Raw genomic sequence first — 72,089 nt, 5'->3', positions numbered from 1 at the left:
AACCGTTCACTGGGTACTTATGCGTACGAAAATCGCTATTGATTTACCTGTTTTTACAAGGAAATAAAATGTGAAAAAAATATTTCTACATCCCATGGCCTTTCCCAACCATTTAAATTTTTCTCTTACAGGTCTAACACTTCCGAAAAAGCAATACAACGCCCAACCGGAACAATATATAAAGCTAAACGAACCGTTCACTGGGTACTTATCCGTACGAAAATCCCTATTGATTTACCTGTTTTTACAAGGAAGTAAAATGTGAAAAAAATATTTCTACATCCCATGGCCTTTCCCAACCATTTAAATTTTTCTCTTACAAGTCTAACATTTCCAAAAAACCAATACAACGCCCAACCGGAACAATATATAAAGCTGAACGAACCGTTCACTGGGTACTTAACCGTACGAAAATCCCTATTGATTTACCTGTTTTTACAAGGAAGTAAAATGTGAAATAAATATTTCTACATCCCATGGCCTTTCCCAACCATTTAAATTTTTCTCTTACAGGTCTAACACTTCCAAAAAACCAATACAACGCCCACCCGGAACAATATATAAAGCTAAACGAACCGTTCACTGGGTACTTATCCGTACGAAAATCCCTATTGATTTACCTTTTTTTACAAGGAAGTAAAATGTGAAAAAAATATTTCTACATCCCATGGCCTTTCCCAACCATTTAAATTTTTCTCTTACAGGTCTAAAACTTCCAAAAAACCAATACAACGCCCACCCGGAACAATATATAAAGCTAAACGAACCGTTCACTGGGTACTTATCCGTACGAAAATCCCTATTGATTTACCTTTTTTTACAAGGAAGTAAAATGTGAAAAAAATATTTCTACATCCCATGGCCTTTCCCAACCATTTAAATTTTTCTCTTACAGGTCTAAAACTTCCGAAAAACCAATACAACGCCCAACCGGAACAATATATAAAGCTAAACGAACCGTTCACTGGGCACTTATCCGTACGAAAATCCCTATTGATTTACTTGTTTTTACAAGGAAATAAAATGTGAAAAAAATATTTATACATCCCATGGCCTTTCCCAACCATTTAAATTTTTCTCTTACAGATCTAACACTTCCGAAAAACCAATACAACACCCAACCGAAACAATATATAAAGCTGAACGAACCGTTCACTGGGTACTTATCCGTACGAAAATCCCTATTGATTTACCTGTTTTTACAAGGAAGTAAAATGTGAAATAAATATTTCTACATCCCATGGCCTTTCCAAACCATTTAAATTTTTCTCTTACAGGTCTAACACTTCCGAAAAACCAATACAACACCCAACCGGAACAATATATAAAGCTGAACGAACCGTTCACTGGGTACATATCCGTATGAAAATCCCTATTGATTTACCTTTTTTTACATGGAAGTAAAATGTGAAAAAAATATTTCTACATCCCATGGCCTTTCCAAACCATTTAAATTATTGTCTTACAAGTATAACACTTCCGAAAAACCAATACAACGCCCAACCAGAACAATATATAAAGCTAAACGAACCGTTCACTGGGTACTTATGCGTACGAAAATCGCTATTGATTTACCTGTTTTTACAAGGAAATAAAATGTGAAAAAAATATTTATACATCCCATGGCCTTTCCCAACCATTTAAATTTTTCTCTTACAGGTCTAACACTTCCGAAGAACCAATACAACGCCCAACCAGAACAATATATAAAGCTAAACGAACCGTTCACTGGGTACTTATGCGTACGAAAATCGCTATTGATTTACCTGTTTTTACAAGGAAATAAAATGTGAAAAAAATATTTCTACATCCCATGGCCTTTCCCAACCATTTAAATTTTTCTCTTACAGGTCTAACACTTCCGAAAAAGCAATACAACGCCCAACCGGAACAATATATAAAGCTAAACGAACCGTTCACTGGGTACTTATCCGTACGAAAATCCCTATTGATTTACCTGTTTTTACAAGGAAGTAAAATGTGAAAAAAATATTTCTACATCCCATGGCCTTTCCCAACCATTTAAATTTTTCTCTTACAAGTCTAACATTTCCAAAAAACCAATACAACGCCCAACCGGAACAATATATAAAGCTGAACGAACCGTTCACTGGGTACTTAACCGTACGAAAATCCCTATTGATTTACCTGTTTTTACAAGGAAGTAAAATGTGAAATAAATATTTCTACATCCCATGGCCTTTCCCAACCATTTAAATTTTTCTCTTACAGGTCTAACACTTCCAAAAAACCAATACAACGCCCACCCGGAACAATATATAAAGCTAAACGAACCGTTCACTGGGTACTTATCCGTACGAAAATCCCTATTGATTTACCTTTTTTTACAAGGAAGTAAAATGTGAAAAAAATATTTCTACATCCCATGGCCTTTCCCAACCATTTAAATTTTTCTCTTACAGGTCTAAAACTTCCGAAAAACCAATACAACGCCCAACCGGAACAATATATAAAGCTAAACGAACCGTTCACTGGGCACTTATCCGTACGAAAATCCCTATTGATTTATTTGTTTTTACAAGGAAATAAAATGTGAAAAAAATATTTATACATCCCATGGCCTTTCCCAACCATTTAAATTTTTCTCTTACAGGTCTAACACTTCCGAAGAACCAATACAACGCCCAACTGGAACAATATATAAAGTTAAACGAACCGTTCACTGGGCACTTATCTGTACGAAAATCCCTATTGATTTACCTGTTTTTACAAGAAAATAAAATGTGAAAAAAATATTTCTACATCCCATGGCCTTTCCAAACCATTTAAATTATTGTCTTACAAGTCTAACACTTCCGAAAAACCAATACAACGCCCAACCAGAACAATATATAAAGCTAAACGAACCGTTCACTGGGTACTTATGCGTACGAAAATCGCTATTGATTTACCTGTTTTTACAAGGAAATAAAATGTGAAAAAAATATTTCTACATCCCATGGCCTTTCCCAACCATTTAAATTTTTCTCTTACAGGTCTAACACTTCCGAAAAACCAATACAACGCCCAACCGGAACAATATATAAAGCTAAACAAACCGTTCACTGGGTACTTATGCGTACGAAAATCCCTATTGATTTACCTGTTTTTACAAGGAAGTAAAATGTGAAAAAAATATTTCTACATCCCATGGCCTTTCCCAACCATTTAAATTTTTCTCTTACAGGTCTAACACTTCCAAAAAACCAATACAACGCCCACCCGGAACAATATATAAAGCTAAATGAACCGTTCACTGGGTACTTATCCGTACGAAAATCCCTATTGATTTACCTGTTTTTACAAGGAAGTAAAATGTGAAATAAATATTTCTACATCCCATGGCCTTTCCCAACCATTTAAATTTTTCTCTTACAGGTCTAACACTTCCAAAAAACCAATACAACGCCCACCCGGAACAATATATAAAGCTAAACGAACCGTTCACTGGGTACTTATCCGTACGAAAATCCCTATTGATTTACCTTTTTTTACAAGGAAGTAAAATGTGAAAAAAATATTTCTACATCCCATGGCCTTTCCCAACCATTTAAATTTTTCTCTTACAGGTCTAAAACTTCCGAAAAACCAATACAACGCCCAACCGGAACAATATATAAAGCTAAACGAACCGTTCACTGGGCACTTATCCGTACGAAAATCCCTATTGATTTACTTGTTTTTACAAGGAAATAAAATGTGAAAAAAATATTTATACATCCCATGGCCTTTCCCAACCATTTAAATTTTTCTCTTACAGATCTAACACTTCCGAAAAACCAATACAACACCCAACCGAAACAATATATAAAGCTGAACGAACCGTTCACTGGGTACTTATCCGTACGAAAATCCCTATTGATTTACCTGTTTTTACAAGGAAGTAAAATGTGAAATAAATATTTCTACATCCCATGGCCTTTCCAAACCATTTAAATTTTTCTCTTACAGGTCTAACACTTCCGAAAAACCAATACAACACCCAACCGGAACAATATATAAAGCTGAACGAACCGTTCACTGGGTACTTATCCGTATGAAAATCCCTATTGATTTACCTTTTTTTACATGGAAGTAAAATGTGAAAAAAATATTTCTACATCCCATGGCCTTTCCAAACCATTTAAATTATTGTCTTACAAGTATAACACTTCCGAAAAACCAATACAACGCCCAACCAGAACAATATATAAAGCTAAACGAACCGTTCACTGGGTACTTATGCGTACGAAAATCGCTATTGATTTACCTGTTTTTACAAGGAAATAAAATGTGAAAAAAATATTTATACATCCCATGGCCTTTCCCAACCATTTAAATTTTTCTCTTACAGGTCTAACACTTCCGAAGAACCAATACAACGCCCAACCAGAACAATATATAAAGCTAAACGAACCGTTCACTGGGTACTTATGCGTACGAAAATCGCTATTGATTTACCTGTTTTTACAAGGAAATAAAATGTGAAAAAAATATTTCTACATCCCATGGCCTTTCCCAACCATTTAAATTTTTCTCTTACAGGTCTAACACTTCCGAAAAAGCAATACAACGCCCAACCGGAACAATATATAAAGCTAAACGAACCGTTCACTGGGTACTTATCCGTACGAAAATCCCTATTGATTTACCTGTTTTTACAAGGAAGTAAAATGTGAAAAAAATATTTCTACATCCCATGGCCTTTCCCAACCATTTAAATTTTTCTCTTACAAGTCTAACATTTCCAAAAAACCAATACAACGCCCAACCGGAACAATATATAAAGCTGAACGAACCGTTCACTGGGTACTTAACCGTACGAAAATCCCTATTGATTTACCTGTTTTTACAAGGAAGTAAAATGTGAAATAAATATTTCTACATCCCATGGCCTTTCCCAACCATTTAAATTTTTCTCTTACAGGTCTAACACTTCCAAAAAACCAATACAACGCCCACCCGGAACAATATATAAAGCTAAACGAACCGTTCACTGGGTACTTATCCGTACGAAAATCCCTATTGATTTACCTTTTTTTACAAGGAAGTAAAATGTGAAAAAAATATTTCTACATCCCATGGCCTTTCCCAACCATTTAAATTTTTCTCTTACAGGTCTAAAACTTCCGAAAAACCAATACAACGCCCAACCAGAACAATATATAAAGCTAAACGAACCGTTCACTGGGCACTTATCCGTACGAAAATCCCTATTGATTTATTTGTTTTTACAAGGAAATAAAATGTGAAAAAAATATTTATACATCCCATGGCCTTTCCCAACCATTTAAATTTTTCTCTTACAGGTCTAACACTTCCGAAGAACCAATACAACGCCCAACTGGAACAATATATAAAGTTAAACGAACCGTTCACTGGGCACTTATCTGTACAAAAATCCCTATTGATTTACCTGTTTTTACAAGAAAATAAAATGTGAAAAAAATATTTCTACATCCCATGGCCTTTCCAAACCATTTAAATTATTGTCTTACAAGTCTAACACTTCCGAAAAACCAATACAACGCCCAACCAGAACAATATATAAAGCTAAACGAACCGTTCACTGGGTACTTATGCGTACGAAAATCGCTATTGATTTACCTGTTTTTACAAGGAAATAAAATGTGAAAAAAATATTTCTACATCCCATGGCCTTTCCCAACCATTTAAATTTTTCTCTTACAGGTCTAACACTTCCGAAAAACCAATACAACGCCCAACCGGAACAATATATAAAGCTAAACAAACCGTTCACTGGGTACTTATCCGTACGAAAATCCCTATTGATTTACCTGTTTTTACAAGGAAGTAAAATGTGAAAAAAATATTTCTACATCCCATGGCCTTTCCCAACCATTTAAATTTTTCTCTTACAGGTCTAACACTTCCAAAAAACCAATACAACGCCCACCCGGAACAATATATAAAGCTAAATGAACCGTTCACTGGGTACTTATCCGTACGAAAATCCCTATTGATTTACCTGTTTTTACAAGGAAGTAAAATGTGAAATAAATATTTCTACATCCCATGGCCTTTCCCAACCATTTAAATTTTTCTCTTACAGGTCTAACACTTCCAAAAAACCAATACAACGCCCACCCGGAACAATATATAAAGCTAAACGAACCGTTCACTGGGTACTTATCCGTACGAAAATCCCTATTGATTTACCTTTTTTTACAAGGAAGTAAAATGTGAAAAAAATATTTCTACATCCCATGGCCTTTCCCAACCATTTAAATTTTTCTCTTACAGGTCTAACACTTCCAAAAAACCAATACAACGCCCACCCGGAACAATATATAAAGCTAAACGAACCGTTCACTGGGTACTTATCCGTACGAAAATCCCTATTGATTTACCTTTTTTTACAAGGAAGTAAAATGTGAAAAAAATATTTCTACATCCCATGGCCTTTCCCAACCATTTAAATTTTTCTCTTACAGGTCTAAAACTTCCGAAAAACCAATACAACGCCCAACCGGAACAATATATAAAGCTAAACGAACCGTTCACTGGGCACTTATCCGTACGAAAATCCCTATTGATTTACTTGTTTTTACAAGGAAATAAAATGTGAAAAAAATATTTATACATCCCATGGCCTTTCCCAACCATTTAAATTTTTCTCTTACAGGTCTAACACTTCCGAAAAACCAATACAACACCCAACCGGAACAATATATAAAGCTGAACGAACCGTTCACTGGGTACTTATCCGTACGAAAATCCCTATTGATTTACCTGTTTTTACAAGGAAGTAAAATGTGAAATAAATATTTCTACATCCCATGGCCTTTCCAAACCATTTAAATTTTTCTCTTACAGGTCTAACACTTCCGAAAAACCAATACAACACCCAACCGGAACAATATATAAAGCTGAACGAACCGTTCACTGGGTACTTATCCGTATGAAAATCCCTATTGATTTACCTTTTTTTACATGGAAGTAAAATGTGAAAAAAATATTTCTACATCCCATGGCCTTTCCAAACCATTTAAATTATTGTCTTACAAGTCTAACACTTCCGAAAAACCAATACAACGCCCAACCAGAACAATATATAAAGCTAAACGAACCGTTCACTGGGTACTTATGCGTACGAAAATCGCTATTGATTTACCTGTTTTTACAAGGAAATAAAATGTGAAAAAAATATTTATACATCCCATGGCCTTTCCCAACCACTTAAATTTTTCTCTTACAGGTCTAACACTTCCGAAGAACCAATACAACGCCCAACCAGAACAATATATAAAGCTAAACGAACCGTTCACTGGGTACTTATGCGTACGAAAATCGCTATTGATTTACCTGTTTTTACAAGGAAATAAAATGTGAAAAAAATATTTCTACATCCCATGGCCTTTCCCAACCATTTAAATTTTTCTCTTACAGGTCTAACACTTCCGAAAAAGCAATACAACGCCCAACCGGAACAATATATAAAGCTAAACGAACCGTTCACTGGGTACTTATCCGTACGAAAATCCCTATTGATTTACCTGTTTTTACAAGGAAGTAAAATGTGAAAAAAATATTTCTACATCCCATGGCCTTTCCCAACCATTTAAATTTTTCTCTTACAAGTCTAACATTTCCAAAAAACCAATACAACGCCCAACCGGAACAATATATAAAGCTGAACGAACCGTTCACTGGGTACTTAACCGTACGAAAATCCCTATTGATTTACCTGTTTTTACAAGGAAGTAAAATGTGAAATAAATATTTCTACATCCCATGGCCTTTCCCAACCATTTAAATTTTTCTCTTACAGGTCTAACACTTCCAAAAAACCAATACAACGCCCACCCGGAACAATATATAAAGCTAAACGAACCGTTCACTGGGTACTTATCCGTACGAAAATCCCTATTGATTTACCTTTTTTTACAAGGAAGTAAAATGTGAAAAAAATATTTCTACATCCCATGGCCTTTCCCAACCATTTAAATTTTTCTCTTACAGGTCTAAAACTTCCGAAAAACCAATACAACGCCCAACCGGAACAATATATAAAGCTAAACGAACCGTTCACTGGGCACTTATCCGTACGAAAATCCCTATTGATTTACTTGTTTTTACAAGGAAATAAAATGTGAAAAAAATATTTATACATCCCATGGCCTTTCCCAACCATTTAAATTTTTCTCTTACAGGTCTAACACTTCCGAAGAACCAATACAACGCCCAACCGGAACAATATATAAAGTTAAACGAACCGTTCACTGGGCACTTATCTGTACGAAAATCCCTATTGATTTACCTGTTTTTACAAGAAAATAAAATGTGAAAAAAATATTTCTACATCCCATGGCCTTTCCAAACCATTTAAATTATTGTCTTACAAGTCTAACACTTCCGAAAAACCAATACAACGCCCAACCAGAACAATATATAAAGCTAAACGAACCGTTCACTGGGTACTTATGCGTACGAAAATCGCTATTGATTTACCTGTTTTTACAAGGAAATAAAATGTGAAAAAAATATTTCTACATCCCATGGCCTTTCCCAACCATTTAAATTTTTCTCTTACAGGTCTAACACTTCCGAAAAACCAATACAACGCCCAACCGGAACAATATATAAAGCTAAACGAACCGTTCACTGGGTACTTATCCGTACGAAAATCCCTATTGATTTACCTGTTTTTACAAGGAAGTAAAATGTGAAAAAAATATTTCTACATCCCATGGCCTTTCCCAACCATTTAAATTTTTCTCTTACAAGTCTAACACTTCCAAAAAACCAATACAACGCCCACCCGGAACAATATATAAAGCTAAATGAACCGTTCACTGTTTACTTATCCGTATGAAAATCCCTATTGATTTACCTTTTTTTACAAGGAAGTAAAATGTGAAAAAAATATTTCTACATCCCATGGCCTTTCCCAACCATTTAAATTTTTCTCTTACAGGTCTAACACTTCCGAAAAACCAATACAACGCCCAACCGGAACAATATATAAAGCTAAACGAACCGTTCACTGGGTACTTATCCGTACGAAAATCCCTATTGATTTACCTGTTTTTACAAGGAAGTAAAATGTGAAAAAAATATTTCTACATCCCATGGCCTTTCCCAACCATTTAAATTTTTCTCTTACAAGTCTAACACTTCCAAAAAACCAATACAACGCCCACCCGGAACAATATATAAAGCTAAATGAACCGTTCACTGGTTACTTATCCGTATGAAAATCCCTATTGATTTACCTTTTTTTACAAGGAAGTAAAATGTGAAAAAAATATTTCTACATCCCATGGCCTTTCCCAACCATTTAAATTTTTCTCTTACAGGTCTAACACTTCCGAAAAACCAATACAACGCCCAACCGTAACAATATATAAAGCTGAACGAACCGTTCACTGGGTACTTAACCGTACGAAAATCCCTATTGATTTACCTGTTTTTACAAGGAAGTAAAATGTGAAATAAATATTTCTACATCCCATGGCCTTTCCCAACCTTTTAAATTTTTCTCTTACAGGTCTAACACTTCCAAAAAACCAATACAACGCCCACCCGGAACAATATATAAAGCTAAACGAACCGTTCACTGAGTACTTATCCGTACGAAAATCCCTATTGAGTTACCTTTTTTTACAAGGAAGTAAAATGTGAAAAAAATATTTCTACATCCCATGGCCTTTCCCAACCATTTAAATTTTTCTCTTACAGGTCTAAAACTTCCGAAAAACCAATATAACGCCCAACCGGAACAATATATAAAGCTAAACGAACCGTTCACTGGGCACTTATCCGTACGAAAATCCCTATTGATTTACTTGTTTTTACAAGGAAATAAAATGTGAAAAAAATATTTATACATCCCATGGCCTTTCCCAACCATTTAAATTTTTCTCTTACAGGTCTAACACTTCCGAAGAACCAATACAACGCCCAACCGGAACAATATATAAAGTTAAACGAACCGTTCACTGGGCACTTATCTGTACGAAAATCCCTATTGATTTACCTGTTTTTACAAGAAAATAAAATGTGAAAAAAATATTTCTACATCCCATGGCCTTTCCAAACCATTTAAATTATTGTCTTACAAGTCTAACACTTCCGAAAAACCAATACAACGCCCAACCAGAACAATATATAAAGCTAAACGAACCGTTCACTGGGTACTTATGCGTACGAAAATCGCTATTGATTTACCTGTTTTAACAAGGAAATAAAATGTGAAAAAAATATTTCTACATCCCATGGCCTTTCCCAACCATTTAAATTTTTCTCTTACAGGTCTAACACTTCCGAAAAACCAATACAACGCCCAACCGGAACAATATATAAAGCTAAACGAACCGTTCACTGGGTACTTATCCGTACGAAAATCCCTATTGATTTACCTGTTTTTACAAGGAAGTAAAATGTGAAAAAAATATTTCTACATCCCATGGCCTTTCCCAACCATTTAAATTTTTCTCTTACAAGTCTAACACTTCCAAAAAACCAATACAACGCCCACCCGGAACAATATATAAAGCTAAATGAACCGTTCACTGTTTACTTATCCGTATGAAAATCCCTATAGATTTACCTTTTTTTACAAGGAAGTAAAATGTGAAAAAAATATTTCTACATCCCATGGCCTTTCCCAACCATTTAAATTTTTCTCTTACAGGTCTAACACTTCCGAAAAACCAATACAACCCCCAACCGGAACAATATATAAAGCTAAACGAACCGTTCACTGGGTACTTATCCGTACGAAAATCCCTATTGATTTACCTGTTTTTACAAGGAATTAAAATGTGAAAAAAATATTTCTACATCCCATGGCCTTTCCCAACCATTTAAATTTTTCTCTTACAAGTCTAACACTTCCAAAAAACCAATACAACGCCCACCCGGAACAATATATAAAGCTAAATGAACCGTTCACTGGTTACTTATCCGTATGAAAATCCCTATTGATTTACCTTTTTTTACAAGGAAGTAAAATGTGAAAAAAATATTTCTACATCCCATGGCCTTTCCCAACCATTTAAATTTTTCTCTTACAGGTCTAACACTTCCGAAAAACCAATACAACGCCCAACCGTAACAATATATAAAGCTGAACGAACCGTTCACTGGGTACTTAACCGTACGAAAATCCCTATTGATTTACCTGTTTTTACAAGGAAGTAAAATGTGAAATAAATATTTCTACATCCCATGGCCTTTCCCAACCTTTTAAATTTTTCTCTTACAGGTCTAACACTTCCAAAAAACCAATACAACGCCCACCCGGAACAATATATAAAGCTAAACGAACCGTTCACTGGGTACTTATCCGTACGAAAATCCCTATTGAGTTACCTTTTTTTACAAGGAAGTAAAATGTGAAAAAAATATTTCTACATCCCATGGCCTTTCCCAACCATTTAAATTTTTCTCTTAGAGGTCTAAAACTTCCGAAAAACCAATATAACGCCCAACCGGAACAATATATAAAGCTAAACGAACCGTTCACTGGGCACTTATCCGTACGAAAATCCCTATTGATTTACTTGTTTTTACAAGGAAATAAAATGTGAAAAAAATATTTATACATCCCATGGCCTTTCCCAACCATTTAAATTTTTCTCTTACAGGTCTAACAATTCCGAAGAACCAATACAACGCCCAACCGGAACAATATATAAAGTTAAACGAACCGTTCACTGGGCACTTATCTGTACGAAAATCCCTATTGATTTACCTGTTTTTACAAGTAATTAAAATGTGAAAAAAATATTTCTACATCCCATGGCCTTTCCCAACCATTTAAATTTTTCTCTTACAAGTCTAACACTTCCAAAAAACCAATACAACGCCCACCCGGAACAATACATAAAGCTAAATGAACCGTTCACTGGTTACTTATCCGTATGAAAATCCCTATTGATTTACCTTTTTTTACAAGGAAGTAAAATGTGAAAAAAATATTTCTACATCCCATGGCCTTTCCCAACCATTTAAATTTTTCTCTTACAGGTCTAACACTTCCGAAAAACCAATACAACGCCCAACCGTAACAATATATAAAGCTGAACGAACCGTTCACTGGGTACTTAACCGTACGAAAATCCCTATTGATTTACCTGTTTTTACAAGGAAGTAAAATGTGAAATAAATATTTCTACATCCCATGGCCTTTCCCAACCTTTTAAATTTTTCTCTTACAGGTCTAACACTTCCAAAAAACCAATACAACGCCCACCCGAAACAATATATAAAGCTAAACGAACCGTTCACTGGGCACTTATCCGTACGAAAATCCCTATTGATTTACTTGTTTTTACAAGGAAATAAAATGTGAAAAAAATATTTATACATCCCATGGCCTTTCCCAACCATTTAAATTTTTCTCTTACAGGTCTAACAATTCCGAAGAACCAATACAACGCCCAACCGGAACAATATATAAAGTTAAACGAACCGTTCACTGGGCACTTATCTGTACGAAAATCCCTATTGATTTACCTGTTTTTACAAGAAAATAAAATGTGAAAAAAATATTTCTACATCCCATGGCCTTTCCAAACCATTTAAATTATTGTCTTACAAGTCTAACACTTCCGAAAAACCAATACAACGCCCAACCAGAACAATATATAAAGCTAAACGAACCGTTCACTGGGTACTTATCCGTACGAAAATCCCTATTGATTTACCTGTTTTTACAAGGAAGTAAAATGTGAAAAAAATATTTCTACATCCCATGGCCTTTCCCAACCATTTAAATTTTTCTCTTACAAGTCTAACACTTCCAAAAAACCAATACAACGCCCACCCGGAACAATATATAAAGCTAAATGAACCGTTCACTGGTTACTTATCCGTATGAAAATCCCTATTCATTTACCTTTTTTTACAAGGAAGTAAAATGTGAAAAAAATATTTCTACATCCCATGGCCTTTCCCAACCATTTAAATTTTTCTCTTACAGGTCTAACACTTCCGAAAAACCAATACAACGCCCAACCGTAACAATATATAAAGCTGAACGAACCGTTCACTGGGTACTTAACCGTACGAAAATCCCTATTGATTTACCTGTTTTTACAAGGAAGTAAAATGTGAAATAAATATTTCTACATGCCATGGCCTTTCCCAACCATTTAAATTTTTCTCTTACAGGTCTAACACTTCCAAAAAACCAATACAACGCCCACCCGGAACAATATATAAAGCTAAACGAACCGTTCACTGGGTACTTATCCGTACGAAAATCCCTATTGAGTTACCTTTTTTTACAAGGAAGTAAAATGTGAAAAAAATATTTCTACATCCCATGGCCTTTCCCAACCATTTAAATTTTTCTCTTACAGGTCTAAAACTTCCGAAAAACCAATACAACGCCCAACCGGAACAATATATAAAGCTAAACGAACCGTTCACTGGGCACTTATCCGTACGAAAATCCCTATTGATTTACTTGTTTTTACAAGGAAATAAAATGTGAAAAAAATATTTATACATCCCATGGCCTTTCCCAACCATTTAAATTTTTCTCTTACAGGTCTAACACTTCCGAAAAACCAATACAACGCCCAACCAGAACAATATATAAAGCTAAACGAACCGTTCACTGGGTACTTATGCGTACGAAAATCGCTATTGATTTACCTGTTTTTACAAGGAAATAAAATGTGAAAAAAATATTTCTACATCCCATGGCCTTTCCCAACCATTTAAATTTTTCTCTTACAGGTCTAACACTTCCGAAAAACCAATACAACGCCCAACCGGAACAATATATAAAGCTAAACGAACCGTTCACTGGGTACTTATCCGTACGAAAATCCCTATTGATTTACCTGTTTTTACAAGGAAGTAAAATGTGAAAAAAATATTTCTACATCCCATGGCCTTTCCCAACCATTTAAATTTTTCTCTTACAAGTCTAACACTTCCAAAAAACCAATACAACGCCCACCCGGAACAATATATAAAGCTAAATGAACCGTTCACTGTTTACTTATCCGTATGAAAATCCCTATTGATTTACCTTTTTTTACAAGGAAGAAAAATGTGAAAAAAATATTTCTACATCCCATGGCCTTTCCCAACCATTTAAATTTTTCTCTTACAGGTCTAACACTTCCGAAAAACCAATACAACACCCAACCGGAACAATATATAAAGCTGAACGAACCGTTCACTGGGTACTTATCCGTACGAAAATCCCTATTGATTTACCTGTTTTTACAAGGAAGTAAAATGTGAAATAAATATTTCTACATCCCATGGCCTTTCCCAACCATTTAAATTTTTCTCTTACAGGTCTAACACTTCCAAAAAACCAATACAACGCCCACCCGGAACAATATATAAAGCTAAACGAACCGTTCACTGGGTACTTATCCGTACGAAAATCCCTATTGATTTACCTTTTTTTACAAGGAAGTAAAATGTGAAAAAAATATTTCTACATCCCATGGCCTTTCCCAACCATTTAAATTTTTCTCTTAAAGATCTAAAACTTCCGAAAAACCAATACAACGCCCAACCAGAACAATATATAAAGCTAAACGAACCGTTCACTGGGTACTTATGCGTACGAAAATCCCTATTGATTTACCTGTTTTTACAAGGAAGTAAAATGTGAAAAAAATATTTCTACATCCCATGGCCTTTCCCAACCATTTAAATTTTTCTCTTACAAGTCTAACACTTCCAAAAAACCAATACAACGCCCACCCGGAACAATATATAAAGCTAAATGAACCGTTCACTGGTTACTTATCCGTATGAAAATCCCTATTGATTTACCTTTTTTTACAAGGAAGTAAAATGTGAAAAAAATATTTCTACATCCCATGGCCTTTCCCAACCATTTAAATTTTTCTCTTAAAGATCTAAAACTTCCGAAAAACCAATACAATGCCCAACCAGAACAATATATAAAGCTAAACGAACCGTTCACTGGGTACTTATGCGTACGAAAATCGCTATTGATTTACCTGTTTTTACAAGGAAGTAAAATGTGAAAAAAATATTTCTACATCCCATGGCCTTTCCCAACCATTTAAATTTTTCTCTTACAGGTCTAACACTTCCGAAAAACCAATACAACGCCCACCCGGAACAATATATAAAGCTAAACGAACCGTTCACTGGGTACTTATCCGTACGAAAATCCCTATTGATTTACCTGTTTTACAAGGAAGTAAAATGTGAAAAAAATATTTCTACATCCCATGGCCTTTCCCAACCATTTAAATTTTTCTCTTACAAGTCTAACACTTCCAAAAAACCAATACAACTCCCACCCGGAACAATATATAAAGCTAAATTAACCGTTCACTGGGTACTTATCCGTACGAAAATCCCTATTGATTTACCTTTTTTTACAAGGAAGTAAAATGTGAAAAAAATATTTCTACATCCCATGGCCTTTCCCAACCATTTAAATTTTTCTCTTACAGGTCTAACACTTCCGAAAAACCAATACAACGCCCAACCGGAACAATATATAAAGCTGAACGAACCGTTCACTGGGTACTTATCGGTACTTAAATCCCTATTGATTTACCTGTTTTTACAAGGAAGTAAAATGTGAAATAAATATTTCTACATCCCATGGCCTTTCCCAACCATTTAAATTTTTCTCTTACAGGTCTAACACTTCCAAAAAACCAATACAACGCCTACCCGGAACAATATATAAAGCTAAACGAACCGTTCACTGGGTACTTATCCGTACGAAAATCCCTATTGATTTACCTTTTTTTACAAGGAAGTAAAATGTGAAAAAAATATTTCTACATCCCATGGCCTTTCCCAACCATTTAAATTTTTCTCTTACAGGTCTAACACTTCCGAAAAACCAATACAACACCCAACCGGAACAATATATAAAGCTGAACGAACCGTTCACTGGGTACTTATCCGTACGAAAATCCCTATTGATTTACCTGTTTTTACAAGGAAGTAAAATGTGAAATAAATATTTCTAAATCCCATGGCCTTTCCCAACCATTTAAATTTTTCTCTTACAGGTCTAACACTTCCAAAAAACCAATACAACGCCCACCCGGAACAATATATAAAGCTAAACGAACCGTTCACTGGGTACTTATCCGTACGAAAATCCCTATTGATTTACCTTTTTTTACAAGGAAGTAAAATGTGAAAAAAATATTTCTACATCCCATGGCCTTTCCCAACCATTTAAATTTTTCTCTTACAGATCTAAAACTTCCGAAAAACCAATACAACGCCCAACCGGAACAATATATAAAGCTAAACGAACCGTTCACTGGGCACTTATCCGTACGAAAATCCCTATTGATTTACTTGTTTTTACAAGGAAATAAAATGTGAAAAAAATATTTCTACATCCCATGGCCTTTCCCAACCATTTAAATTTTTCTCTTACAGATCTAACACTTCCGAAGAACCAATACAACGCCCAACCGGAACAATATATAAAGTTAAACGAACCGTTCACTGGGCACTTATCTGTACGAAAATCCCTATTGATTTACCTGTTTTTACAAGAAAATAAAATGTGAAAAAAATATTTCTACATCCCATGGCCTTTCCAAACCATTTAAATTATTCTCTTACAAGTCTAACACTTCCGAAAAACAAATACAATGCCCAACCAGAACAATATATAAAGCTAAACGAACCGTTCACTGGGTACTTATGCGTACGAAAATCGCTATTGATTTACCTGTTTTTACAAGGAAGTAAAATGTGAAAAAAATATTTCTACATCCCATGGCCTTTCCCAACCATTTAAATTTTTCTCTTACAGGTCTAACACTTCCGAAAAACCAATACAACGCCCACCCGGAACAATATATAAAGGTAAACGAACCGTTCACTGGGTACTTATCCGTACGAAAATCCCTATTAATTTACCTGTTTTACAAGGAAGTAAAATGTGAAAAAAATATTTCTACATCCCATGGCCTTTCCCAACCATTTAAATTTTTCTCTTACAAGTCTAACACTTCCAAAAAACCAATACAACGCCCACCCAGAACAATATATAAAGCTAAATGAACCGTTCACTGGGTACTTATCCGTACGAAAATCCCTATTGATTTACCTTTTTTTACAAGGAAGTAAAATGTGAAAAAAATATTTCTACATCCCATGGCCTTTCCCAACCATTTAAATTTTTCTCTTACAGGTCTAACACTTCCGAAAAACCAATACAACGCCCAACCGGAACAATATATAAAGCTGAACGAACCGTTCACTGGGTACTTATCCGTACGAAAATCCCTATTGATTTACCTGTTTTTACAAGGAAGTAAAATGTGAAAAAAATATTTCTACATCCCATGGCCTTTCCCAACCATTTAAATTTTTCTCTTACAGGTCTAACACTTCCGAAAAACCAATACAACGCCCAACCGGAACAATATATAAAGCTGAACGAACCGTTCACTGGGTACTTATCCGTACGAAAATCCCTATTGATTTACCTGTTTTTACAAGGAAGTAAAATGTGAAATAAATATTTCTACATCCCATGGCCTTTCCCAACCATTTAAATTTTTCTCTTACAGGTCTAACACTTCCAAAAAACCAATACAACGCCTACCCGGAACAATATATAAAGCTAAACGAACCGTTCACTGGGTACTTATCCGTACGAAAATCCCTATTGATTTACCTTTTTTTTACAAGGAAGTAAAATGTGAAAAAAATATTTCTACATCCCATGGCCTTTCCCAACCATTTAAATTTTTCTCTTACAGGTCTAACACTTCCGAAAAACCAATACAACACCCAACCGGAACAATATATAAAGCTGAACGAACCGTTCACTGGGTACTTATCCGTACGAAAATCCCTATTGATTTACCTGTTTTTACAAGGAAGTAAAATGTGAAATAAATATTTCTACATCCCATGGCCTTTCCCAACCATTTAAATTTTTCTCTTACAGGTCTAACACTTCCAAAAAACCAATACAACGCCCACCCGGAACAATATATAAAGCTAAACGAACCGTTCACTGGGTACTTATCCGTACGAAAATCCCTATTGATTTACCTTTTTTTACAAGGAAGTAAAATGTGAAAAAAATATTTCTACATCCCATGGCCTTTCCCAACCATTTAAATTTTTCTCTTACAGATCTAAAACTTCCGAAAAACCAATACAACGCCCAACCGGAACAATATATCAAGCTAAACGAACCGTTCACTGGGCACTTATCCGTACGAAAATCCCTATTGATTTACTTGTTTTTACAAGGAAATAAAATGTGAAAAAAATATTTCTACATCCCATGGCCTTTCCCAACCATTTAAATTTTTCTCTTACAGGTCTAACACTTCCGAAGAACCAATACAACGCCCAACCGGAACAATATATAAAGTTAAACGAACCGTTCACTGGGCACTTATCTGTACGAAAATCCCTATTGATTTACCTGTTTTTACAAGAAAATAAAATGTGAAAAAAATATTTCTACATCCCATGGCCTTTCCAAACCATTTAAATTATTCTCTTACAAGTCTAACACTTCCGAAAAACCAATACAATGCCCAACCAGAACAATATATAAAGCTAAACGAACCGTTCACTGGGTACTTATGCGTACGAAAATCGCTATAGATTTACCTGTTTTTACAAGGAAGTAAAATGTGAAATAAATATTTCTACATCCCATGGCCTTTCCCAACCATTTAAATTTTTCTCTTACAGGTCTAACACTTCCAAAAAACCAATACAATGCCCACCCGGAACAATATATAAAGCTAAACGAACCGTTCACTGGGTACTTATCCGTACGAAAATCCCTATTGATTTACCTTTTTTTACAAGGAAGTAAAATGTGAAAAAAAAATTTCTACATCCCATGGCCTTTCCCAACCATTTAAATTTTTCTCTTACAGATCTAAAACTTCCGAAAAACCAATACAACGCCCAACCGGAACAATATATAAAGCTAAACGAACCGTTCACTGGGCACTTATCCGTACGAAAATCCCTATTGATTTACTTGTTTTAACAAGGAAATAAAATGTGAAAAAAATATTTCTACATCCCATGGCCTTTCCCAACCATTTAAATTTTTCTCTTACAGGTCTAACACTTCCGAAGAACCAATACAACGCCCAACCGGAACAATATATGAAGTTAAACGAACCGTTCACTGGGCACTTATCCGTACGAAAATCCCTATTGATTTACCTGTTTTTACAAGAAAATAAAATGTGAAAAAAATATTTCTACATCCCATGGCCTTTCCAAACCATTTAAATTATTCTCTTACAAGTCTAACACTTTCGAAAAAAAAATACAATGCCCAACCAGAACAATATATAAAGCTAAACGAACCGTTCACTGGGTACTTATGCGTACGAAAATCGCTACTGATTTACCTGTTTTTACAAGGAAGTAAAATGTGAAATAAATATTTCTACATCCCATGGCCTTTCCCAACCATTTAAATTTTTCTCTTACAGGTCTAACACTTCCAAAAAACCAATACAACGCCTACCCGGAACAATATATAAAGCTGAACGAACCGTTCACTGGGTACTTATCCGTACGAAAATCCCTATTGATTTACCTGTTTTTACAAGGAAGTAAAATGTGAAATAAATATTTCTACATCCCATGGCCTTTCCCAACCATTTAAATTTTTCTCTTACAGGTCTAACACTTCCAAAAAACCAATACAACGCCTACCCGGAACAATATATAAAGCTAAACGAACCGTTCACTGGGTACTTATCCGTACGAAAATCCCTATTGATTTACCTTTTTTTTACAAGGAAGTAAAATGTGAAAAAAATATTTCTACATCCCATGGCCTTTCCCAACCATTTAAATTTTTCTCTTACAGGTCTAACACTTCCGAAAAACCAATACAACACCCAACCGGAACAATATATAAAGCTGAACGAACCGTTCACTGGGTACTTATCCGTACGAAAATCCCTATTGATTTACCTGTTTTTACAAGGAAGTAAAATGTGAAATAAATATTTCTACATCCCATGGCCTTTCCCAACCATTTAAATTTTTCTCTTACAGGTCTAACACTTCCAAAAAACCAATACAACGCCCACCCGGAACAATATATAAAGCTAAACGAACCGTTCACTGGGTACTTATCCGTACGAAAATCCCTATTGATTTACCTTTTTTTACAAGGAAGTAAAATGTGAAAAAAATATTTCTACATCCCATGGCCTTTCCCAACCATTTAAATTTTTCTCTTACAGATCTAAAACTTCCGAAAAACCAATACAACGCCCAACCGGAACAATATATCAAGCTAAACGAACCGTTCACTGGGCACTTATCCGTACGAAAATCCCTATTGATTTACTTGTTTTTACAAGGAAATAAAATGTGAAAAAAATATTTCTACATCCCATGGCCTTTCCCAACCATTTAAATTTTTCTCTTACAGGTCTAACACTTCCGAAGAACCAATACAACGCCCAACCGGAACAATATATAAAGTTAAACGAACCGTTCACTGGGCACTTATCTGTACGAAAATCCCTATTGATTTACCTGTTTTTACAAGAAAATAAAATGTGAAAAAAATATTTCTACATCCCATGGCCTTTCCAAACCATTTAAATTATTCTCTTACAAGTCTAACACTTCCGAAAAACCAATACAATGCCCAACCAGAACAATATATAAAGCTAAACGAACCGTTCACTGGGTACTTATGCGTACGAAAATCGCTATAGATTTACCTGTTTTTACAAGGAAGTAAAATGTGAAATAAATATTTCTACATCCCATGGCCTTTCCCAACCATTTAAATTTTTCTCTTACAGGTCTAACACTTCCAAAAAACCAATACAATGCCCACCCGGAACAATATATAAAGCTAAACGAACCGTTCACTGGGTACTTATCCGTACGAAAATCCCTATTGATTTACCTTTTTTTACAAGGAAGTAAAATGTGAAAAAAAAATTTCTACATCCCATGGCCTTTCCCAACCATTTAAATTTTTCTCTTACAGATCTAAAACTTCCGAAAAACCAATACAACGCCCAACCGGAACAATATATAAAGCTAAACGAACCGTTCACTGGGCACTTATCCGTACGAAAATCCCTATTGATTTACTTGTTTTTACAAGGAAATAAAATGTGAAAAAAATATTTCTACATCCCATGGCCTTTCCCAACCATTTAAATTTTTCTCTTACAGGTCTAACACTTCCGAAGAACCAATACAACGCCCAACCGGAACAATATATGAAGTTAAACGAACCGTTCACTGGGCACTTATCCGTACGAAAATCCCTATTGATTTACCTGTTTTTACAAGAAAATAAAATGTGAAAAAAATATTTCTACATCCCATGGCCTTTCCAAACCATTTAAATTATTCTCTTACAAGTCTAACACTTTCGAAAAAAAAATACAATGCCCAACCAGAACAATATATAAAGCTAAACGAACCGTTCACTGGGTACTTATGCGTACGAAAATCGCTACTGATTTACCTGTTTTTACAAGGAAGTAAAATGTGAAATAAATATTTCTACATCCCATGGCCTTTCCCAACCATTTAAATTTTTCTCTTACAGGTCTAACACTTCCAAAAAACCAATACAACGCCTACCCGGAACAATATATAAAGCTAAACGAACCGTTCACTGGGTACTTATCCGTACGAAAATCCCGATTGATTTACCTTTTTTTACAAGGAAGTAAAATGTGAAAAAAATATTTCTACATCCCATGGCCTTTCCCAACCATTTAAATTTTTCTCTTACAGGTCTAACACTTCCGAAAAACCAATACAACACCCAACCGGAACAATATATAAAGCTGAACGAACCGTTCACTGGGTACTTATCCGTACGAAAATCCCTATTGATTTACCTGTTTTTACAAGGAAGTAAAATGTGAAATAAATATTTCTACATCCCATGGCCTTTCCCAACCATTTAAATTTTTCTCTTACAGGTCTAACACTTCCAAAAAACCAATACAACGCCCACCCGGAACAATATATAAAGCTAAACGAACCGTTCACTGGGTACTTATCCGTACGAAAATCCCTATTGATTTACCTTTTTTTACAAGGAAGTAAAATGTGAAAAAAATATTTCTACATCCCATGGCCTTTCCCTACCATTTAAATTTTTCTCTTACAGATCTAAAACTTCCGAAAAACCAATACAACGCCCAACCGGAACAATATATAAAGCTAAACGAACCGTTCACTGGGCACTTATCCGTACGAAAATCCCTATTGATTTACTTGTTTTTACAAGGAAATAAAATGTGAAAAAAATATTTCTACATCCCATGGCCTTTCCCAACCATTTAAATTTTTCTCTTACAGGTCTAACACTTCCGAAGAACCAATACAACGCCCAACCGGAACAATATATAAAGTTAAACGAACCGTTCACTGGGCACTTATCTGTACAAAAATCCCTATTGATTTACCTGTTTTTACAAGAAAATAAAATGTGAAAAAAATATTTCTACATCCCATGGCCTTTCCAAACCATTTAAATTATTCTCTTACAAGTCTAACACTTCCGAAAAACCAATACAATGCCCAACCAGAACAATATATAAAGCTAAACGAACCGTTCACTGTGTACTTATGCGTACGAAAATCGCTATAGATTTACCTGTTTTTACAAGGAAGTAAAATGTGAAAAAAATATTTCTACATCCCATGGCCTTTCCCAACCATTTAAATTTTTCTCTTACATGTCTAACACTTCCGAAGAACCAATACAACGCCCAACCGGAACAATATATAAAGTTAAACGAACCGTTCACTGGGTACTTATCCGTACGAAAATCCCTAACGATTTACCTTTTTTTACAAGGAAGTAAAATGTGAAAAAAATATTTCTACATCCCATGGCCTTTCCCAACCATTTAAATTTTTCTCTTACAGGTCTAACACTTCCGAAAAACCAATACAACGCCCAACCGGAACAATATATAAAGCTAAACGAACCGTTCACTGGGCACTTATCCGTACGAAAATCCCTATTGATTTACTTGTTTTTACAAGGAAATAAAATGTGACAAAAATATTTCTACATCGCATGGCCTATCTCAACCATTTAAATTTTTCTCTTACAGGTCTAACACTTCCGAAAAACCAATACAACGCCCACCCGGAACAATATATAAAGCTAAACGAACCGTTCACTGGGTACTTATCCGTACGAAAATCCCTATTGATTTACCTGTTTTTACAAGGAAGTAAAATGTGAAAAAATATTTCTACATCCCATGGCCTTTCTCAACCATTTAAATTTTTCTCTTACAAGACTAACACTTCCAAAAAACCAATACAACGCCCATCCGGAACAATATATAAAGCTAAACGAACCGTTCACTGGGTACTTATGCGTACGAAAATCGCTATTGATTTACCTGTTTTTACAAGGAAGTAAAATGTGAAAAAAATATTTCTACATCCCATGGCCTTTCCCAACCATTTAAATTTTTCTCTTACAGGTCTAACACTTCCAAAAAACCAATACAACGCCCACCCGGAACAATATATAAAGCTAAATGAACCGTTCACTGGGTACTTATCCGTACGAAAATCCCTATTGGTTTACCTTTTTTTACAAGGAAGTAAAATGTGAAAAAAATATTTCTACATCCCATGGCCTTTCCCAACCATTTAAATTTTATTCTTACAGGTCTAACACTTCCGAAAAACCAATACAACGCCCATCCGGAACAATATATAAAGCTGAACGATCCCTTCACTGGGTACTTATCCGTACGAAAATCCCTATTGATTTACCTGTTTTTACAAGGAAGTAAAATGTGAAATAAATATTTCTACATCCCATGGCCTTTCCCAACCATTTAAATTTTTCTCTTACAGGTCTAACACTTCCAAAAAACCAATACAACGCCCACCCGGAACAATATATAAAGCTGAACGATCCGTTCACTAGGTACTTATCCGTACGAAAATCCCTATTGATTTACCTGTTTTTACAAGGAAGTAAAATGTGAAATAAATATTTCTACATCCCATGGCCTTTCCCAACCATTTAAATTTTTCTCATACAGGTCTAACACTCCCAAATAACCAATACAATGCCCACCCGGAACAATATATAAAGCTAAACGAACCGTTCACTGGGTACTTATGCGTACGAAAATCGCTATTGATTTACCTTTTTTTAAAAGGAAGTAAAATGTGAAAAAAATATTTCTACATCCCATGGCCTTTCCCAACCATTTAAATTTTTCTCTTACAGGTGTAACACTTCCGAAGAACCAATACAACGCCCAACCCGAACAATATATAAAGTTATACGAACCGTTCACTGGGCACTTATCTGTACGAAAATCCCTATTGATTTACCTGTTTTTACAAGGAAATAAAATGTGAAAAAAATATTTCTACATCCCATGGCCTTTCCAAACCATTTAAATTATTCTCTTACAAGTCTAACACTTCCGAAAAACCAATACAACGCCCAACCGGAACAATATATAAAGCTAAACGAACCGTTCACTTGGTACTTATGCGTATGAAAATCGCTATAGATTTACCTGTTTTACAAGGAAATAAAATGTGAAAAAAATATTTCTACATCCCATGGCCTTTCCCAACCATTTAAATTTTTCTCTTACAGGTCTAACACTTCCAAAAAACCAATACAACGCCCACCCGGAACAATATTAAAGCTAAACGAACCGTTCACTGTGTACTTATCCGTTCGAAAATCCCTATTGATTTACCTTTTTTTACAAGGAAGTAAAATGTGAAAAAAATATTTCTACATCCCATGGCCTTTCCCAACCATTTAAATTTTTCTCTTACAGGTCTAACACTTCTGAAAAACCAATACAACGCCCAACCGGAACAATATATAAAGCTAAACGAACCGTTCACTGGGCACTTATCCGTACGAAAATCCCTATTGATTTACTTGTTTTTACAAGGAAATAAAATGTGACAAAAATATTTCTACATCGCATAGCCTATCTCAACCATTTAAATTTTTCTCTTACAGGTCTAACACTTCCGAAAAACCAATACAACGCCCACCCGGAACAATATATAAAGCTAAACGAACCGTTCACTGGGTACTTATCCGTACGAAAATCCCTATTGATTTACCTGTTTTTACAAGGAAGTAAAATGTGAAAAAATATTTCTACATCCCATGGCCTTTCTCAACCATTTAAATTTTTCTCTTACAAGTCTAACACTTCCGAAAAACCAATAAAACTCCCACCCGGAACAATATATAAAGCTAAACGAACTGTTCACTGGGTACTTATGCGTACGAAAATCGCTATTGATTTACCTGTTTTTACAAGGAAATAAAATGTGAAAAAAATATTTCTACATCCCATGGCCTTTCCCAACCATTTAAATTTTTCTCTTACAGGTCTAACACTTCCGAAAAACCAATACAACGCCCACCCGGAACAATATATAAAGCTAAACGAACCGTTCACTGGGTACTTATCCGTACGAAAATCCCTATTGATTTACCTGTTTTACAAGGAAGTAAAATGTGAAATAAATATTTCTACATCCCATGGCCTTTCCCAACCATTTAAATTTTTCTCTTACAGGTCTAACACTTCCGAAAAACCAATACAACGCCCAACCGGAACAATATATAAAGCTAAACGAACCGTTCACTGGGCACTTATCCGTACGAAAATCCCTATTGATTTACTTGTTTTTACAAGGAAATAAAATGTGAAAAAAATATTTCTACATCCCATGGCCTTTCCCAACCATTTAAATTTTTCTCTTACAGGTCTAACACTTCCGAAGAACCAATACAACGCCCAACCCGAACAATATATAAAGTTAAACGAACCGTTCACTGGGCACTTATCTGTACGAAAATCCCTATTGATTTACCTGTTTTTACAAGGAAATAAAATGTGAAAAAATATTTCTACATCCCATGGCCTTTCCAAACCATTTAAATTATTCTCTTACAAGTCTAACACTTCCGAAAAACCAATACAACGCCCAACCGGAACAATATATAAAGCTAAACGAACCGTTCACTGGGCCCTTATCCGTACGAAAATCCCTATTGATTTACCTGTTTTTACAAGAAAATAAAATGTGAAAAAAATATTTCTACATCCCATGGCCTTTCCAAACCTTTTAAATTATTCTCTTACAAGTCTAACACTTCCGAAAAACCAATACAACGCCCAACCAGAACAATATATAAAGCTAAACGAACCGTTCACTGGGTACTTATGCGTATGAAAATCGCTATAGATTTACCTGTTTTACAAGGAAATAAAATGTGAAAAAAATATTTCTACATCCCATGGCCTTTCCCAACCATTTAAATTTTTCTCTTACAGGTCTAACACTTCCAAAAAACCAATACAACGCCCACCCGGAACAATATTAAAGCTAAACGAACCGTTCACTGTGTACTTATCCGTTCGAAAATCCCTATTGATTTACCTTTTTTTACAAGGAAGTAAAATGTGAAAAAAATATTTCTACATCCCATGGCCTTTCCCAACCATTTAAATTTTTCTCTTACAGGTCTAACACTTCCGAAAAACCAATACAACGCCCAACCGGAACAATATATAAAGCTAAACGAACCGTTCACTGGGCACTTATCCGTACGAAAATCCCTATTGATTTACCTGTTTTTACAAGGAAGTAAAATGTGAAAAAATATTTCTACATCCCATGGCCTTTCTCAACCATTTAAATTTTTCTCTTACAAGTCTAACACTTCCAAAAAACCAATACAACGCCCACCCGGAACAATATATAAAGCTAAATGAACCGTTCACTGGGTACTTATCCGTACGAAAATCCCTATTGATTTACCTTTTTTTACAAGGAAGTAAAATGTGAAAAAAAATTCTACATCCCATGGCCTTTCCCAACCATTTAAATTTTTCTCTTACAGGTCTAACACTTCCGAAAAACCAATACAACTCCCACCCGGAACAATATATAAAGCTAAACGAACTGTTCACTGGGTACTTATGCGTACGAAAATCGCTATTGATTTACCTGTTTTTACAAGGAAATAAAATGTGAAAAAAATATTTCTACATCCCATGGCCTTTCCCAACCATTTAAATTTTTCTCTTACAGGTCTAACACTTCCGAAAAACCAATACAACGCCCACCCGGAACAATATATAAAGCTAAACGAACCGTTCACTGGGTACTTATCCGTACGAAAATCCCTATTGATTTACCTGTTTTACAAGGAAGTAAAATGTGAAATAAATATTTCTACATCCCATGGCCTTTCCCAACCATTTAAATTTTTCTCTTACAGGTCTAACACTTCCAAAAAACCAATACAACGCCTACCCGGAACAATATATAAAGCTAAACGAACCGTTCACTGGGTACTTATCCGTACGAAAATCCCGATTGATTTACCTTTTTTTACAAGGAAGTAAAATGTGAAAAAAATATTTCTACATCCCATGGCCTTTCCCAACCATTTAAATTTTTCTCTTACAGGTCTAACACTTCCGAAAAACCAATACAACACCCAACCGGAACAATATATAAAGCTGAACGAACCGTTCACTGGGTACTTATCCGTACGAAAATCCCTATTGATTTACCTGTTTTTACAAGGAAGTAAAATGTGAAATAAATATTTCTACATCCCATGGCCTTTCCCAACCATTTAAATTTTTCTCTTACAGGTCTAACACTTCCAAAAAACCAATACAACGCCCACCCGGAACAATATATAAAGCTAAACGAACCGTTCACTGGGTACTTATCCGTACGAAAATCCCTATTGATTTACCTTTTTTTACAAGGAAGTAAAATGTGAAAAAAATATTTCTACATCCCATGGCCTTTCCCTACCATTTAAATTTTTCTCTTACAGATCTAAAACTTCCGAAAAACCAATACAACGCCCAACCGGAACAATATATAAAGCTAAACGAACCGTTCACTGGGCACTTATCCGTACGAAAATCCCTATTGATTTACTTGTTTTTACAAGGAAATAAAATGTGAAAAAAATATTTCTACATCCCATGGCCTTTCCCAACCATTTAAATTTTTCTCTTACAGGTCTAACACTTCCGAAGAACCAATACAACGCCCAACCGGAACAATATATAAAGTTAAACGAACCGTTCACTGGGCACTTATCTGTACGAAAATCCCTATTGATTTACCTGTTTTTACAAGAAAATAAAATGTGAAAAAAATATTTCTACATCCCATGGCCTTTCCAAACCATTTAAATTATTCTCTTACAAGTCTAACACTTCCGAAAAACCAATACAATGCCCAACCAGAACAATATATAAAGCTAAACGAACCGTTCACTGTGTACTTATGCGTACGAAAATCGCTATAGATTTACCTGTTTTTACAAGGAAGTAAAATGTGAAAAAAATATTTCTACATCCCATGGCCTTTCCCAACCATTTAAATTTTTCTCTTACATGTCTAACACTTCCGAAGAACCAATACAACGCCCAACCGGAACAATATATAAAGTTAAACGAACCGTTCACTGGGTACTTATCCGTACGAAAATCCCTATCGATTTACCTTTTTTTACAAGGAAGTAAAATGTGAAAAAAATATTTCTACATCCCATGGCCTTTCCCAACCATTTAAATTTTTCTCTTACAGGTCTAACACTTCCGAAAAACCAATACAACGCCCAACCGGAACAATATATAAAGCTAAACGAACCGTTCACTGGGCACTTATCCGTACGAAAATCCCTATTGATTTACTTGTTTTTACAAGGAAATAAAATGTGACAAAAATATTTCTACATCGCATGGCCTATCTCAACCATTTAAATTTTTCTCTTACAGGTCTAACACTTCCGAAAAACCAATACAACGCCCACCCGGAACAATATATAAAGCTAAACGAACCGTTCACTGGGTACTTATCCGTACGAAAATCCCTATTGATTTACCTGTTTTTACAAGGAAGTAAAATGTGAAAAAATATTTCTACATCCCATGGCCTTTCTCAACCATTTAAATTTTTCTCTTACAAGACTAACACTTCCAAAAAACCAATACAACGCCCATCCGGAACAATATATAAAGCTAAACGAACCGTTCACTGGGTACTTATGCGTACGAAAATCGCTATTGATTTACCTGTTTTTACAAGGAAGTAAAATGTGAAAAAAATATTTCTACATCCCATGGCCTTTCCCAACCATTTAAATTTTTCTCTTACAGGTCTAACACTTCCAAAAAACCAATACAACGCCCACCCGGAACAATATATAAAGCTAAATGAACCGTTCACTGGGTACTTATCCGTACGAAAATCCCTATTGGTTTACCTTTTTTTACAAGGAAGTAAAATGTGAAAAAAATATTTCTACATCCCATGGCCTTTCCCAACCATTTAAATTTTATTCTTACAGGTCTAACACTTCCGAAAAACCAATACAACGCCCAACCGGAACAATATATAAAGCTGAACGATCCCTTCACTGGGTACTTATCCGTACGAAAATCCCTATTGATTTACCTGTTTTTACAAGGAAGTAAAATGTGAAATAAATATTTCTACATCCCATGGCCTTTCCCAACCATTTAAATTTTTCTCTTACAGGTCTAACACTTCCAAAAAACCAATACAACGCCCACCCGGAACAATATATAAAGCTGAACGATCCGTTCACTGGGTACTTATCCGTACGAAAATCCCTATTGATTTACCTGTTTTTACAAGGAAGTAAAATGTGAAATAAATATTTCTACATCCCATGGCCTTTCCCAACCATTTAAATTTTTCTCATACAGGTCTAACACTCCCAAATAACCAATACAATGCCCACCCGGAACAATATATAAAGCTAAACGAACCGTTCACTGGGTACTTATCCGTACGAAAATCCCTATTGATTTACCTTTTTTTACAAGGAAGTAAAATGTGAAAAAAATATTTCTACATCCCATGGCCTTTCCCAACCATTTAAATTTTTCTCTTACAGGTCTAACACTTCCGAAAAACCAATACAACGCCCAACCGGAACAATATATAAAGCTAAACGAACCGTTCACTGGGCACTTATCCGTACGAAAATCCCTATTGATTTACTTGTTTTTACAAGGAAATAAAATGTGACAAAAATATTTCTACATCGCATAGCCTATCTCAACCATTTAAATTTTTCTCTTACAGGTCTAACACTTCCGAAAAACCAATACAACGCCCACCCGGAACAATATATAAAGCTAAACGAACCGTTCACTGGGTACTTATCCGTACGAAAATCCCTATTGATTTACCTGTTTTTACAAGGAAGTAAAATGTGAAAAAATATTTCTACATCCCATGGCCTTTCTCAACCATTTAAATTTTTCTCTTACAAGTCTAACACTTCCGAAAAACCAATAAAACTCCCACCCGGAACAATATATAAAGCTAAACGAACTGTTCACTGGGTACTTATGCGTACGAAAATCGCTAATGATTTACCTGTTTTTACAAGGAAATAAAATGTGAAAAAAATATTTCTACATCCCATGGCCTTTCCCAACCATTTAAATTTTTCTCTTACAGGTCTAACACTTCTGAAAAACCAATACAACGCCCACCCGGAACAATATATAAAGCTAAACGAACCGTTCACTGGGTACTTATCCGTACGAAAATCCCTATTGATTTACCTGTTTTACAAGGAAGTAAAATGTGAAATAAATATTTCTACATCCCATGGCCTTTCCCAACCATTTAAATTTTTCTCTTACAGGTCTAACACTTCCGAAAAACCAATACAACGCCCAACCGGAACAATATATAAAGCTAAACGAACCGTTCACTGGGCCCTTATCTGTACGAAAATCCCTATTGATTTACCTGTTTTTACAAGAAAATAAAATGTGAAAAAAATATTTCTACATCCCATGGCCTTTCCAAACCTTTTAAATTATTCTCTTACAAGTCTAACACTTCCGAAAAACCAATACAACGCCCAACCAGAACAATATATAAAGCTAAACGAACCGTTCACTGGGTACTTATGCGTATGAAAATCGCTATAGATTTACCTGTTTTACAAGGAAATAAAATGTGAAAAAAATATTTCTACATCCCATGGCCTTTCCCAACCCTTTAAATTTTTCTCTTACAGGTCTAACACTTCCAAAAAACCAATACAACGCCCACCCGGAACAATATTAAAGCTAAACGAACCGTTCACTGTGTACTTATCCGTTCGAAAATCCCTATTGATTTACCTTTTTTTACAAGGAAGTAAAATGTGAAAAAAATATTTCTACATCCCATGGCCTTTCCCAACCATTTAAATTTTTCTCTTACAGGTCTAACACTTCCGAAAAACCAATACAACGCCCAACCGGAACAATATATAAAGCTAAACGAACCGTTCACTGGGCACTTATCCGTACGAAAATCCCTATTGATTTACCTGTTTTTACAAGGAAGTAAAATGTGAAAAAATATTTCTACATCCCATGGCCTTTCTCAACCATTTAAATTTTTCTCTTACAAGTCTAACACTTCCAAAAAACCAATACAACGCCCACCCGGAACAATATATAAAGCTAAATGAACCGTTCACTGGGTACTTATCCGTACGAAAATCCCTATTGATTTACCTTTTTTTACAAGGAAGTAAAATGTGAAAAAAAATTCTACATCCCATGGCCTTTCCCAACCATTTAAATTTTTCTCTTACAGGTCTAACACTTCCGAAAAACCAATACAACTCCCACCCGGAACAATATATAAAGCTAAACGAACTGTTCACTGGGTACTTATGCGTACGAAAATCGCTATTGATTTACCTGTTTTTACAAGGAAATAAAATGTGAAAAAAATATTTCTACATCCCATGGCCTTTCCCAACCATTTAAATTTTTCTCTTACAGGTCTAACACTTCCGAAAAACCAATACAACGCCCACCCGGAACAATATATAAAGCTAAACGAACCGTTCACTGGGTACTTATCCGTACGAAAATCCCTATTGATTTACCTGTTTTACAAGGAAGTAAAATGTGAAATAAATATTTCTACATCCCATGGCCTTTCCCAACCATTTAAATTTTTCTCTTACAGGTCTAACACTTCCAAAAAACCAATACAACGCCTACCCGGAACAATATATAAAGCTAAACGAACCGTTCACTGGGTACTTATCCGTACGAAAATCCCGATTGATTTACCTTTTTTTACAAGGAAGTAAAATGTGAAAAAAATATTTCTACATCCCATGGCCTTTCCCAACCATTTAAATTTTTCTCTTACAGGTCTAACACTTCCGAAAAACCAATACAACACCCAACCGGAACAATATATAAAGCTGAACGAACCGTTCACTGGGTACTTATCCGTACGAAAATCCCTATTGATTTACCTGTTTTTACAAGGAAGTAAAATGTGAAATAAATATTTCTACATCCCATGGCCTTTCCCAACCATTTAAATTTTTCTCTTACAGGTCTAACACTTCCAAAAAACCAATACAACGCCCACCCGGAACAATATATAAAGCTAAACGAACCGTTCACTGGGTACTTATCCGTACGAAAATCCCTATTGATTTACCTTTTTTTACAAGGAAGTAAAATGTGAAAAAAATATTTCTACATCCCATGGCCTTTCCCTACCATTTAAATTTTTCTCTTACAGATCTAAAACTTCCGAAAAACCAATACAACGCCCAACCGGAACAATATATAAAGCTAAACGAACCGTTCACTGGGCACTTATCCGTACGAAAATCCCTATTGATTTACTTGTTTTTACAAGGAAATAAAATGTGAAAAAAATATTTCTACATCCCATGGCCTTTCCCAACCATTTAAATTTTTCTCTTACAGGTCTAACACTTCCGAAGAACCAATACAACGCCCAACCGGAACAATATATAAAGTTAAACGAACCGTTCACTGGGCACTTATCTGTACGAAAATCCCTATTGATTTACCTGTTTTTACAAGAAAATAAAATGTGAAAAAAATATTTCTACATCCCATGGCCTTTCCAAACCATTTAAATTATTCTCTTACAAGTCTAACACTTCCGAAAAACCAATACAATGCCCAACCAGAACAATATATAAAGCTAAACGAACCGTTCACTGTGTACTTATGCGTACGAAAATCGCTATAGATTTACCTGTTTTTACAAGGAAGTAAAATGTGAAAAAAATATTTCTACATCCCATGGCCTTTCCCAACCATTTAAATTTTTCTCTTACATGTCTAACACTTCCGAAGAACCAATACAACGCCCAACCGGAACAATATATAAAGTTAAACGAACCGTTCACTGGGTACTTATCCGTACGAAAATCCCTATCGATTTACCTTTTTTTACAAGGAACTAAAATGTGAAAAAAATATTTCTACATCCCATGGCCTTTCCCAACCATTTAAATTTTTCTCTTACAGGTCTAACACTTCCGAAAAACCAATACAACGCCCAACCGGAACAATATATAAAGCTAAACGAACCGTTCACTGGGCACTTATCCGTACGAAAATCCCTATTGATTTACTTGTTTTTACAAGGAAATAAAATGTGACAAAAATATTTCTACATCGCATGGCCTATCTCAACCATTTAAATTTTTCTCTTACAGGTCTAACACTTCCGAAAAACCAATACAACGCCCACCCGGAACAATATATAAAGCTAAACGAACCGTTCACTGGGTACTTATCCGTACGAAAATCCCTATTGATTTACCTGTTTTTACAAGGAAGTAAAATGTGAAAAAATATTTCTACATCCCATGGCCTTTCTCAACCATTTAAATTTTTCTCTTACAAGACTAACACTTCCAAAAAACCAATACAACGCCCATCCGGAACAATATATAAAGCTAAACGAACCGTTCACTGGGTACTTATGCGTACGAAAATCGCTATTGATTTACCTGTTTTTACAAGGAAGTAAAATGTGAAAAAAATATTTCTACATCCCATGGCCTTTCCCAACCATTTAAATTTTTCTCTTACAGGTCTAACACTTCCAAAAAACCAATACAACGCCCACCCGGAACAATATATAAAGCTAAATGAACCGTTCACTGGGTACTTATCCGTACGAAAATCCCTATTGGTTTACCTTTTTTTACAAGGAAGTAAAATGTGAAAAAAATATTTCTACATCCCATGGCCTTTCCCAACCATTTAAATTTTATTCTTACAGGTCTAACACTTCCGAAAAACCAATACAACGCCCAACCGGAACAATATATAAAGCTGAACGATCCCTTCACTGGGTACTTATCCGTACGAAAATCCCTATTGATTTACCTGTTTTTACAAGGAAGTAAAATGTGAAATAAATATTTCTACATCCCATGGCCTTTCCCAACCATTTAAATTTTTCTCTTACAGGTCTAACACTTCCAAAAAACCAATACAACGCCCACCCGGAACAATATATAAAGCTGAACGATCCGTTCACTGGGTACTTATCCGTACGAAAATCCCTATTGATTTACCTGTTTTTACAAGGAAGTAAAATGTGAAATAAATATTTCTACATCCCATGGCCTTTCCCAACCATTTAAATTTTTCTCATACAGGTCTAACACTCCCAAATAACCAATACAATGCCCAACCGGAACAATATATAAAGCTAAACGAACCGTTCACTGGGCACTTATCCGTACGAAAATCCCTATTGATTTACTTGTTTTTACAAGGAAATAAAATGTGACAAAAATATTTCTACATCGCATAGCCTATCTCAACCATTTAAATTTTTCTCTTACAGGTCTAACACTTCCGAAAAACCAATACAACGCCCACCCGGAACAATATATAAAGCTAAACGAACCGTTCACTGGGTACTTATCCGTACGAAAATCCCTATTGATTTACCTGTTTTTACAAGGAAGTAAAATGTGAAAAAATATTTCTACATCCCATGGCCTTTCTCAACCATTTAAATTTTTCTCTTACAAGTCTAACACTTCCGAAAAACCAATAAAACTCCCACCCGGAACAATATATAAAGCTAAACGAACTGTTCACTGGGTACTTATGCGTACGAAAATCGCTATTGATTTACCTGTTTTTACAAGGAAATAAAATGTGAAAAAAATATTTCTACATCCCATGGCCTTTCCCAACCATTTAAATTTTTCTCTTACAGGTCTAACACTTCCGAAAAACCAATACAACGCCCACCCGGAACAATATATAAAGCTAAACGAACCGTTCACTGGGTACTTATCCGTACGAAAATCCCTATTGATTTACCTGTTTTACAAGGAAGTAAAATGTGAAATAAATATTTCTACATCCCATGGCCTTTCCCAACCATTTAAATTTTTCTCTTACAGGTCTAACACTTCCGAAAAACCAATACAACGCCCAACCGGAACAATATATAAAGCTAAACGAACCGTTCACTGGGCACTTATCCGTACGAAAATCCCTATTGATTTACTTGTTTTTACAAGGAAATAAAATGTGAAAAAAATATTTCTACATCCCATGGCCTTTCCCAACCATTTAAATTTTTCTCTTACAGGTCTAACACTTCCGAAGAACCAATACAACGCCCAACCCGAACAATATATAAAGTTAAACGAACCGTTCACTGGGCACTTATCTGTACGAAAATCCCTATTGATTTACCTGTTTTTACAAGGAAATAAAATGTGAAAAAATATTTCTACATCCCATGGCCTTTCCAAACCATTTAAATTATTCTCTTACAAGTCTAACACTTCCGAAAAACCAATACAACGCCCAACCGGAACAATATATAAAGCTAAACGAACCGTTCACTGGGCCCTTATCCGTACGAAAATCCCTATTGATTTACCTGTTTTTACAAGAAAATAAAATGTGAAAAAAATATTTCTACATCCCATGGCCTTTCCAAACCTTTTAAATTATTCTCTTACAAGTCTAACACTTCCGAAAAACCAATACAACGCCCAACCAGAACAATATATAAAGCTAAACGAACCGTTCACTGGGTACTTATGCGTATGAAAATCGCTATAGATTTACCTGTTTTACAAGGAAATAAAATGTGAAAAAAATATTTCTACATCCCATGGCCTTTCCCAACCATTTAAATTTTTCTCTTACAGGTCTAACACTTCCAAAAAACCAATACAACGCCCACCCGGAACAATATTAAAGCTAAACGAACCGTTCACTGTGTACTTATCCGTTCGAAAATCCCTATTGATTTACCTTTTTTTACAAGGAAGTAAAATGTGAAAAAAATATTTCTACATCCCATGGCCTTTCCCAACCATTTAAATTTTTCTCTTACAGGTCTAACACTTCCGAAAAACCAATACAACGCCCAACCGGAACAATATATAAAGCTAAACGAACCGTTCACTGGGCACTTATCCGTACGAAAATCCCTATTGATTTACCTGTTTTTACAAGGAAGTAAAATGTGAAAAAATATTTCTACATCCCATGGCCTTTCTCAACCATTTAAATTTTTCTCTTACAAGTCTAACACTTCCAAAAAACCAATACAACGCCCACCCGGAACAATATATAAAGCTAAATGAACCGTTCACTGGGTACTTATCCGTACGAAAATCCCTATTGATTTACCTTTTTTTACAAGGAAGTAAAATGTGAAAAAAAATTCTTCATCCCATGGCCTTTCCCAACCATTTAAATTTTTCTCTTACAGGTCTAACACTTCCGAAAAACCAATACAACTCCCACCCGGAACAATATATAAAGCTAAACGAACCGTTCACTGGGCACTTATCCGTACGAAAATCCCTATTGATTTACTTGTTTTTACAAGGAAATAAAATGTGACAAAAATATTTCTACATCGCATAGCCTATCTCAACCATTTAAATTTTTCTCTTACAGGTCTAACACTTCCGAAAAACCAATACAACGCCCACCCGGAACAATATATAAAGCTAAACGAACCGTTCACTGGGTACTTATCCGTACGAAAATCCCTATTGATTTACCTGTTTTTACAAGGAAGTAAAATGTGAAAAAATATTTCTACATCCCATGGCCTTTCTCAACCATTTAAATTTTTCTCTTACAAGTCTAACACTTCCGAAAAACCAATAAAACTCCCACCCGGAACAATATATAAAGCTAAACGAACTGTTCACTGGGTACTTATGCGTACGAAAATCGCTAATGATTTACCTGTTTTTACAAGGAAATAAAATGTGAAAAAAATATTTCTACATCCCATGGCCTTTCCCAACCATTTAAATTTTTCTCTTACAGGTCTAACACTTCCGAAAAACCAATACAACGCCCACCCGGAACAATATATAAAGCTAAACGAACCGTTCACTGGGTACTTATCCGTACGAAAATCCCTATTGATTTACCTGTTTTACAAGGAAGTAAAATGTGAAATAAATATTTCTACATCCCATGGCCTTTCCCAACCATTTAAATTTTTCTCTTACAGGTCTAACACTTCCGAAAAACCAATACAACGCCCAACCGGAACAATATATAAAGCTAAACGAACCGTTCACTGGGCCCTTATCTGTACGAAAATCCCTATTGATTTACCTGTTTTTACAAGAAAATAAAATGTGAAAAAAATATTTCTACATCCCATGGCCTTTCCAAACCTTTTAAATTATTCTCTTACAAGTCTAACACTTCCGAAAAACCAATACAACGCCCAACCAGAACAATATATAAAGCTAAACGAACCGTTCACTGGGTACTTATGCGTATGAAAATCGCTATAGATTTACCTGTTTTACAAGGAAATAAAATGTGAAAAAAATATTTCTACATCCCATGGCCTTTCCCAACCCTTTAAATTTTTCTCTTACAGGTCTAACACTTCCAAAAAACCAATACAACGCCCACCCGGAACAATATTAAAGCTAAACGAACCGTTCACTGTGTACTTATCCGTTCGAAAATCCCTATTGATTTACCTTTTTTTACAAGGAAGTAAAATGTGAAAAAAATATTTCTACATCCCATGGCCTTTCCCAACCATTTAAATTTTTCTCTTACAGGTCTAACACTTCCGAAAAACCAATACAACGCCCAACCGGAACAATATATAAAGCTAAACGAACCGTTCACTGGGCACTTATCCGTACGAAAATCCCTATTGATTTACCTGTTTTTACAAGGAAGTAAAATGTGAAAAAATATTTCTACATCCCATGGCCTTTCTCAACCATTTAAATTTTTCTCTTACAAGTCTAACACTTCCAAAAAACCAATACAACGCCCACCCGGAACAATATATAAAGCTAAATGAACCGTTCACTGGGTACTTATCCGTACGAAAATCCCTATTGATTTACCTTTTTTTACAAGGAAGTAAAATGTGAAAAAAAATTCTACATCCCATGGCCTTTCCCAACCATTTAAATTTTTCTCTTACAGGTCTAACACTTCCGAAAAACCAATACAACTCCCACCCGGAACAATATATAAAGCTAAACGAACTGTTCACTGGGTACTTATGCGTACGAAAATCGCTATTGATTTACCTGTTTTTACAAGGAAATAAAATGTGAAAAAAATATTTCTACATCCCATGGCCTTTCCCAACCATTTAAATTTTTCTCTTACAGGTCTAACACTTCCGAAAAACCAATACAACGCCCACCCGGAACAATATATAAAGCTAAACGAACCGTTCACTGGGTACTTATCCGTACGAAAATCCCTATTGATTTACCTGTTTTACAAGGAAGTAAAATGTGAAATAAATATTTCTACATCCCATGGCCTTTCCCAACCATTTAAATTTTTCTCTTACAGGTCTAACACTTCCAAAAAACCAATACAACGCCTACCCGGAACAATATATAAAGCTAAACGAACCGTTCACTGGGTACTTATCCGTACGAAAATCCCGATTGATTTACCTTTTTTTACAAGGAAGTAAAATGTGAAAAAAATATTTCTACATCCCATGGCCTTTCCCAACCATTTAAATTTTTCTCTTACAGGTCTAACACTTCCGAAAAACCAATACAACACCCAACCGGAACAATATATAAAGCTGAACGAACCGTTCACTGGGTACTTATCCGTACGAAAATCCCTATTGATTTACCTGTTTTTACAAGGAAGTAAAATGTGAAATAAATATTTCTACATCCCATGGCCTTTCCCAACCATTTAAATTTTTCTCTTACAGGTCTAACACTTCCAAAAAACCAATACAACGCCCACCCGGAACAATATATAAAGCTAAACGAACCGTTCACTGGGTACTTATCCGTACGAAAATCCCTATTGATTTACCTTTTTTTACAAGGAAGTAAAATGTGAAAAAAATATTTCTACATCCCATGGCCTTTCCCTACCATTTAAATTTTTCTCTTACAGATCTAAAACTTCCGAAAAACCAATACAACGCCCAACCGGAACAATATATAAAGCTAAACGAACCGTTCACTGGGCACTTATCCGTACGAAAATCCCTATTGATTTACTTGTTTTTACAAGGAAATAAAATGTGAAAAAAATATTTCTACATCCCATGGCCTTTCCCAACCATTTAAATTTTTCTCTTACAGGTCTAACACTTCCGAAGAACCAATACAACGCCCAACCGGAACAATATATAAAGTTAAACGAACCGTTCACTGGGCACTTATCTGTACGAAAATCCCTATTGATTTACCTGTTTTTACAAGAAAATAAAATGTGAAAAAAATATTTCTACATCCCATGGCCTTTCCAAACCATTTAAATTATTCTCTTACAAGTCTAACACTTCCGAAAAACCAATACAATGCCCAACCAGAACAATATATAAAGCTAAACGAACCGTTCACTGTGTACTTATGCGTACGAAAATCGCTATAGATTTACCTGTTTTTACAAGGAAGTAAAATGTGAAAAAAATATTTCTACATCCCATGGCCTTTCCCAACCATTTAAATTTTTCTCTTACATGTCTAACACTTCCGAAGAACCAATACAACGCCCAACCGGAACAATATATAAAGTTAAACGAACCGTTCACTGGGTACTTATCCGTACGAAAATCCCTATCGATTTACCTTTTTTTACAAGGAAGTAAAATGTGAAAAAAATATTTCTACATCCCATGGCCTTTCCCAACCATTTAAATTTTTCTCTTACAGGTCTAACACTTCCGAAAAACCAATACAACGCCCAACCGGAACAATATATAAAGCTAAACGAACCGTTCACTGGGCACTTATCCGTACGAAAATCCCTATTGATTTACTTGTTTTTACAAGGAAATAAAATGTGACAAAAATATTTCTACATCGCATGGCCTATCTCAACCATTTAAATTTTTCTCTTACAGGTCTAACACTTCCGAAAAACCAATACAACGCCCACCCGGAACAATATATAAAGCTAAACGAACCGTTCACTGGGTACTTATCCGTACGAAAATCCCTATTGATTTACCTGTTTTTACAAGGAAGTAAAATGTGAAAAAATATTTCTACATCCCATGGCCTTTCTCAACCATTTAAATTTTTCTCTTACAAGACTAACACTTCCAAAAAACCAATACAACGCCCATCCGGAACAATATATAAAGCTAAACGAACCGTTCACTGGGTACTTATGCGTACGAAAATCGCTATTGATTTACCTGTTTTTACAAGGAAGTAAAATGTGAAAAAAATATTTCTACATCCCATGGCCTTTCCCAACCATTTAAATTTTTCTCTTACAGGTCTAACACTTCCAAAAAACCAATACAACGCCCACCCGGAACAATATATAAAGCTAAATGAACCGTTCACTGGGTACTTATCCGTACGAAAATCCCTATTGGTTTACCTTTTTTTACAAGGAAGTAAAATGTGAAAAAAATATTTCTACATCCCATGGCCTTTCCCAACCATTTAAATTTTATTCTTACAGGTCTAACACTTCCGAAAAACCAATACAACGCCCAACCGGAACAATATATAAAGCTGAACGATCCCTTCACTGGGTACTTATCCGTACGAAAATCCCTATTGATTTACCTGTTTTTACAAGGAAGTAAAATGTGAAATAAATATTTCTACATCCCATGGCCTTTCCCAACCATTTAAATTTTTCTCTTACAGGTCTAACACTTCCAAAAAACCAATACAACGCCCACCCGGAACAATATATAAAGCTGAACGATCCGTTCACTGGGTACTTATCCGTACGAAAATCCCTATTGATTTACCTGTTTTTACAAGGAAGTAAAATGTGAAATAAATATTTCTACATCCCATGGCCTTTCCCAACCATTTAAATTTTTCTCATACAGGTCTAACACTCCCAAATAACCAATACAATGCCCAACCGGAACAATATATAAAGCTAAACGAACCGTTCACTGGGCACTTATCCGTACGAAAATCCCTATTGATTTACTTGTTTTTACAAGGAAATAAAATGTGACAAAAATATTTCTACATCGCATAGCCTATCTCAACCATTTAAATTTTTCTCTTACAGGTCTAACACTTCCGAAAAACCAATAAAACGCCCACCCGGAACAATATATAAAGCTAAACGAACCGTTCACTGGGTACTTATCCGTACGAAAATCCCTATTGATTTACCTGTTTTTACAAGGAAGTAAAATGTGAAAAAATATTTCTACATCCCATGGCCTTTCTCAACCATTTAAATTTTTCTCTTACAAGTCTAACACTTCCGAAAAACCAATAAAACTCCCACCCGGAACAATATATAAAGCTAAACGAACTGTTCACTGGGTACTTATGCGTACGAAAATCGCTATTGATTTACCTGTTTTTACAAGGAAATAAAATGTGAAAAAAATATTTCTACATCCCATGGCCTTTCCCAACCATTTAAATTTTTCTCTTACAGGTCTAACACTTCCGAAAAACCAATACAACGCCCACCCGGAACAATATATAAAGCTAAACGAACCGTTCACTGGGTACTTATCCGTACGAAAATCCCTATTGATTTACCTGTTTTACAAGGAAGTAAAATGTGAAATAAATATTTCTACATCCCATGGCCTTTCCCAACCATTTAAATTTTTCTCTTACAGGTCTAACACTTCCGAAAAACCAATACAACGCCCAACCGGAACAATATATAAAGCTAAACGAACCGTTCACTGGGCACTTATCCGTACGAAAATCCCTATTGATTTACTTGTTTTTACAAGGAAATAAAATGTGAAAAAAATATTTCTACATCCCATGGCCTTTCCCAACCATTTAAATTTTTCTCTTACAGGTCTAACACTTCCGAAGAACCAATACAACGCCCAACCCGAACAATATATAAAGTTAAACGAACCGTTCACTGGGCACTTATCTGTACGAAAATCCCTATTGATTTACCTGTTTTTACAAGGAAATAAAATGTGAAAAAATATTTCTACATCCCATGGCCTTTCCAAACCATTTAAATTATTCTCTTACAAGTCTAACACTTCCGAAAAACCAATACAACGCCCAACCGGAACAATATATAAAGCTAAACGAACCGTTCACTGGGCCCTTATCCGTACGAAAATCCCTATTGATTTACCTGTTTTTACAAGAAAATAAAATGTGAAAAAAATATTTCTACATCCCATGGCCTTTCCAAACCTTTTAAATTATTCTCTTACAAGTCTAACACTTCCGAAAAACCAATACAACGCCCAACCAGAACAATATATAAAGCTAAACGAACCGTTCACTGGGTACTTATGCGTATGAAAATCGCTATAGATTTACCTGTTTTACAAGGAAATAAAATGTGAAAAAAATATTTCTACATCCCATGGCCTTTCCCAACCATTTAAATTTTTCTCTTACAGGTCTAACACTTCCAAAAAACCAATACAACGCCCACCCGGAACAATATTAAAGCTAAACGAACCGTTCACTGTGTACTTATCCGTTCGAAAATCCCTATTGATTTACCTTTTTTTACAAGGAAGTAAAATGTGAAAAAAATATTTCTACATCCCATGGCCTTTCCCAACCATTTAAATTTTTCTCTTACAGGTCTAACACTTCCGAAAAACCAATACAACGCCCAACCGGAACAATATATAAAGCTAAACGAACCGTTCACTGGGCACTTATCCGTACGAAAATCCCTATTGATTTACCTGTTTTTACAAGGAAGTAAAATGTGAAAAAATATTTCTACATCCCATGGCCTTTCTCAACCATTTAAATTTTTCTCTTACAAGTCTAACACTTCCAAAAAACCAATACAACGCCCACCCGGAACAATATATAAAGCTAAATGAACCGTTCACTGGGTACTTATCCGTACGAAAATCCCTATTGATTTACCTTTTTTTACAAGGAAGTAAAATGTGAAAAAAAATTCTTCATCCCATGGCCTTTCCCAACCATTTAAATTTTTCTCTTACAGGTCTAACACTTCCGAAAAACCAATACAACTCCCACCCGGAACAATATATAAAGCTAAACGAACTGTTCACTGGGTACTTATGCGTACGAAAATCGCTATTGATTTACCTGTTTTTACAAGGAAATAAAATGTGAAAAAAATATTTCTACATCCCATGGCCTTTCCCAACCATTTAAATTTTTCTCTTACAGGTCTAACACTTCTGAAAAACCAATACAACGCCCACCCGGAACAATATATAAAGCTAAACGAACCGTTCACTGGGTACTTATCCGTACGAAAATCCCTATTGATTTACCTGTTTTACAAGGAAGTAAAATGTGAAATAAATATTTCTACATCCCATGGCCTTTCCCAACCATTTAAATTTTTCTCTTACAGGTCTAACACTTCCAAAAAACCAATACAACGCCTACCCGGAACAATATATAAAGCTAAACGAACCGTTCACTGGGCACTTATCCGTACGAAAATCCCTATTGATTTACTTGTTTTTACAAGGAAATAAAATGTGAAAAAAATATTTCTACATCCCATGGCCTTTCCCAACCATTTAAATTTTTCTCTTACAGGTGTAACACTTCCGAAGAACCAATACAACGCCCAACCCAAACAATATATAAAGTTAAACGAACCGTTCACTGGGCACTTATCTGTACGAAAATCCCTATTGATTTACCTGTTTTTACAAGGAAATAAAATGTGAAAAAAATATTTCTACATCCCATGGCCTTTCCAAACCATTTAAATTATTCTCTTACAAGTCTAACACTTCCGAAAAACCAATACCACGCCCAACCGGAACAATATATAAAGCTAAACGAACCGTTCACTGGGCCCTTATCCGTACGAAAATCCCTATTGATTTACCTGTTTTTACAAGAAAATAAAATGTGAAAAAAATATTTCTACATCCCATGGCCTTTCCAAACCATTTAAATTATTCTCTTACAAGTCTATCACTTCCGAAAAACCAATACAACGCCCAACTAGAACAATATATAAAGCTAAACGAACCGTTCATTGGGTACTTATCCGTACGAAAATCCCTATTGATTTACCTTTTTTTACAAGGAAGTAAAATGTGAAAAAAATTCTACATTCCTTGGCCTTTCCCAACCATTTAAATTTTTCTCTTACAGGTCTAACACTTCCGAAAAACCAATACAACTCCCACCCGGAACAATATATAAAGCTAAACGAACCGTTCACTGGGTACTTATGCGTACGAAAATCGCTATTGATTTACCTGTTTTTACAAGGAAATAAAATGTGAAAAAAATATTTCTACATCCCATGGCCTTTCCCAACCATTTAAATTTTTCTCTTACAGGTCTAACACTTCCGAAAAACCAATACAACGCCCACCCGGAACAATATATAAAGCTAAACGAACCGTTCACTGGGTACTTATCCGTACGAAAATCCCTATTGATTTACCTGTTTTACAAGGAAGTAAAATGTGAAAAAAATATTTCTACATCCCATGGCCTTTCCCAACCATTTAAATTTTTCTCTTACAAGTCTAACACTTCCAAAAAACCAATACAACGCCCACCCGGAACAATATATAAAGCTAAATGAACCGTTCACTGGGTACTTATCCGTACGAAAATCCCTATTGATTTACCTTTTTTTACAAGGAAGTAAAATGTGAAATAAATATTTCTACATCCCATGGCCTTTCCCAACCATTTAAATTTTTCTCTTACAAGTCTAACACTTCCAAAAAACCAATACAACGCCCACCCGGAACAATATATAAAGCTAAATGAACCGTTCACTGGGTACTTATCCGTACGAAAATCCCTATTGATTTACCTTTTTTTACAAGGAAGTAAAATGTGAAATAAATATTTCTATATCCCATGGCCTTTCCCAACCATTTAAATTTTTCTCTTACAGGTCTAACACTTCCAAAAAACCAATACAACGCCTACCCGGAACAATATATAAAGCGAAACGAACCGTTCACTGGGTACTTATCCGTACGAAAATCCCTATTGATTTACCTTTTTTTACAAGGAAGTAAAATGTGAAATAAATATTTCTACATCCCATGGCCTTTCCCAACCATTTAAATTTTTCTCTTACAAGTCTAACACTTCCAAAAAACCAATACAACGCCTACCCGGAACAATATATAAAGCTAAACGAACCGTTCACTGGGTACTTATCCGTACGAAAATCCCTATTGATTTACCTTTTTTTACAAGGAAGTAAAATGTGAAAAAAATATTTCTACATCCCATGGCCTTTCCCAACCATTTAAATTTTTCTCTTACAGGTCTAAAACTTCCGAAAAACCAATACAACGCCCAACTGGAACAATATATAAAGCTAAACGAACCGTTCACTGGGCACTTATCCGTACGAAAATCCCTATTGATTTACTTGTTTTTACAAGGAAATATAATGTGAAAAAAATATTTCTACATCCCATGGCCTTTCCCAACCATTTAAATTTTTCTCTTACAGGTGTAACACTTCCGAAGAACCAATACAACGCCCAACCCGAACAATATATAAAGTTAAACGAACCGTTCACTGGGCACTTATCTGTACGAAAATCCCTATTGATTTACCTGTTTTTACAAGGAAATAAAATGTGAAAAAAATATTTCTACATCCCATGGCCTTTCCAAACCATTTAAATTATTCTCTTACAAGTCTAACACTTCCGAAAAACCAATACAACGCCCAACCGGAACAATATATAAAGCTAAACGAACCGTTCACTGGGCCCTTATCCGTACGAAAATCCCTATTGATTTACCTGTTTTTACAAGAAAATAAAATGTGAAAAAAATATTTCTACATCCCATGGCCTTTCCAAACCTTTTAAATTATTCTCTTACAAGTCTAACACTTCCGAAAAACCAATACAACGCCCAACCGGAACAATATATAAAGCTAAACGAACCGTTCACTGGGTACTTATGCGTATGAAAATCGCTATAGATTTACCTGTTTTACAAGGAAATAAAATGTGAAAAAAATATTTCTACATCCCATGGCCTTTCCCAACCATTTAAATTTTTCTCTTACAGGTCTAACACTTCCAAAAAACCAATACAACGCCCACCCGGAACAATATTAAAGCTAAACGAACCGTTCACTGTGTACTTATCCGTACGAAAATCCCTATTGATTTACCTTTTTTTACAAGGAAGTAAAATGTGAAAAAAATATTTCTACATCCCATGGCCTTTCCCAACCATTTAAATTTTTCTCTTACAGGTCTAACACTTCCGAAAAACCAATACAACGCCCAACCGGAACAATATATAAAGCTAAACGAACCGTTCACTGGGCACTTATCCGTACGAAAATCCCTATTGATTTACTTGTTTTTACAAGGAAATAAAATGTGACAAAAATATTTCTACATCGCATGGCCTATCTCAACCATTTAAATTTTTCTCTTACAGGTCTAACACTTCCGAAAAACCAATACAACGCCCACCCGGAACAATATATAAAGCTAAATGAACCGTTCACTGGGTACTTATCCGTACGAAAATCCCTATTGATTTACCTTTTTTTACAAGGAAGTAAAATGTGAAAAAAAATTCTACATCCCATGGCCTTTCCCAACCATTTAAATTTTTCTCTTACAGGTCTAACACTTCCGAAAAACCAATACAACTCCCACCCGGAACAATATATAAAGCTAAACGAACTGTTCACTGGGTACTTATGCGTACGAAAATCGCTATTGATTTACCTGTTTTTACAAGGAAATAAAATGTGAAAAAAAATTTTCTACATCCCATGGCCTTTCCCAACCATTTAAATTTTTCTCTTACAGGTCTAACACTTCCGAAAAACCAATACAACGCCCACCCGGAACAATATATAAAGCTAAACGAACCGTTCACGGGGTACTTATCCGTACGAAAATCCCTATTGATTTACCTGTTTTACAAGGAAGTAAAATGTGAAATAAATATTTCTACATCCCATGGCCTTTCCCAACCATTTAAATTTTTCTCTTACAGGTCTAACACTTCCAAAAAACCAATACAACGCCTACCCGGAACAATATATAAAGCTAAACGAACCGTTCACTGGGTACTTATCCGTACGAAAATCCCTATTGATTTACCTTTTTTTACAAGGAAGTAAAATGTGAAAAAAATATTTCTACATCCCATGGCCTTTCCCAACCATTTAAATTTTTCTCTTACAGGTCTAAAACTTCCGAAAAACCAATACAACGCCCAACTGGAACAATATATAAAGCTAAACGAACCGTTCACTGGGCACTTATCCGTACGAAAATCCCTATTGATTTACTTGTTTTTACAAGGAAATAAAATGTGAAAAAAATATTTCTACATCCCATGGCCTTTCCCAACCATTTAAATTTTTCTCTTACAGGTGTAACACTTCCGAAGAACCAATACAACGCCCAACCCGAACAATATATAAAGTTAAACGAACCGTTCACTGGGCACTTATCTGTACGAAAATCCCTATTGATTTACCTGTTTTTACAAGGAAATAAAATGTGAAAAAAATATTTCTACATCCCATGGCCTTTCCAAACCATTTAAATTATTCTCTTACAAGTCTAACACTTCCGAAAAACCAATACAACGCCCAACCGGAACAATATATAAAGCTAAACGAACCGTTCACTGGGCCCTTATCCGTACGAAAATCCCTATTGATTTACCTGTTTTTACAAGAAAATAAAATGTGAAAAAAATATTTCTACATCCCATGGCCTTTCCAAACCATTTAAATTATTCTCTTACAAGTCTAACACTTCAGAAAAACCAATACAACGCCCAACTAGAACAATATATAAAGCTAAACGAACCGTTCACTGGGTACTTATCCGTACGAAAATCCCTATTGATTTACCTTTTTTTACAAGGAAGTAAAATGTGAAAAAAAATTCTACATTCCTTGGCCTTTCCCAACCATTTAAATTTTTCTCTTACAGGTCTAACACTTCCGAAAAACCAATACAACTCCCACCCGGAACAATATATAAAGCTAAACGAACCGTTCACTGGGTACTTATGCGTACGAAAATCGCTATTGATTTACCTGTTTTTACAAGGAAATAAAATGTGAAAAAAATATTTCTACATGCCATGGCCTTTCCCAACCATTTAAATTTTTCTCTTACAGGTCTAACACTTCCGAAAAACCAATACAACGCCCACCCGGAACAATATATAAAGCTAAACGAACCGTTCACTGGGTACTTATCCGTACGAAAATCCCTATTGATTTACCTGTTTTACAAGGAAGTAAAATGTGAAAAAAATATTTCTACATCCCATGGCCTTTCCCAACCATTTAAATTTTTCTCTTACAAGTCTAACACTTCCAAAAAACCAATACAACGCCCACCCGGAACAATATATAAAGCTAAATGAACCGTTCACTGGGTACTTATCCGTACGAAAATCCCTATTGATTTACCTTTTTTTACAAGGAAGTAAAATGTGAAATAAATATTTCTACATCCCATGGCCTTTCCCAACCATTTAAATTTTTCTCTTACAGGTCTAACACTTCCAAAAAACCAATACAACGGCTACCCGGAACAATATATAAAGCTAAACGAACCGTTCACTGGGTACTTATCCGTACGAAAATCCCTATTGATTTACCTTTTTTTATAAGGAAGTAAAATGTGAAATAAATATTTCTACATCCCATGGCCTTTCCCAACCATTTAAATTTTTCTCTTACAGGTCTAACACTTCCAAAAAACCAATACAACGCCTACCCAGAACAATATATAAAGCTAAACGAACCGTTCACTGGGTACTTATCCGTACGAAAATCCCTATTGATTTACCTTTTTTTACAAGGAAGTAAAATGTGAAAAAAATATTTCTACATCCCATGGCCTTTCCCAACCATTTAAATTTTTCTCTTACAGGTCTAAAACTTCCGAAAAACCAATACAACGCCCAACTGGAACAATATATAAAGCTAAACGAACCGTTCACTGGGCACTTATCCGTACGAAAATCCCTATTGATTTACTTGTTTTTACAAGGAAATAAAATGTGAAAAAAATATTTCTACATCCCATGGCCTTTCCCAACCATTTAAATTTTTCTCTTACAGGTGTAACACTTCCGAAGAACCAATACAACGCCCAACCCGAACAATATATAAAGTTAAACGAACCGTTCACTGGGCACTTATCTGTACGAAAATCCCTATTGATTTACCTGTTTTTACAAGGAAATAAAATGTGAAAAAAATATTTCTACATCCCATGGCCTTTCCAAACCATTTAAATTATTCTCTTACAAGTCTAACACTTCCGAAAAACCAATACAACGCCCAACCGGAACAATATATAAAGCTAAACGAACCGTTCACTGGGCCCTTATCCGTACGAAAATCCCTATTGATTTACCTGTTTTTACAAGAAAATAAAATGTGAAAAAAATATTTCTACATCCCATGGCCTTTCCAAACCATTTAAATTATTCTCTTACAAGTCTAACACTTCCGAAAAACCAATACAACGCCCAACTAGAACAATATATAAAGCTAAACGAACCGTTCACTGGGTACTTATCCGTACGAAAATCCCTATTGATTTACCTGTTTTTACAAGGAAGTAAAATGTGAAAAAAATATTTCTACATCCCATGGCCTTTCCCAACCATTTAAATTTTTCTCTTACAGGTCTAACACTTCCGAAAAACCAATACAACGCCCACCCGGAACAATATATAAAGCTAAACGAACCGTTCACTGGGTACTTATCTGTACGAAAATCCCTATTGATTTACCTGTTTTACAAGGAAGTAAAATGTGAAAAAAATATTTCTACATCCCATGGCCTTTCCCAACCATTTAAATTTTTCTCTTACAAGTCTAACACTTCCAAAAAACCAATACAACGCCCACCCGGAACAATATATAAAGCTAAATGAACCGTTCACTGGGTACTTATCCGTACGAAAATCCCTATTGATTTACCTTTTTTTACAAGGAAGTAAAATGTGAAATAAATATTTCTACATCCCATGGCCTTTCCCAACCATTTAAATTTTTCTCTTACAGGTCTAACACTTCCAAAAAACCAATACAACGCCTACCCGGAACAATATATAAAGCTAAACGAACCGTTCACTGGGTACTTATCCGTACGAAAATCCCTATTGATTTACCTTTTTTTACAAGGAAGTAAAATGTGAAATAAATATTTCTACATCCCATGGCCTTTCCCAACCATTTAAATTTTTCTCTTACAGGTCTAACACTTCCAAAAAACCAATACAACGCCTACCCGGAACAATATATAAAGCTAAACGAACCGTTCACTGGGTACTTATCCGTACGAAAATCCCTATTGATTTACCTTTTTTTACAAGGAAGTAAAATGTGAAAAAAATATTTCTACATCCCATGGCCTTTCCCAACCATTTAAATTTTTCTCTTACAGGTCTAAAACTTCCGAAAAACCAATACAACGCCCAACTGGAACAATATATAAAGCTAAACGAACCGTTCACTGGGCACTTATCCGTACGAAAATCCCTATTGATTTACTTGTTTTTACAAGGAAATAAAATGTGAAAAAAATATTTCTACATCCCATGGCCTTTCCAAACCATTTAAATTATTCTCTTACAAGTCTAACACTTCCGAAAAACCAATACAACGCCCAACCGGAACAATATATAAAGCTAAACGAACCGTTCACTGGGCCCTTATCCGTACGAAAATCCCTATTGATTTACCTGTTTTTACAAGAAAATAAAATGTGAAAAAAATATTTCTACATCCCATGGCCTTTCCAAACCATTTAAATTATTCTCTTACAAGTCTAACACTTCCGAAAAACCAATACAACGCCCAACTAGAACAATATATAAAGCTAAACGAACCGTTCACTGGGTACTTATCCGTACGAAAATCCCTATTGATTTACCTTTTTTTACAAGGAAGTAAAATGTGAAAAAAATATTTCTACATCCCATGGCCTTTCCCAACCATTTAAATTTTTCTCTTACAGGTCTAAAACTTCCGAAAAACCAATACAACGCCCAACTGGAACAATATATAAAGCTAAACGAACCGTTCACTGGGCACTTATCCGTACGAAAATCCCTATTGATTTACTTGTTTTTACAAGGAAATAAAATGTGAAAAAAATATTTCTACATCCCATGGCCTTTCCCAACCATTTAAATTTTTCTCTTACAGGTGTAACACTTCCGAAGAACCAATACAACGCCCAACCCGAACAATATATAAAGTTAAACGAACCGTTCACTGGGCACTTATCTGTACGAAAATCCCTATTGATTTACCTGTTTTTACAAGGAAATAAAATGTGAAAAAAATATTTCTACATCCCATGGCCTTTCCAAACCATTTAAATTATTCCCTTACAAGTCTAACACTTCCGAAAAACCAATACAACGCCCAACCGGAACAATATATAAAGCTAAACGAACCGTTCACTGGGCCCTTATCCGTACGAAAATCCCTATTGATTTACTTGTTTTTACAAGAAAATAAAATATGAAAAAAATATTTCTACATCCCATGGCCTTTCCAAACCATTTAAATTATTCTCTTACAAGTCTAACACTTCCAAAAAACCAATACAACGCCCACCCGGAACAATATATAAAGCTAAATGAACCGTTCACTGGGTACTTATCCGTACGAAAATCCCTATTGATTTACCTTTTTTTACAAGGAAGTAAAATGTGAAATAAATATTTCTACATCCCATGGCCTTTCCCAACCATTTAAATTTTTCTCTTACAGGTCTAACACTTCCAAAAAACCAATACAACGCCTACCCGGAACAATATATAAAGCTAAACGAACCGTTCACTGGGTACTTATCCGTACGAAAATCCCTATTGATTTACCTTTTTTTACAAGGAAGTAAAATGTGAAATAAATATTTCTACATCCCATGGCCTTTCCCAACCATTTAAATTTTTCTCTTACAGGTCTAACACTTCCAAAAAACCAATACAACGCCTACCCGGAACAATATATAAAGCTAAACGAACCGTTCACTGGGTACTTATCCGTACGAAAATCCCTATTGATTTACCTTTTTTTACAAGGAAGTAAAATGTGAAAAAAATATTTCTACATCCCATGGCCTTTCCCAACCATTTAAATTTTTCTCTTACAGGTCTAAAACTTCCGAAAAACCAATACAACGCCCAACTGGAACAATATATAAAGCTAAACGAACCGTTCACTGGGCACTTATCCGTACGAAAATCCCTATTGATTTACTTGTTTTTACAAGGAAATAAAATGTGAAAAAAATATTTCTACATCCCATGGCCTTTCCAAACCATTTAAATTATTCTCTTACAAGTCTAACACTTCCGAAAAACCAATACAACGCCCAACCGGAACAATATATAAAGCTAAACGAACCGTTCACTGGGCCCTTATCCGTACGAAAATCCCTATTGATTTACCTGTTTTTACAAGAAAATAAAATGTGAAAAAAATATTTCTACATCCCATGGCCTTTCCAAACCATTTAAATTATTCTCTTACAAGTCTAACACTTTTGAAAAACCAATACAACGCCCAACTAGAACAATATATAAAGCTAAACGAACCGTTCACTGGGTACTTATCCGTACGAAAATCCCTATTGATTTACCTTTTTTTACAAGGAAGTAAAATGTGAAAAAAATATTTCTACATCCCATGGCCTTTCCCAACCATTTAAATTTTTCTCTTACAGGTCTAAAACTTCCGAAAAACCAATACAACGCCCAACTGGAACAATATATAAAGCTAAACGAACCGTTCACTGGGCACTTATCCGTACGAAAATCCCTATTGATTTACTTGTTTTTACAAGGAAATAAAATGTGAAAAAAATATTTCTACATCCCATGGCCTTTCCCAACCATTTAAATTTTTCTCTTACAGGTGTAACACTTCCGAAGAACCAATACAACGCCCAACCCGAACAATATATAAAGTTAAACGAACCGTTCACTGGGCACTTATCTGTACGAAAATCCCTATTGATTTACCTGTTTTTACAAGGAAATAAAATGTGAAAAAAATATTTCTACATCCCATGGCCTTTCCAAACCATTTAAATTATTCCCTTACAAGTCTAACACTTCCGAAAAACCAATACAACGCCCAACCGGAACAATATATAAAGCTAAACGAACCGTTCACTGGGCCCTTATCCGTACGAAAATCCCTATTGATTTACTTGTTTTTACAAGAAAATAAAATATGAAAAAAATATTTCTACATCCCATGGCCTTTCCAAACCATTTAAATTATTCTCTTACAAGTCTAACACTTCCGAAAAACCAATACAACGCCCAACTAGAACAATATATAAAGCTAAACGAACCGTTCACTGGGTACTTATCCGTACGAAAATCCCTATTGATTTACCTTTTTTTACAAGGAAGTAAAATGTGAAAAAAAATTCTACATTCCTTGGCCTTTCCCAACCATTTAAATTTTTCTCTTACAGGTCTAACACTTCGGAAAAACCAATACAACTCCCACCCGGAACAATATATAAAGCTAAACGAACCGTTCACTGGGTACTTATGCGTACGAAAATCGCTATTGATTTACCTGTTTTTACAAGGAAATAAAATGTGAAAAAAATATTTCTACATCCCATGGCCTTTCCCAACCATTTAAATTTTTCTCTTACAGGTCTAACACTTCCGAAAAACCAATACAACGCCCACCCGGAACAATATATAAAGCTAAACGAACCGTTCACTGGGTACTTATCCGTACGAAAATCCCTATTGATTTACCTGTTTTACAAGGAAGTAAAATGTGAAAAAAATATTTCTACATCCCATGGCCTTTCCCAACCATTTAAATTTTTCTCTTACAGGTCTAACACTTCCGAAAAACCAATACAACGCCCACCCGGAACAATATATAAAGCTAAACGAACCGTTCACTGGGTACTTATCCGTACGAAAATCCCTATTGATTTACCTGTTTTACAAGGAAGTAAAATGTGAAAAAAATATTTCTACATCCCATGGCCTTTCCCAACCATTTAAATTTTTCTCTTACAAGTCTAACACTTCCAAAAAACCAATACAACGCCCACCCGGAACAATATATAAAGCTAAATGAACCGTTCACTGGGAACTTATCCGTACGAAAATCCCTATTGATTTACCTTTTTTTACAAGGAAGTAAAATGTGAAATAAATATTTCTACATCCCATGGCCTTTCCCAACCATTTAAATTTTTCTCTTACAGGTCTAACACTTCCAAAAAACCAATACAACGCCTACCCGGAACAATATATAAAGCTAAACGAACCGTTCACTGGGTACTTATCCGTACGAAAATCCCTATTGATTTACCTTTTTTTACAAGGAAGTAAAATGTGAAATAAATATTTCTACATCCCATGGCCTTTCCCAACCATTTAAATTTTTCTCTTACAGGTCTAACACTTCCAAAAAACCAATACAACGCCTACCCGGAACAATATATAAAGCTAAACGAACCGTTCACTGGGTACTTATCCGTACGAAAATCCCTATTGATTTACCTTTTTTTACAAGGAAGTAAAATGTGAAAAAAATATTTCTACATCCCATGGCCTTTCCCAACCATTTAAATTTTTCTCTTACAGGTCTAAAACTTCCGAAAAACCAATACAACGCCCAACTGGAACAATATATAAAGCTAAATGAACCGTTCACTGGGCACTTATCCGTACGAAAATCCCTATTGATTTACTTGTTTTTACAAGGAAATAAAATGTGAAAAAAATATTTCTACATCCCATGGCCTTTCCCAACCATTTAAATTTTTCTCTTACAGGTGTAACACTTCCGAAGAACCAATACAACGCCCAACCCGAACAATATATAAAGTTAAACGAACCGTTCACTGGGCACTTATCTGTACGAAAATCCCTATTGATTTACCTGTTTTTACAAGGAAATAAAATGTGAAAAAAATATTTCTACATCCCATGGCCTTTCCAAACCATTTAAATTATTCTCTTACAAGTCTAACACTTCCGAAAAACCAATACAACGCCCAACCGGAACAATATATAAAGCTGAACGAACCGTTCACTGGGCCCTTATCCGTACGAAAATCCCTATTGATTTACCTGTTTTTACAAGAAAATAAAATGTGAAAAAAATATTTCTACATCCCATGGCCTTTCCAAACCATTTAAATTATTCTCTTACAAGTCTAACACTTCCGAAAAACCTATACAACGCCCAACTAGAACAATATATAAAGCTAAACGAACCGTTCACTGGGTACTTATCCGTACGGAAATCCCTATTGATTTACCTGTTTTTACAAGGAAGTAAAATGTGAAAAAATATTTCTACATCCCATGGCCTTTCTCAACCATTTAAATTTTTCTCTTACAAGTCTAACACTTCCAAAAAACCAATACAACGCCCACCCGGAACAATATATAAAGCTAAACGAACCATTCACTGGGTACTTATGCGTACGAAAATCGCTATTGATTTACCTGTTTTTACAAGGAAATAAAATGTGAAAAAAATATTTCTACATCCCATGGCCTTTCCCAACCATTTAAATTTTTCTCTTACAGGTCTAACACTTCCGAAAAACCAATACAACTCCCACCCGGAACAATATATAAAGCTAAACGAACCGTTCACTGGGTACTTATCCGTACGAAAATCCCTATTGATTTACCTGTTTTACAAGGAAGTAAAATGTGAAAAAAATATTTCTACATCCCATGGCCTTTCCCAACCATTTAAATTTTTCTCTTACAAGTCTAACACTTCCAAAAAACCAATACAACGCCCACCCGGAACAATATATAAAGCTAAATGAACCGTTCACTGGGTACTTATCCGTACGAAAATCCCTATTGATTTACCTTTTTTTACAAGGAAGTAAAATGTGAAATAAATATTTCTACATCCCATGGCCTTTCCCAACCATTTAAATTATTCTCTTACAGGTCTAACACTTCCAAAAAACCAATACAACGCCTACCCGGAACAATATATAAAGCTAAACGAACCGTTCACTGGGTACTTATCCGTACGAAAATCCCTATTGATTTACCTTTTTTTACAAGGAAGTAAAATGTGAAAAAAATATTTCTACATCCCATGGCCTTTCCCAACCATTTAAATTTTTCTCTTACAGGTCTAAAACTTCCGAAAAACCAATACAACGCCCAACTGGAACAATATATAAAGCTAAATGAACCGTTCACTGGGCACTTATCCGTACGAAAATCCCTATTGATTTACTTGTTTTTACAAGGAAATAAAATGTGAAAAAAATATTTCTACATCCCATGGCCTTTCCCAACCATTTAAATTTTTCTCTTACAGGTGTAACACTTCCGAAGAACCAATACAACGCCCAACCCGAACAATATATAAAGTTAAACGAACCGTTCACTGGGCACTTATCTGTACGAAAATCCCTATTGATTTACCTGTTTTTACAAGGAAATAAAATGTGAAAAAAATATTTCTACATCCCATGGCCTTTCCAAACCATTTAAATTATTCTCTTACAAGTCTAACACTTCCGAAAAACCAATACAACGCCCAACCGGAACAATATATAAAGCTAAACGAACCGTTCACTGGGCCCTTATCCGTACGAAAATCCCTATTGATTTACCTGTTTTTACAAGAAAATAAAATGTGAAAAAAATATTTCTACATCCCATGGCCTTTCCAAACCATTTAAATTATTCTCTTACAAGTCTAACACTTCCGAAAAACCTATACAACGCCCAACTAGAACAATATATAAAGCTAAACGAACCGTTCACTGGGTACTTATCCGTACGGAAATCCCTATTGATTTACCTGTTTTTACAAGGAAGTAAAATGTGAAAAAATATTTCTACATCCCATGGCCTTTCTCAACCATTTAAATTTTTCTCTTACAAGTCTAACACTTCCAAAAAACCAATACAACGCCCACCCGGAACAATATATAAAGCTAAACGAACCATTCACTGGGTACTTATGCGTACGAAAATCGCTATTGATTTACCTGTTTTTACAAGGAAATAAAATGTGAAAAAAATATTTCTACATCCCATGGCCTTTCCCAACCATTTAAATTTTTCTCTTACAGGTCTAACACTTCCGAAAAACCAATACAACTCCCACCCGGAACAATATATAAAGCTAAACGAACCGTTCACTGGGTACTTATCCGTACGAAAATCCCTATTGATTTACCTGTTTTACAAGGAAGTAAAATGTGAAAAAAATATTTCTACATCCCAGGGCCTTTCCCAACCATTTAAATTTTTCTCTTACAAGTCTAACACTTCCAAAAAACCTATACAACGGCCACCCGGAACAATATATAAAGCTAAACGAACCGTTCACTGGGTACTTATCCGTACGGAAATCCCTATTGATTTACCTGTTTTTACAAGGAAGTAAAATGTGAAAAAATATTTCTACATCCCATGGCCTTTCTCAACCATTTAAATTTTTCTCTTACAAGTCTAACACTTCCAAAAAACCAATACAACGCCCACCCGGAACAATATATAAAGCTAAACGAACCATTCACTGGATACTTATGCGTACGAAAATCGCTATTGATTTACCTGTTTTTACAAGGAAATAAAATGTGAAAAAAATATTTCTACATCCCATGGCCTTTCCCAACCATTTAAATTTTTCTCTTACAGGTCTAACACTTCCGAAAAACCAATACAACTCCCACCCGGAACAATATATAAAGCTAAACGAACCGTTCACTGGGTACTTATCCGTACGAAAATCCCTATTGATTTACCTGTTTTACAAGGAAGTAAAATGTGAAAAAAATATTTCTACATCCCATGGCCTTTCCCAACCATTTAAATTTTTCTCTTACAAGTCTAACACTTCCAAAAAACCAATACAACGCCCACCCGGAACAATATATAAAGCTAAATGAACCGTTCACTGGGTACTTATCCGTACGAAAATCCCTATTGATTTACCTTTTTTTACAAGGAAGTAAAATGTGAAATAAATATTTCTACATCCCATGGCCTTTCCCAACCATTTAAATTTTTCTCTTACAGGTCTAACACTTCCAAAAAACCAATACAACGCCTACCCGGAACAATATATAAAGCTAAACGAACCGTTCACTGGGTACTTATCCGTACGAAAATCCCTATTGATTTACCTTTTTTTACAAGGAAGTAAAATGTGAAATAAATATTTCTACATCCCATGGCCTTTCCCAACCATTTAAATTTTTCTCTTACAGGTCTAACACTTCCGAAGAACCAATACAACGCCCAACCCGAACAATATATAAAGTTAAACGAACCGTTCACTGGGCACTTATCTGTACGAAAATCCCTATTGATTTACCTGTTTTTACAAGGAAATAAAATGTGAAAAAAATATTTCTACATCCCATGGCCTTTCCAAACCATTTAAATTATTCTCTTACAAGTCTAACACTTCCGAAAAACCAATACAACGCCCAACCGGAACAATATATAAAGCTAAACGAACCGTTCACTGGGCCCTTATCCGTACGAAAATCCCTATTGATTTACCTGTTTTTACAAGAAAATAAAATGTGAAATAAATATTTCTACATCCCATGGCCTTTCCAAACCATTTAAATTATTCTCTTACAAGTCTAACACTTCCGAAAAACCAATACAACGCCCAACTAGAACAATATATAAAGCTAAACGAACCGTTCACTGGGTACTTATCCGTACGAAAATCCCTATTGATTTACCTGTTTTTACAAGGAAGTAAAATGTGAAAAAATATTTCTACATCCCATGGCCTTTCTCAACCATTTAAATTTTTCTCTTACAAGTCTAACACTTCCAAAAAACCAATACAACGCCCACCCGGAACAATATATAAAGCTAAATGAACCGTTCACTGGGTACTTATGCGTACGAAAATCGCTATTGATTTACCTGTTTTTACAAGGAAGTAAAATGTGAAAAAAATATTTCTACATCCCATGGCCTTTCCCAACCATTTAAATTTTTCTCTTACAGGTCTAACACTTCTAAAAAACCAATACAAAGCCCACCCGGAACAATATATAAAGCTAAATGAACCGTTCACTGGGTACTTATCCGTACGAAAATCCCTATTGATTTACCTTTTTTTACAAGGAAGTAAAATGTGAAAAAAAATTCTACATCCCATGGCCTTTCCCAACCATTTAAATTTTTCTCTTACAGGTCTAACACTTCCGAAAAACCAATACAACTCCCACCCGGAACAATATATAAAGCTAAACGAACCGTTCACTGGGTACTTATCCGTACGAAAATCCCTATTGATTTACCTTTTTTTACAAGGAAGTAAAATGTGAAATAAATATTTCTACATCCCATGGCCTTTCCCAACCATTTAAATTTTTCTCTTACAGGTCTAACACTTCCGAAGAACCAATACAACGCCCAACCCGAACAATATATAAAGTTAAACGAACCGTTCACTGGGTACTTATCCGTACGAAAATCCCTATTGATTTACCTGTTTTTACAAGGAAGTAAAATGTGAAAAAATATTTCTACATCCCATGGCCTTTCTCAACCATTTAAATTTTTCTCTTACAAGTCTAACACTTCCAAAAAACCAATACAACGCCCACCCGGAACAATATATAAAGCTAAATGAACCGTTCACTGGGTACTTATGCGTACGAAAATCGCTATTGATTTACCTGTTTTTACAAGGAAGTAAAATGTGAAAAAAATATTTCTACATCCCATGGCCTTTCCCAACCATTTAAATTTTTCTCTTACAGGTCTAACACTTCCAAAAAACCAATACAAAGCCCACCCGGAACAATATATAAAGCTAAATGAACCGTTCACTGGGTACTTATCCGTACGAAAATCCCTATTGATTTACCTTTTTTTACAAGGAAGTAAAATGTGAAAAAAAATTCTACATCCCATGGCCTTTCCCAACCATTTAAATTTTTCTCTTACAGGTCTAACACTTCCGAAAAACCAATACAACTCCCACCCGGAACAATATATAAAGCTAAACGAACTGTTCACTGGGTACTTATGCGTACGAAAATCGCTATTGATTTACCTGTTTTTACAAGGAAATAAAATGTGAAAAAAATATTTCTACATCCCATGGCCTTTCCCAACCATTTAAATTTTTCTCTTACAGGTCTAAAACTTCCGAAAAACCAATACAACGCCCAACTGGAACAATATATAAAGCTAAACGAACCGTTCACTGGGCACTTATCCGTACGAAAATCCCTATTGATTTACTTGTTTTTACAAGGAAATAAAATGTGAAAAAAATATTTCTACATCCCATGGCCTTTCCCAACCATTTAAATTTTTCTCTTACAGGTGTAACACTTCCGAAGAACCAATACAATGCCCAACCCAAACAATATATAAAGTTAAACGAACCGTTCACTGGGCACTTATCTGTACGAAAATCCCTATTGATTTACCTGTTTTTACAAGGAAATAAAATGTGAAAAAAATATTTCTACATCCCATGGCCTTTCCAAACCATTTAAATTATTCTCTTACAAGTCTAACACTTCCGAAAAACCAATACAACGCCCAACCGGAACAATATATAAAGCTAAACGAACCGTTCACTGGGCCCTTATCCGTACGAAAATCCCTATTGATTTACCTGTTTTTACAAGAAAATAAAATGTGAAAAAAATATTTCTACATCCCATGGCCTTTCCAAACCATTTAAATTATTCTCTTACAAGTCTAACACTTCCGAAAAACCAATACAACGCCCAACTAGAACAATATATAAAGCTAAACGAACCGTTCACTGGGTACTTATCCGTACGAAAATCCCTATTGATTTACCTTTTTTTACAAGGAAGTAAAATGTGAAAAAAATTCTACATTCCTTGGCCTTTCCCAACCATTTAAATTTTTCTCTTACAGGTCTAACACTTCCGAAAAACCAATACAACTCCCACCCGGAACAATATATAAAGCTAAACGAACCGTTCACTGGGTACTTATGCGTACGAAAATCGCTATTGATTTACCTGTTTTTACAAGGAAATAAAATGTGAAAAAAATATTTCTACATCCCATGGCCTTTCCCAACCATTTAAATTTTTCTCTTACAGGTCTAACACTTCCGAAAAACCAATACAACGCCCACCCGGAACAATATATAAAGCTAAACGAACCGTTCACTGGGTACTTATCCGTACGAAAATCCCTATTGATTTACCTGTTTTACAAGGAAGTAAAATGTGAAAAAAATATTTCTACATCCCATGGCCTTTCCCAACCATTTAAATTTTTCTCTTACAAGTCTAACACTTCCAAAAAACCAATACAACGCCCACCCGGAACAATATATAAAGCTAAATGAACCGTTCACTGGGTACTTATCCGTACGAAAATCCCTATTGATTTACCTTTTTTTACAAGGAAGTAAAATGTGAAATAAATATTTCTACATCCCATGGCCTTTCCCAACCATTTAAATTTTTCTCTTACAAGTCTAACACTTCCAAAAAACCAATACAACGCCCACCCGGAACAATATATAAAGCTAAATGAACCGTTCACTGGGTACTTATCCGTACGAAAATCCCTATTGATTTACCTTTTTTTACAAGGAAGTAAAATGTGAAATAAATATTTCTACATCCCATGGCCTTTCCCAACCATTTAAATTTTTCTCTTACAGGTCTAACACTTCCAAAAAACCAATACAACGCCTACCCGGAACAATATATAAAGCGAAACGAACCGTTCACTGGGTACTTATCCGTACGAAAATCCCTATTGATTTACCTTTTTTTACAAGGAAGTAAAATGTGAAATAAATATTTCTACATCCCATGGCCTTTCCCAAACATTTAAATTTTTCTCTTACAAGTCTAACACTTCCAAAAAACCAATACAACGCCTACCCGGAACAATATATAAAGCTAAACGAACCGTTCACTGGGTACTTATCCGTACGAAAATCCCTATTGATTTACCTTTTTTTACAAGGAAGTAAAATGTGAAAAAAATATTTCTACATCCCATGGCCTTTCCCAACCATTTAAATTTTTCTCTTACAGGTCTAAAACTTCCGAAAAACCAATACAACGCCCAACTGGAACAATATATAAAGCTAAACGAACCGTTCACTGGGCACTTATCCGTACGAAAATCCCTATTGATTTACTTGTTTTTACAAGGAAATAAAATGTGAAAAAAATATTTCTACATCCCATGGCCTTTCCCAACCATTTAAATTTTTCTCTTACAGGTGTAACACTTCCGAAGAACCAATACAACGCCCAACCCGAACAATATATAAAGTTAAACGAACCGTTCACTGGGCACTTATCTGTACGAAAATCCCTATTGATTTACCTGTTTTTACAAGGAAATAAAATGTGAAAAAAATATTTCTACATCCCATGGCCTTTCCAAACCATTTAAATTATTCTCTTACAAGTCTAACACTTCCGAAAAACCAATACAACGCCCAACCGGAACAATATATAAAGCTAAACGAACCGTTCACTGGGCCCTTATCCATACGAAAATCCCTATTGATTTACCTGTTTTTACAAGAAAATAAAATGTGAAAAAAATATTTCTACATCCCATGGCCTTTCCAAACCTTTTAAATTATTCTCTTACAAGTCTAACACTTCCGAAAAACCAATACAACGCCCAACCAGAACAATATATAAAGCTAAACGAACCGTTCACTGGGTACTTATGCGTATGAAAATCGCTATAGATTTACCTGTTTTACAAGGAAATAAAATGTGAAAAAAATATTTCTACATCCCATGGCCTTTCCCAACCATTTAAATTTTTCTCTTACAGGTCTAACACTTCCAAAAAACCAATACAACGCCCACCCGGAACAATATTAAAGCTAAACGAACCGTTCACTGTGTACTTATCCGTACGAAAATCCCTATTGATTTACGTTTTTTTACAAGGAAGTAAAATGTGAAAAAAATATTTCTACATCCCATGGCCTTTCCCAACCATTTAAATTTTTCTCTTACAGGTCTAACACTTCCGAAAAACCAATACAACGCCCAACCGGAACAATATATAAAGCTAAACGAACCGTTCACTGGGCACTTATCCGTACGAAAATCCCTATTGATTTACTTGTTTTTACAAGGAAATAAAATGTGACAAAAATATTTCTACATCGCATGGCCTATCTCAACCATTTAAATTTTTCTCTTACAGGTCTAACACTTCCGAAAAACCAATACAACGCCCACCCGGAACAATATATAAAGCTAAATGAACCGTTCACTGGGTACTTATCCGTACGAAAATCCCTATTGATTTACCTTTTTTTACAAGGAAGTAAAATGTGAAAAAAAATTCTACATCCCATGGCCTTTCCCAACCATTTAAATTTTTCTCTTACAGGTCTAACACTTCCGAAAAACCAATACAACTCCCACCCGGAACAATATATAAAGCTAAACGAACTGTTCACTGGGTACTTATGCGTACGAAAATCGCTATTGATTTACCTGTTTTTACAAGGAAATAAAATGTGAAAAAAATTTTTCTACATCCCATGGCCTTTCCCAACCATTTAAATTTTTCTCTTACAGGTCTAACACTTCCGAAAAACCAATACAACGCCCACCCGGAACAATATATAAAGCTAAACGAACCGTTCACGGGGTACTTATCCGTACGAAAATCCCTATTGATTTACCTGTTTTACAAGGAAGTAAAATGTGAAATAAATATTTCTACATCCCATGGCCTTTCCCAACCATTTAAATTTTTCTCTTACAGGTCTAACACTTCCAAAAAACCAATACAACGCCTACCCGGAACAATATATAAAGCTAAACGAACCGTTCACTGGGTACTTATCCGTACGAAAATCCCTATTGATTTACCTTTTTTTACAAGGAAGTAAAATGTGAAAAAAATATTTCTACATCCCATGGCCTTTCCCAACCATTTAAATTTTTCTCTTACAGGTCTAAAACTTCCGAAAAACCAATACAACGCCCAACTGGAACAATATATAAAGCTAAACGAACCGTTCACTGGGCACTTATCCGTACGAAAATCCCTATTGATTTACTTGTTTTTACAAGGAAATAAAATGTGAAAAAAATATTTCTACATCCCATGGCCTTTCCCAACCATTTAAATTTTTCTCTTACAGGTGTAACACTTCCGAAGAACCAATACAACGCCCAACCCGAACAATATATAAAGTTAAACGAACCGTTCACTGGGCACTTATCTGTACGAAAATCCCTATTGATTTACCTGTTTTTACAAGGAAATAAAATGTGAAAAAAATATTTCTACATCCCATGGCCTTTCCAAACCATTTAAATTATTCTCTTACAAGTCTAACACTTCCGAAAAACCAATACAACGCCCAACCGGAACAATATATAAAGCTAAACGAACCGTTCACTGGGCCCTTATCCGTACGAAAATCCCTATTGATTTACCTGTTTTTACAAGAAAATAAAATGTGAAAAAAATATTTCTACATCCCATGGCCTTTCCAAACCATTTAAATTATTCTCTTACAAGTCTAACACTTCAGAAAAACCAATACAACGCCCAACTAGAACAATATATAAAGCTAAACGAACCGTTCACTGGGTACTTATCCGTACGAAAATCCCTATTGATTTACCTTTTTTTACAAGGAAGTAAAATGTGAAAAAAAATTCTACATTCCTTGGCCTTTCCCAACCATTTAAATTTTTCTCTTACAGGTCTAACACTTCCGAAAAACCAATACAACTCCCACCCGGAACAATATATAAAGCTAAACGAACCGTTCACTGGGTACTTATGCGTACGAAAATCGCTATTGATTTACCTGTTTTTACAAGGAAATAAAATGTGAAAAAAATATTTCTACATGCCATGGCCTTTCCCAACCATTTAAATTTTTCTCTTACAGGTCTAACACTTCCGAAAAACCAATACAACGCCCACCCGGAACAATATATAAAGCTAAACGAACCGTTCACTGGGTACTTATCCGTACGAAAATCCCTATTGATTTACCTGTTTTACAAGGAAGTAAAATGTGAAAAAAATATTTCTACATCCCATGGCCTTTCCCAACCATTTAAATTTTTCTCTTACAAGTCTAACACTTCCAAAAAACCAATACAACGCCCACCCGGAACAATATATAAAGCTAAATGAACCGTTCACTGGGTACTTATCCGTACGAAAATCCCTATTGATTTACCTTTTTTTACAAGGAAGTAAAATGTGAAATAAATATTTCTACATCCCATGGCCTTTCCCAACCATTTAAATTTTTCTCTTACAGGTCTAACACTTCCAAAAAACCAATACAACGGCTACCCGGAACAATATATAAAGCTAAACGAACCGTTCACTGGGTACTTATCCGTACGAAAATCCCTATTGATTTACCTTTTTTTATAAGGAAGTAAAATGTGAAATAAATATTTCTACATCCCATGGCCTTTCCCAACCATTTAAATTTTTCTCTTACAGGTCTAACACTTCCAAGAAACCAATACAACGCCTTCCCAGAACAATATATAAAGCTAAACGAACCGTTCACTGGGTACTTATCCGTACGAAAATCCCTATTGATTTACCTTTTTTTACAAGGAAGTAAAATGTGAAAAAAATATTTCTACATCCCATGGCCTTTCCCAACCATTTAAATTTTTCTCTTACAGGTCTAAAACTTCCGAAAAACCAATACAACGCCCAACTGGAACAATATATAAAGCTAAACGAACCGTTCACTGGGCACTTATCCGTACGAAAATCCCTATTGATTTACTTGTTTTTACAAGGAAATAAAATGTGAAAAAAATATTTCTACATCCCATGGCCTTTCCCAACCATTTAAATTTTTCTCTTACAGGTGTAACACTTCCGAAGAACCAATACAACGCCCAACCCGAACAATATATAAAGTTAAACGAACCGTTCACTGGGCACTTATCTGTACGAAAATCCCTATTGATTTACCTGTTTTTACAAGGAAATAAAATGTGAAAAAAATATTTCTACATCCCATGGCCTTTCCAAACCATTTAAATTATTCTCTTACAAGTCTAACACTTCCGAAAAACCAATACAACGCCCAACCGGAACAATATATAAAGCTAAACGAACCGTTCACTGGGCCCTTATCCGTACGAAAATCCCTATTGATTTACCTGTTTTTACAAGAAAATAAAATGTGAAAAAAATATTTCTACATCCCATGGCCTTTCCAAACCATTTAAATTATTCTCTTACAAGTCTAACACTTCCGAAAAACCAATACAACGCCCAACTAGAACAATATATAAAGCTAAACGAACCGTTCACTGGGTACTTATCCGTACGAAAATCCCTATTGATTTACCTGTTTTTACAAGGAAGTAAAATGTGAAAAAATATTTCTACATCCCATGGCCTTTCTCAACCATTTAAATTTTTCTCTTACAAGTCTAACACTTCCAAAAAACCAATACAACGCCCACCCGGAACAATATATAAAGCTAAACGAACCATTCACTGGGTACTTATGCGTACGAAAATCGCTATTGATTTACCTGTTTTTACAAGGAAATAAAATGTGAAAAAAATATTTCTACATCCCATGGCCTTTCCCAACCATTTAAATTTTTCTCTTACAGGTCTAACACTTCCGAAAAACCAATACAACGCCCACCCGGAACAATATATAAAGCTAAACGAACCGTTCACTGGGTACTTATCCGTACGAAAATCCCTATTGATTTACCTGTTTTACAAGGAAGTAAAATGTGAAAAAAATATTTCTACATCCCATGGCCTTTCCCAACCATTTAAATTTTTCTCTTACAAGTCTAACACTTCCAAAAAACCAATACAACGCCCACCCGGAACAATATATAAAGCTAAATGAACCGTTCACTGGGTACTTATCCGTACGAAAATCCCTATTGATTTACCTTTTTTTACAAGGAAGTAAAATATGAAATAAATATTTCTACATCCCATGGCCTTTCCCAACCATTTAAATTTTTCTCTTACAGGTCTAACACTTCCAAAAAACCAATACAACGCCTACCCGGAACAATATATAAAGCTAAACGAACCGTTCACTGGGTACTTATCCGTACGAAAATCCCTATTGATTTACCTTTTTTTACAAGGAAGTAAAATGTGAAATAAATATTTCTACATCCCATGGCCTTTCCCAACCATTTAAATTTTTCTCTTACAGGTCTAACACTTCCAAAAAACCAATACAACGCCTACCCGGAACAATATATAAAGCTAAACGAACCGTTCACTGGGTACTTATCCGTACGAAAATCCCTATTGATTTACTTGTTTTTACAAGGAAATAAAATGTGAAAAAAATATTTCTACATCCCATGGCCTTTCCCAACCATTTAAATTTTTCTCTTACAGGTGTAACACTTCCGAAGAACCAATACAACGCCCAACCCGAACAATATATAAAGTTAAACGAACCGTTCACTGGGCACTTATCTGTACGAAAATCCCTATTGATTTACCTGTTTTTACAAGGAAATAAAATGTGAAAAAAATATTTCTACATCCCATGGCCTTTCCAAACCATTTAAATTATTCTCTTACAAGTCTAACACTTCCGAAAAACCAATACAACGCCCAACCGGAACAATATATAAAGCTAAACGAACCGTTCACTGGGCCCTTATCCGTACGAAAATCCCTATTGATTTACCTGTTTTTACAAGAAAATAAAATGTGAAAAAAATATTTCTACATCCCATGGCCTTTCCAAACCATTTAAATTATTCTCTTACAAGTCTAACACTTCCGAAAAACCAATACAACGCCCAACTAGAACAATATATAAAGCTAAACGAACCGTTCACTGGGTACTTATCCGTACGAAAATCCCTATTGATTTACCTTTTTTTACAAGGAAGTAAAATGTGAAAAAAATATTTCTACATCCCATGGCCTTTCCCAACCATTTAAATTTTTCTCTTACAGGTCTAAAACTTCCGAAAAACCAATACAACGCCCAACTGGAACAATACATAAAGCTAAACGAACCGTTCACTGGGCACTTATCCGTACGAAAATCCCTATTGATTTACTTGTTTTTACAAGGAAATAAAATGTGAAAAAAATATTTCTACATCCCATGGCCTTTCCCAACCATTTAAATTTTTCTCTTACAAGTCTAACACTTCCAAAAAACCAATACAACGCCCACCCGGAACAATATATAAAGCTAAATGAACCGTTCACTGGGTACTTATCCGTACGAAAATCCCTATTGATTTACCTTTTTTTACAAGGAAGTAAAATGTGAAATAAATATTTCTACATCCCATGGCCTTTCCCAACCATTTAAATTTTTCTCTTACAGGTCTAACACTTCCAAAAAACCAATACAACGGCTACCCGGAACAATATATAAAGCTAAACGAACCGTTCACTGGGTACTTATCCGTACGAAAATCCCTATTGATTTACCTTTTTTTATAAGGAAGTAAAATGTGAAATAAATATTTCTACATCCCATGGCCTTTCCCAACCATTTAAATTTTTCTCTTACAGGTCTAACACTTCCAAAAAACCAATACAACGCCTACCCAGAACAATATATAAAGCTAAACGAACCGTTCACTGGGTACTTATCCGTACGAAAATCCCTATTGATTTACCTTTTTTTACAAGGAAGTAAAATGTGAAAAAAATATTTCTACATCCCATGGCCTTTCCCAACCATTTAAATTTTTCTCTTACAGGTCTAAAACTTCCGAAAAACCAATACAACGCCCAACTGGAACAATATATAAAGCTAAACGAACCGTTCACTGGGCACTTATCCGTACGAAAATCCCTATTGATTTACTTGTTTTTACAAGGAAATAAAATGTGAAAAAAATATTTCTACATCCCATGGCCTTTCCCAACCATTTAAATTTTTCTCTTACAGGTGTAACACTTCCGAAGAACCAATACAACGCCCAACCCGAACAATATATAAAGTTAAACGAACCGTTCACTGGGCACTTATCTGTACGAAAATCCCTATTGATTTACCTGTTTTTACAAGGAAATAAAATGTGAAAAAAATATTTCTACATCCCATGGCCTTTCCAAACCATTTAAATTATTCTCTTACAAGTCTAACACTTCCGAAAAACCAATACAACGCCCAACCGGAACAATATATAAAGCTAAACGAACCGTTCACTGGGCCCTTATCCGTACGAAAATCCCTATTGATTTACCTGTTTTTACAAGAAAATAAAATGTGAAAAAAATATTTCTACATCCCATGGCCTTTCCAAACCATTTAAATTATTCTCTTACAAGTCTAACACTTCCGAAAAACCAATACAACGCCCAACTAGAACAATATATAAAGCTAAACGAACCGTTCACTGGGTACTTATCCGTACGAAAATCCCTATTGATTTACCTGTTTTTACAAGGAAGTAAAATGTGAAAAAATATTTCTACATCCCATGGCCTTTCTCAACCATTTAAATTTTTCTCTTACAAGTCTAACACTTCCAAAAAACCAATACAACGCCCACCCGGAACAATATATAAAGCTAAACGAACCGTTCACTGGGTACTTATGCGTACGAAAATCGCTATTGATTTACCTGTTTTTACAAGGAAATAAAATGTGAAAAAAATATTTCTACATCCCATGGCCTTTCCCAACCATTTAAATTTTTCTCTTACAGGTCTAACACTTCCGAAAAACCAATACAACGCCCACCCGGAACAATATATAAAGCTAAACGAATTGTTCACTGGGTACTTATCCGTACGAAAATCCCTATTGATTTACCTGTTTTACAAGGAAGTAAAATGTGAAAAAAATATTTCTACATCCCATGGCCTTTCCCAACCATTTAAATTTTTCTCTTACAAGTCTAACACTTCCAAAAAACCAATACAACGCCCACCCGGAACAATATATAAAGCTAAATGAACCGTTCACTGGGTACTTATCCGTACGAAAATCCCTATTGATTTACCTTTTTTTACAAGGAAGTAAAATGTGAAATAAATATTTCTACATCCCATGGCCTTTCCCAACCATTTAAATTTTTCTCTTACAGGTCTAACACTTCCAAAAAACCAATACAACGCCTACCCGGAACAATATATAAAGCTAAACGAACCGTTCACTGGGTACTTATCTGTACGAAAATCCCTATTGATTTACCTTTTTTTACAAGGAAGTAAAATGTGAAATAAATATTTCTACATCCCATGGCCTTTCCCAACCATTTAAATTTTTCTCTTACAGGTCTAACACTTCCAAAAAACCAATACAACGCCTACCCGGAACAATATATAAAGCTAAACGAACCGTTCACTGGGTACTTATCCGTACGAAAATCCCTATTGATTTACCTTTTTTTACAAGGAAGTAAAATGTGAAAAAAATATTTCTACATCCCATGGCCTTTCCCAACCATTTAAATTTTTCTCTTACAGGTCTAAAACTTCCGAAAAACCAATACAACGCCCAACTGGAACAATATATAAAGCTAAACGAACCGTTCACTGGGCACTTATCCGTACGAAAATCCCTATTGATTTACTTGTTTTTACAAGGAAATAAAATGTGAAATAAATATTTCTACATCCCATGGCCTTTCCCAACCATTTAAATTTTTCTCTTACAGGTGTAACACTTCCGAAGAACCAATACAACGCCCAACCCGAACAATATATAAAGTTAAACGAACCGTTCACTGGGCACTTATCTGTACGAAAATCCCTATTGATTTACCTGTTTTTACAAGGAAATAAAATGTGAAAAAAATATTTCTACATCCCATGGCCTTTCCAAACCATTTAAATTATTCTCTTACAAGTCTAACACTTCCGAAAAACCAATACAACGCCCAACCGGAACAATATATAAAGCTAAACGAACCGTTCACTGGGCCCTTATCCGTACGAAAATCCCTATTGATTTACCTGTTTTTACAAGAAAATAAAATGTGAAAAAAATATTTCTACATCCCATGGCCTTTCCAAACCATTTAAATTATTCTCTTACAAGTCTAACACTTCCGAAAAACCAATACAACGCCCAACTAGAACAATATATAAAGCTAAACGAACCGTTCACTGGGTACTTATCCGTACGAAAATCCCTATTGATTTACCTTTTTTTACAAGGAAGTAAAATGTGAAAAAAATATTTCTACATCCCATGGCCTTTCCCAACCATTTAAATTTTTCTCTTACAGGTCTAAAACTTCCGAAAAACCAATACAACGCCCAACTGGAACAATATATAAAGCTAAACGAACCGTTCACTGGGCACTTATCCGTACGAAAATCCCTATTGATTTACTTGTTTTTACAAGGAAATAAAATGTGAAATAAATATTTCTACATCCCATGGCCTTTCCCAACCATTTAAATTTTTCTCTTACAGGTCTAACACTTCCAAAAAACCAATACAACGGCTACCCGGAACAATATATAAAGCTAAACGAACCGTTCACTGGGTACTTATCCGTACGAAAATCCCTATTGATTTACCTTTTTTTATAAGGAAGTAAAATGTGAAATAAATATTTCTACATCCCATGGCCTTTCCCAACCATTTAAATTTTTCTCTTACAGGTCTAACACTTCCAAAAAACCAATACAACGCCTACCCAGAACAATATATAAAGCTAAACGAACCGTTCACTGGGTACTTATCCGTACGAAAATCCCTATTGATTTACCTTTTTTTACAAGGAAGTAAAATGTGAAAAAAATATTTCTACATCCCATGGCCTTTCCCAACCATTTAAATTTTTCTCTTACAGGTCTAAAACTTCCGAAAAACCAATACAACGCCCAACTGGAACAA

The sequence above is a fragment of the Paroedura picta genome, chromosome 7 (genome assembly GCF_049243985.1).
Source record: "Paroedura picta isolate Pp20150507F chromosome 7, Ppicta_v3.0, whole genome shotgun sequence".
Lineage (NCBI taxonomy): Eukaryota > Metazoa > Chordata > Lepidosauria > Squamata > Gekkonidae > Paroedura > Paroedura picta.
Note: the sequence above shows the minus strand (reverse complement) of the source record.